General features: G+C 32.2%; 4 protein-coding genes across 11 annotated transcripts; 3 read left to right on the plus strand and 1 right to left on the minus strand.

Annotated features, from left to right (window-relative positions):
• The first annotated feature begins 2174 nt into the window (after positions 1–2174).
• On the plus strand, positions 2175–30121 carry LOC132749801 (leucine zipper putative tumor suppressor 2 homolog). 8 transcript variants are annotated; one of them, XM_060739702.1, is made up of 3 exons: positions 2175–2334; positions 24316–24524; positions 26197–30121. In XM_060739702.1, exons 1-3 carry the CDS (start codon positions 2296–2298, stop codon positions 27311–27313), a joined length of 1365 nt encoding a protein of 454 aa, XP_060595685.1. In that variant the 5' UTR covers positions 2175–2295; the 3' UTR covers positions 27314–30121. The 8 variants fall into 8 exon arrangements, with proteins under 8 accessions (XP_060595685.1, XP_060595687.1, XP_060595679.1 ...); XM_060739704.1 differs by lacking the exon at positions 2175–2334 and adding an exon at positions 3343–3633; XM_060739696.1 differs by lacking the exon at positions 2175–2334 and adding an exon at positions 4787–4942.
• Positions 30122–35272: 5151 nt separating this feature from the next.
• On the minus strand, positions 35273–40674 carry LOC132749803 (transmembrane protein 230-like). Its single transcript, XM_060739706.1, has 4 exons — positions 40588–40674; positions 38772–38912; positions 38074–38196; positions 35273–37770 (listed from the first exon to the last, which is right to left on the minus strand). The coding sequence occupies exons 2-4, from the start codon at positions 38850–38852 to the stop codon at positions 37633–37635; spliced, it is 342 nt and encodes a 113-aa protein (XP_060595689.1). The 5' UTR covers positions 38853–38912; positions 40588–40674; the 3' UTR covers positions 35273–37632.
• LOC132749802 (N-acetyl-D-glucosamine kinase-like) lies at positions 40599–57612 on the plus strand. The gene is made up of 9 exons (XM_060739705.1): positions 40599–40736; positions 42922–43006; positions 44088–44186; positions 48172–48313; positions 50645–50868; positions 52977–53064; positions 53930–54027; positions 55183–55261; positions 56847–57612. Exons 1-9 carry the CDS (start codon positions 40702–40704, stop codon positions 57023–57025), a joined length of 1029 nt encoding a protein of 342 aa, XP_060595688.1. The 5' UTR covers positions 40599–40701; the 3' UTR covers positions 57026–57612.
• Positions 57613–69241: 11629 nt separating this feature from the next.
• LOC132749804 (protein PIF-like) lies at positions 69242–71884 on the plus strand. Its single transcript, XM_060739707.1, has 2 exons — positions 69242–69396; positions 70438–71884. Exon 2 carries the CDS (start codon positions 70458–70460, stop codon positions 71658–71660), a length of 1203 nt encoding a protein of 400 aa, XP_060595690.1. The 5' UTR covers positions 69242–69396; positions 70438–70457; the 3' UTR covers positions 71661–71884.
• The last annotated feature ends 205 nt before the right edge of the window (positions 71885–72089 follow it).

Genomic DNA, 72089 nt, shown 5'->3' on the forward strand with positions numbered 1-72089 from the left:
TTAAACCTAGACTTAAACCTAAACTGACTTAACTTTCCCCCCCAATCTGTATGTCCAAAATTCTATCCAAAACAAAGTATCTGCCCCCTTTTTGAAATTTATCCAATCAAATACTATATTTCTTATCTTTAATCTGTCTATCATAATTAATAAAACATTATCACATGTGCATCTGACCATCTTCTAAGTTTTTACATCAAAGGATTTCACACCTAAGTGATATTGCTTTGAGAAGCTGAAGAAGCAGACCAAAACTAATTTCAGTCTATCCCCCTCAGCTTTCCAAAGAACCACAATATGTTATTAGATCACATATTAGCATAATATTAGGTTGATCATAAACATAACACAAAATATTGCCTGGCTACAATAATCAGGTGTTCATCATGAAGCTAAAGGAATGTATTGTACACATCAGGACACTGTTGTAAATTATGCAATTAACAGTTTAGGAATGGTGTGTGTATGGATGTTTTTTTGTAAAAAAAATAGCAATAACTGCCTTAGTGGTAAGAAGTTATCAGAAATTCTGACGGATCATGTTCCCTAAACTTAGAATTATTATTAAATCTTTAAATTATAAGTTTTTGATTTGCTATGGAGACATTTCTTAATTTTAGGCTTGCGTCATATCATTAAAGTGCATAGATTCAAGGCCAGATTGTTGTTTTCTTTTTTTTGTTACAAAATGCAGCAGTAATGGAATTTTAATGGGTAAATAATCACAGAAAACGCACTGAATTTCATGTTAACAAAGGCTTTTAGATACTCCATTTAAATTGTGCAAAAACATATCATTAAAATTCAATTTAACATCTTTTTGCATGCAAAATGCACATTATTATCCAAGATAATTGCTGGTTGTACATCAGATGGGGGGGGGGGGGGTTAATGTAAATAAAGGGGAGTAACTCTAATGGAAATTTGATTTGCATGGAAACATGTTAGGAAGAGTTGTCTCTCTTATAACACTCTCTCTTTAAAAATAAGCATTATTTAATATCTGTGCATTTAAAAAGTTGGAAAATTGATTTGACTTTTTTTTTGCATTTCATTAAAAAGAAAAGAAAAAACATCTTTTTGAAGACAATTTAAGGTTTTAGTTGCTTTAAAACAGTTCTAATAAATTAATTTGAAAACAATATTAGTGGTTTTATGCCTGACCTGCAAGAGTATTGATAGTGATACAAATATAACTAAAGTAATGGTCAAACATACAAATTTAAATCCTGACATTTTAAAATGTTTGCTTATTGTATTTACTATACAGTTTAAAATGATATATAAAATGTATGAAATCTTAAAACCAGTTATTGCTGCACGATTTAATTTGACTACATAACTTGTAAAAAAAATCTTTAACTTTCCCACAATCTCTTGTATAAATCAGACTAGAACCATTGTTTTACTAATCTTTTATAAAAATGTTGACAAAAAGTTGAAAGTAAGAAATCTGTAAAGACATTAACTTAATATTCTTGAAACTTATTTAAGTTTTGATATCAGATTTTACTAGTTCACTTCAGTTATTTACAATTAGCCCTGTGGCGAGGCAAAACAAAACTTCCAACAATTTTTTATGAAAATATTTTCACCTTCGAGGGATAATGTGTAATGTATTTAAAATAGAAATCATCATTACATTGCCCCTTCACTGTATTAGAAAATTTTGTTTGTTTAAACCATATGTATTTGAAGCACACAATGTCACAAAGTTATGTTTAATTCTTAAGAGATTTTATATTCCTTTTACTTTAAATAGAGTACAAATTTGTTGGGTCTTTCCAAGGCAAAAAATAAAAATGAAAAAGTAAACATTACTTTTTGTCCTTTGAGGAAATAATATCAAGAAATATTTTAAATTTTTTAATTTAATGAGGGGGGGGGGTGGAGAAAAAACTTTGCATAGTGGTATTTGAACAAGCAAACATGTTCAAATAAAAACAAGCATGTGGATTTTTTAAATTATTGACAAGAAATATTACTAATATAGCACCTTTTTTGCCGTTTGTCAACCACAAAAATTACCGTTTTTGAATAATCCTGTAATCGTAAGTGGTGTGAATGGGCCACCAAGCAGAGCGTAACTGTATAAAGCCATGACTGTATAGACCGTAACTGTAGAAAACTATAATAGTATAATATTGTATACCTGAGGACTTTAATTACAATATACTTCATACAATTACTTCATTACACATCGTTGTATGCTTTCATTAGGCAAGAGGTCAGGACTTAAAGTTTCTTTTTCTCCTCTAAAATGTTGTTGATTTAATTGACGGAGGGGCAGAAAAAATGACCATGGAAGATGCTGGGAATTATGTTCTTCTTCAGGTAAAAGACAAAAAAACTTTTTTATATAAACTTAATATAAATTATAAACTGGAAAATAAAAATGGCATTAAGAAAATGTTAAACGTTATTTTAATTAAATATTTGAGTGTATGCCATCTAAATAGCAGTATTGCTAGTATGTTAGGAAATTTGGTTAACAAAAATATGTAAAAATAACTGGTTTGAAATTGTCATTAAACTAATGTAATAATGTATGTATGTGTTTTTTGAAAGACAGGGATTTTTCGGTATGGGGGATGGGGTGCTGTGGAATAAGTTTGAAAATCTAAAAATAAATACAATGTTAACATTTAATAATTGATATTTTTGAAAGGTTTTATTGTGTCACATGTTTGTTGAAGATAAGACGTAATTGTTTGCTCTGTTAATGTGGTGTTTTGTATAGGAAGAGATAACAGGTTTTATTTATGGGATGCTAATGGACCATGGTACATTTAGTGCACTGATATGAATGTTATCAACTACCTTCTGAACAATATAACACTTTTGCTTATTTTAAGATAAGAACATTTCAATAATGTTGTATTTTGTTCATTTTTATATGATTAGTTAAGATGGTTTTGCATCTTGTCAACGATATGTAATTAAGCAGGTTAAATTACAGTATTTTCAGAAAATCCTGCTAATGAGTGCCAAAATCGAGATAAACAGGAGAAAAAACAGTCATGAACTTCTACCCAGAATGCAATTCTGTTTGTTTTAATTGAAGCATATTGTTCCATGTTCCCTGACTTATTTTAGAATTATGCTGCAACTGAGTGAAAGAAATTCAGTTTTAATTGATTTATTGATTGTTTAAGTTGTTTTTAGATATTGACATTTTATTTTAATAAGTTCATTCTTTGTGCATAATACATCTGATTGACTTGATGTTATGCAGAAGGATAATTTTAACTTGTTGAAATTGATGAAAAATAAAATCTTTAAATTCTTTTTTTGGAACCTATAGAATTGAAAATTATGACTTAAAAAAACAAAACTTTTATTATTCCTAATCAACAAAGTTTTAACAGACAGTTTATAAACCTCTGATAATTAAGTTAATGAAAAAATAGTGACTGAATAAAAAAATTTACGAACTTACTGATGTATTATTTTGATGAGTGCGTGGATTACGACAGTTTTGTATTATAACCGGTGCATTTTTGATTTGGGGTATAAAAATCTCGATATTTAGGACTAAAAGGTTATGCTAGATGGGATAGTTTGAAACTAGAAACTCGTTTTAAGTAGCTTATCAACAGTGTTTTCAAGTGATTGGAACTAGTTCAACAATGGGTAAGTGAATTACAGTGATGTATAGCATGTTAAAATGCCATATTTCAAGTGACATAACTCTGTAAGGCTGATTACGTGCTTGGCCAATGTTTGAGTATGGTAAATAATAGGAAAGTATATGTTGATTTATGATGGTTTATAATGATAAATGTTGATAAGAGATGAAAATACTCGTGTAAGATAATCTCCATATATTAGGACATTAAAGTTTTAATATACTGTATACATGTAATAGCTGTTTAAAATTTCAAAGTTATACAGGATTTTGAAATTTATTTTTCTATAACGTGGACGTTTAGAACAAGTACTTGTTGTGTGCAATTAATAGTAAATGTTTCAATCAGTTAATATGTGTGCAGGAATACAAGTTCATTAGATGTTTGGTAGCAAATAAAGTTGATTTTTGCCTTCATTTTGATAAAGAGAAGTGATTTGAATGTTACAATTCTAAGATTCATCACAGTTAATATTGAAGATAAGAACTTGAGAGGGATGTGGAATTTCAAATATTTGGTCATGATTTTATAAAGATTTCTCTTGGTTCTTTTAATCCAAATTCAAGTTGAAGAATGATACAAACAATAAGGTTTAATTAACTGAATCTCTGATAATTGTTTGTCAAGTTTTTTCAGTGACATCTTTCTTGTGGGTCAAGGCTAGTATAGAAGTGATCTGGAAAAAAACATTCCTGCTGATGATAAAAGGGTACTGATACTGGGCATTTAAGGAAGATAATAGACTATGAGTTTATCAAGTTTTAATTTCCTGACTGTTTTGTTTTTCCACTGACATCTCTAAATTTGTCTTTGTTTACTTCAGCATTGTAGGGGCTGAGAAAGAAGGGATTTTAGGTTTTTTGGGGAAAAGCCTCGTGCTTTTTACTCATTGATGTGATATGTGATTTTGTTTGTCCTGAGTGTTAATTGATAGGCTATTATTTCTTTGTGTATCTATTTGTGATTATCTAGTTGTCTGTATGCATGATCAATTAATGGATGGTATTTCATGAATTTTTATTTAGATGCATGTATTTGCATATTGCTGGACTTGACTAAGAGCTAATTTGACAAAGCGTGATGAAAAGCGGGTACAGCAATAAAAATAATTGACATTGGGAATATAAGAATTAGATATTGCTGGCGTTTTGTGTATTTCTGATCTATTTCGAGATGTTGCAGTAACTTAATTTAGCTTGGTTTTAAGTTTAAGATTATTTACTAAGACAATGATTCGTTGCTCAAAAAGTGCATGGAGAATGTTATTTGGAAGAAGGAGGGATACGGTTCCCGGCACCGACGAGATGGAGCAGGTACCGATGTTATTTCATATACATGTATAATACAATTGATTGTATGTTTTCTTTTATTTCTTTTATTATAGTTTAGATGATGTTAAATTGATACAATTATATGAGGTAATTTCTTAAACATAAGTAAGTATTGTGAATTAAAAAAATTGTATATAATTATATGTGATATGTAAAATCACTTGGTTATAATTATTTCAGCTTGTCAAATGATTTTATTGAATTGTGACTTTTTTATTAGGAACGGATTTGATTACTAGGCAATCAGGGAGAACAAATTAATTTTAGATTAATTTTTAATATTGATAAATATCTATTTATTTCATGCTTTATTCACATTAATTTTCTCCATTAATTTTTTATTTCTAATGATATTTTCATATTTTGATATGGCCGTCGTTTTATCGTTCACTGAATTTCGTTAATTTTTCTTAAATAACAAAATATGGTAAACATACGTACCTCAGTAAACAGAATAATATTTATTATGACTCAGATTTGGTATTTTTTATCTCGATAAATATTTATTCAAAATTGATGGGATATGATAATCTTCAATAATGATAAGTAAAATAATGACCGACCACAAATATTCCGCCTAAAGACCCCATTATTAACGTTCGTATTAATTTGGTGCGAAATATCACCATTACGCTGTGATAGATATCGTAAGGCAATTGTTGGCGATTATTCTATGTTCAATAAACACGAATTAAATGCCACAATGCTTTCTTTACGTTATCAAAGATATTTTTGTTATCTTTTTTTTTCACGGGGGTGTTATTTTATTTTTTTTAAAGACTAGGAAACAATATACAGGTATTACGAATCACGCTGACGATGAATCATTGCTACGACCCAGATATTATTTATTCGACATAGATTTGTAGGCGAAAAAATATTTCGATACTTAATGAATAACAATATGACCATAGGCAAAACAATTTGTTTGTCACATTGATATCTGATATATTCCATTTATTGTAAAATTCCAATTCTGATGACCTATTTGATACGATATTTGAATAAAATATACGCAAAAGATATTCTTTTAAATCACAAAATGCCTTAAACAATTTAAATACCAGAAACATATTACAAATATTTTTCCTCATTTTTCAATCAATATTTAAATGATTAATGTCATTCATGTGTTTGTTTTAGGTTAAGATTTTTTTTAATGGCATTAATACAGATATCCTATGTTAAACCCAGCAGTATTAAAACTTGAGTTAAAATGTTTTGGGTTTATTATTTATATGTACTCGGCTATTTATTTCAACTTTTACAATCAATAATCTCTTTAATTATTAATCATGGGCGCCATGATGATTATGTTATTAAATGATCATTGACATAAACACGGACAGCATCCAAGTGTTTTTTAAAGGTTGACTATTCATAGAATAACTTGAAAGCAATTGTAATGATAAGGCGACTTTGGCGTCACACTTTTGTGAAGTTTTTGCGTATAAGTTTGTATTTACAAAACTACTCAAGGGAATGGCTGTAAACTTCACCCGATAATTTGAGAGAATAAGATGACGTCATTATCCAAGGCCCATAACTCTAACATGAATTTTGATAGAGTCATGGCCGTTTTTGTACTTGAAAAATTCTACATTATCCAGGCTCTTGTCAGGCTTTAAAAATAGTTGATCATGCTGTCCTTAGTAATATTATTGACAGCTCTTGTTCAGTATTCAAGACTAGAAGGGCAAGTTGATGGAGCTGTGGATTATGATAACAGGGAGGAAAAATTTAAATTCTAAGAACTCAGATGAAATTATACTTATTTTTCTAATAAGAAAATATTGTTTTGATGTATTCTTTTCTTGAAGCCAAATTTTGGCAAATACTTTATAATACTCATCAGCTATTGTACATAGTGGCTAAAAAAACACTTTTCATATAAAAGGTAACTTCCTTTTATGTTAAATACTCAAGGTGTTGTGATAAATTCTATTTATCCGAGTTAATCAGTGAAGTTAATCAGTCATTCATCTTCCTTTTGTTATCTTTAAGGCAAAATACAGAGTGACAAAGGTTGTTTGAAAAGTGTTTAGTACAAGGTTACAGATACACTGATAGTGATAATGAGAAATTATCTATTAATGATAAAATATAAATTGTTTGATGTTAGGTTACCAGGAGACAGAGACATACCAGTTAGAGTCTGTGTCACCTGCTTTAAGATGATGACTTTCCCTTTGATGGTCATTAATATAGCATGCTTTTATACAGAAAGATGATTAATGTGATAAGATGAAGGGATAAAAAATGACATCTTCATACTTCATACATAACAGCCCAAAAATGTATATGTTTCAATTGCTGTGGTAGTGTTTTTTAAAGACAGCGGTTAAATGTTGCTGCCAGCCTTAAGATGTCAAGAGCTAGAGCTTTAGAGCTAAATATTATAGAGCATTCAGTGATGTTAAATCAAATTGGCTTGGTACTGCTGTGATTGAAGTCCTGACTTTAAAACTGTATGTCACCATGGCAGCCAGAACCATCACAAACCACCCTGCAGGTCCAGGCATCGAGTCTGCTGATAAAACTGCTCAGTTTTAAAGTATTGATATTGAAATTACTAAAACAGTTGATGGATAAGTTTAGAAATCTTTTGCACAGATTCATTATACTTTATTTTACTTTACTTACTTTTTTTCTTAACTCACTTACTTTACTGATACATGTATACATACTTAAACGTACATAGAGCCTTGTCAGAATGGAAAGAATATCAGGCTATCCTAGTGTTATAGACTTTATTTTCGGTTCAAGCAGGTTAAAGGTTGAAATATATTTTTGTATATTCATTAATTCATTAATCACCACTGCTGGGCGACACTATTTCCGTTAATTATTATTTAACCTGTTATTAAACCTGTTTTAATTATTCCTGTTGAAAATTTATTTAGTACATTTTAATTTAAAATTGATTACGGCTAACAACAAAAGTGTCAAAATGTTTGGAAAGTGTTTTATCAATCTTGTGGCTGGGCATTTTGTAACTTTATTTGAACAATGGCCGTAAAGTAAACTTGTAGTGAATTGTTATAGTTGACACACCGTGGTCGAAGTGTCCTTTCGGTTTCATAGTTATAGTATCAGTCTATTTATTTTTGATAAATGACGAAAATTATTGTCATTGAAAAGTAGCATTTTTCTTCTTTATAATTTCTTTCAATAGAAACGTCTGGGTTAGTTTGTAAATTTTTTGGGAAAATTACAATAATTAAAGGTATCGGATGAAGAAAGTAACTTAAACGACTCCATGTTTTCTATGTTTCGAATGAAATATCCGTCAAGTTGGTGTATAGCCTAGAAATGTATGCGTTTTTTTCCTTAGACTATGTATGTATGTAAAATAATTTATCTTTGTAAGGTAGTATTTCATTAAAATTTAAATATTTAAAAAAAAATCTACTTAACTGAAAATGGTGAAAATGTAAATTGATTAATCGTTTATTCATAAAGTAGCTTTTGAAAAATGCCTGTACACTGAAATTAGAAATTACAAACATCATTAGTTTGACAGATTAGTTTATAGAATGACATGAAGCATTACTACAAACCGAAAGGGAAATAAGGACCATTTTGGTTAAGATGATATGCCTTATTACGAAAGTCAAAACCGCAATTTTGTCTATACGTGAGTGATGTATTTCGGTCTACGGTCACTTGATATTTATGGTTATTTTTTTTAAAAGCACAAGTTAAGCCATTATAATCAGCTTATAACAGATTTAGGTTGCTAAAATAATATTGTTGTAACAAAGTTAATCTTTGTAACGGTTCTGTAGAAATTACTTAAAACAAAGTTAATAGAACGTCTACCGGCTATAAATTAAATGATCTGACATGATGCTATAAAATTTTAATGTTGTAAGATTAAAGATCATTGACCTTGATGATAACGTGATTTTGAAAAAATAAGTTTTTAAGCCAATTCAGTTTTACACCTGCTTCATTAATATATTTACCAAACATAGAAAAAAAATTTTATGACAAAATTTTCTTAAACAAACACAAAAAGCCAACTTATTTTTCTCTGATTTCTGCTGTTTGACTCTGAACATGAACATCATTATTGAATTAATTAATACATGATCTTCTGTCCTATGATTGGTCAATTTGACATGTCACCTGTCATGTGACAGGTGTTGAGGGGTCTATAAGGGGACAAGATGATCACCGTGGTAACAGGATAATTGACAGTCTGACAGGCTACAGTGGTTTCCGACATCTGGTCAGTGAACAAGCATATCGGAGGTTTAACATCAGCAAATAAAACATTTGTTGTCTCTGTAAAAACACACACTTATGACTTTTATAGGCACTTAAGTCGTTTTTTGTTTATATTTGGTTGAAAAAATTGTTTTCATTTAATTAGTTTTTGTCAGATTTTATTGAATATACTTTAAATTGTGGATGATATAACGGTGAATATTTCTCATTTAAATGGAGATAGATTTGTCATGAACATAAACTATTGAACTATCAGATAATTGTGGGAGACCCTTTAATGGAATGCTTTAATCGACTTGGTTAGTTTAAGGTCGTGGACACTAGATCGATAAGACAATCACCCGTGTTGGTGCAGTGTGGTCCGATGGTGTTATTAATTGTGATTAGTTTTGTGCCGTTATTTTGATAGTAAGTTATCTGTCGTGGACGCAGGTCAGACATTATAGTATAAAGAGTTGACTTTATTAAGTTTGTACCAGGATCATGTACAGCTATTTAAATGACAGCGCATTTATGGATAGTGAAGATCTAGATGATGTTGTACATATCTTTGTACATCCAAATGAGGTAGGGGTAAATGATACGATATTATTGCTATATGTTTAACTTAGTGTAAGAATTAAAGATAACATGTATATAGTAAATGAGTCTATTATTGTTTAGTATATAGTTATAAAACAATGTATATATTGGCACCAAACAGTGGAAGCTTGTAGTTGCACAAAAGTTTTACATCTTTGATTTGAGTTACAAATTCATATTGCATGAAACAGAGAAATATTAAAGTTTGAAGAAATTATAATTCGTCTGTATATATTTATAATGAATTTAAAATGCATAAAGGAAAGCCTTGTTTGCTTGTTGACTTTAACATCATCACAAAATGCACTTTTTGCAGCTTTAAAGAGTATTTTCACAACAATTATGGCATTGTTTAAGAAACGACAATCATAACGGAACATAAAATTTAGCATTTCATTATGGGTAATGGTAGGTGTATAATTGTCACATATAAGTCATGTGATATGTAGGTTTTTGAGGTTATGACTTTATTCGTATATTTATTAGTCATCTGCATTTGAACCAATTAAACTGCGTTAATAGCAGGTACTAACGAGCCTGTGTCTGAACCGTCACTTTGATGTGACACTTTAGTATATTTGTCATTTTATCGTATATGTGGAGATGGACAAATACTCATGTTGCCTGTTTCATTGTTAATCTTACAATATTTTGGAATTATTAAATCTTTACATAAAAGTTTCCATTATTCATATGATGGTGAATATATGAGATTCAGGAAATAGAAAATTGATTAAAATTCAAGGGAGGTAATAATTTTTGAAAGAGAGTGAGCAATTTTATGAATTGGTCCAGCCAGAGGGGGTAACGTCATTATTATCATCAACATCTATTTTATGACGAAATTTGTCACAAAGGTGTGAACGTTACACTCATTATTGTACAGTGTGATCATTTTATTGACTGACATCATTTTATTAGGTTAACATAACTTATACGAGGTTGGATATAATATCTTATGAGGTGAAAATAATTTTATATAACTTAAATTATGCAAAATTATGCAGTGGATAGAAGAGTTTAAAGTTAGGACTAAATTTAATTGGATCACATAACAATGAAGGTCAAATTCATAGTGAAAAAAAAGGATTAATTTGAGTCTGCATAATTTTGTTTTACAGTACTGGTATATATCATGCACTCGGGAATTTTTTTTTCTTTGTATTGTGATAACTTATAAATAAGCCCAGTTCATTTTCACTTTTGATATTTCTGTTTTCCAGGGATTGAATTTTCTCATGTTGAGACTATTGACTTGTGGTAAAGGTTGCTTTGTGGTTTAGGTCTCAGTCTCTAAATCAAGGAAATGTGTTTTCGAGCCTTACTTGGGCCACCATGAGGCATATTAGTATTGGTTTGTTATAGGCAGTCGACTTGAGAATAGTTCAAATATGTAATAAGCTTTCTTCAAAATTTGAGAATAGTTCAAATATGTAATAAGCTTTCTTCAAAATTTCGCTGAAAATATTGATGTTTAAAATAAAAATTGTTTGACGAAATTTTGTGCTTTGTCTTTGGTTAAAATTCTTTGAAAATGATTTTCTTTGTCTATTTTCATGGAATGGAGATTGATACATCTACTGTAGTCTGTAAACATGTGTGTCAACTTCATTACATTCTATACTTTATAATAGACCTTGTACAAATATTTGTCGACTATACAATCGTGACATCGCATAAGTAAAAAGTTTATTTACATTTTCGCAGGGGTCACCAGCGGGACTTACTAGTAATGTATTACAGTCATCAGATCTCCATTCTTGAATTATAAAATCGTACTGGCTACACTGATGTATTGTATATCAAAGAATCGACTTAAAAACTGTAGGTATCGGGTTAATGTGGGAACTAGAAAATAACAAAAAATGTAGGTCAAAGTGCAAAGTATTTGATTCTTCATCGAAATGAATCGAAAGAATTTGAATCGTCATTGTCATATGCCTTGTAATGACTGGAGACACCTACTGGTGGTCAGTTAATTACAGAATCCAGCTGATTTATGCTGTTGGACCCTGTAAGTTATACACGCCCCTTTGACTTTAGATATGTTATTTACAATGCATTAAGCCGGGAGACTGTACTTTAATCGCTCATTTGCGATGGACTACATTGACATAAATTATTCAACGGAATTTGCAGTTTGAAACAAAAATGTCCGAGACTGATTAACGGTGAAGGAATGCGATATTCCTTAGCTCCGATCAATTTCCTATAATACTTAATTACATACATACCTGTACCACCGAATATAGATTACAGATTTTCTTTTGTTCACCTTAATTAGAATTTGATTTGTTCTGTCCAAATAGTGTTTAAATATTTTATAAATTGTTTGATAAAATCAGTTCACAGTAAATAAGACTTAGTATACAAGAAATTTTTCTCGATTACAAATTTCTTCTGGAGTTGAAAATTTTAATCAGGAATGGACTCGTTTGGTAAGCAGTGTTTTTAAAGATACAAATGTAACACAGCTAATGTACAATTCAACTTGTATTATAAGACCACCTTTCAGATTTAACATAAAGACCACCTCTTGGAAGGATTTTAAGTGGTCTATATATTATATATGACCGTCTCTGAGAATGGTAATTTTTGCAATGAAGTTTCATGCTTTGAAATTTTGTTTTGGTTTTCTTGATATTTCATTTGTCTTTCTGCTTTAGACCTCTGCAATTTTTGACTGTCTGCCTGCACTTAATGTCATCATAGAGTGACCACTCCAACTGTATAATTTGTTGAATTGTGGTGTGACTTGTGAAGATGTGTCAATAATAAAATCCAATTGTTTGATAATCAGCTGTCTAGGGTATTGAAGACTTAATTTATGTTGAACAAGTTTTGGCAGACCAGTCATATTGTAAACATTATGTCATTGTTTACTTTCTATTGTACCTCTAGGGTACAAATTGAAATATGACCATTTGTATTCTGTTCTGTGTAACAATAATACAGTCTTGTTTCTTGTCAGTTGTTGTTAATTGCAATTCTTTTGTTCCTTTAATGAAACTTTTTGTTTATTGACATGTTTGTCCAATTTTTCATTTGTTAAATTGTCAACATTATTACGGTACTGTTATTGCAAATGTCTCTATTGTTATCTAAATTAGACAAAATATATTAAATTGCCCTAAAGTGTCAATAAATTTAAGGGAAGAAAGTACAGTCAGTGTCTTACAGATGAAGGGTATGTGATTTATAAAAGTTTGTTGTAGAGCATTTTCTGTACTCTTTGCTTGGGTTTGCATGAGGAACTAGCTCTAAACACCCAAACATTATGTTTGGTACTTCATGTACAGACTTGTACCCTTGCATGGTTTACTTTGGTGAGTACTTTATGGTATTTAAAACTTGGGGGACACCAGCTGATGACAAGCTTACTTGAATACAAGAATGTAGATAAATTGAGATGTGGAGGACTTTTGCTGTACAAGATACACAATGTTTATCCTGAAGGATGAAAACTTTAACTTTAGCTGTTGACTTGATATAGATATGGTAGGTATGTCCGACTGATAGGATCATGAAAACGTTTAAAGTATTAACAAAAGTTTGACACATTTTGACAGCATTCAAACCGATAGACTTTTCGGCAAAAACTTTAACATTTTGAGAAAGGGGTAAATGCATTACTTGAAATAGTTACGGGATTATGATGTTTATGGGATTATTAAGGGGTTAAGATGGATCAAGCTCGCTGTCAAGGGGATGGATTACGTCTAATTGCGGGAAAGGTAGATTGGATTAAAGGAATTATACAATGTTAGGTGGGTATATCTCAAGTTATACATACAATGTCAGCTGATATTCACAATATTTACACAGTGACTTATGGATTGGTGAACGGTCAATGGGAAATACCAGGTTTTGAAGGGAATTGGACCATTTGTCAAGTGGTTTGTTTGACTAGCTTGTAATAAATTAATCTTTAGTGTAATTATAATCCGAGAAGTAAACTGCATGCAGGGAGATGGGAATTATGCATCTGTTTGGTAAAAAAGAGGTAGATTTTCTCTTATTTATTTAAAAAGTTACATATCAATCAAAAATAATTTTGAAAATAGAATGTTATTGGATGAAATTACTGCCTAGCAGAATTGTTCCTGTTAGATTTTGTAAACATTAATAGCTCATTAGACTGGTTTATATATTATTCTTTTTCTATGTGAAAAAATGTAAATTGAAAACGATCATTATCAAATTAAAAGAATAAAATGAATGTGCTTTAATGCCTACGAACATTCAACATCAAAACTTACATAAGTGTATACGCAGGACAAAAAAAAATAGTTTGAACTAAATAAAAAATATGCCTGTAAATTTATTTTTCTTTGAAGCTTGTGCTTAGGTACATATTATTTTCTTTGTGAAAAAAAAATGTCATTCTAAGTTACGGGGGTTACATTTTGATCAGACAGGGGCATTTTGTTATCAAATTCTATTATGTTTTTTTGATCATCAAAAGACACGAGATCAATACATTGTCACCTAATTCTGTCTTGTAAATGACTCATTTAATATCTATATATCAATCTAATTACAGACCCTGCCATTAAACATTGTCATATTATTTAAGCTAATACAATTTTTTAACGATAGTCAGATAGTTTAAAACCTTTGTACGAAGATCATCAAAGACCGATATTAAGGATATTTATCAATGGGACGGAGAAATAGCTGGATAATGGCCCCGTCACCGCCAATTAAATTCACGCAGGTAAAGAAATTGACTTTTAAGACAAATTTAAGACTGATTTTTATCTTGAAAGTATTAATTAAAAGTTTATTTCGATATTTTCTTTTGTTCAGGGATTATTGATATTATTGAAGGTTTGATTAAATTGATTGAAAAATGAAATTGATTTGTCCATTCCAAAATCTTTGTACAAGAATAATTAATTATGGATTCATAAAACATTTTGACGATGATGATATCGGCAAATTATTTATGATTAAATAGAAATTAACAAAATGTTTAATTTTCAGCTCGTAGCCATTCTGTTATATTTCTTAAAATGTTAAACATTTTATTGAAAGTAATTGATATTTTTTCTCATTATACACTTCATAATACTGTATAATTATTACAAACAAATTTAAGTATTTATGATTAAATACGATATTTCCATGACAGGTCAAAATCTTATCGGTTCTTGGCGCGTCTTTGGTAATCTGTTTCTACTATTGTGTCCGGATCGGACATTGACTGCTATAAATTTATTCAAGATTCGGTCATCCTGTCTAATATAAACAATTAACTATTGTTGAAATGGGAAATTAACATATTTATGTCGAAATTACGCTTATTGTCTAGATATATATATATATATATGATAGCTAAACTCTGTTACTTTGATATGGAAGCTGTTCTTGTGAAATTAGTATAAATGATAGATTTTTATTAAGATGAAAGAATTTCTGTATTGAACAGAATTTAGATCATTCTTGATGCTTATGTGTAGTTCTTTAGCTTTGATTTTTATTGATCTTTATTTATTGAACATAATTGTTCAGATAAAAGATCAAGCTTATTAGGGATCATTATCATGATAATTTAATTTAATTTTTTTATACATGTTAGTTACATTAATTATTTTCATATAGTTTCTTGGTTGGTTTATCTTGTGAATCTATGATGAATGTCTTTAATTAATGTTACAGATAAATGGTTGTTTACATTTTCTTTTTAATGTGAGAATGTGATTAATTTCCTTGTTTTGATATGGGTTTGCGGTAATTACACCTTTTATCAAATGTTGGTGGGTCGCCATATTTGTGTTGTAAGATATGAGAAGGTATATTATGATTTCATGAGGGTTTCTGGTTCTAATAATGCACCAACCCAGTAGAACAGGGACTGACAGTAAAAAAAACAACAAATTTTGGCTTATTTCCTTTGCTTAATATAAAATAAATGGGCAATGAGATGACTCATTTAAAACCTAACTAATAGTTTTCATCTACTGGTACTTTTAGGGCTTCAGCAAAAATTGCTGGTATTCAACCTGCATTTCTGTAAAGATATAATGCAAACTGGACGGACACTTATAAAGGAAATTTCTTCAGCAGTCCTGTTCATACAAACTTAAGATTCTATTCAAAATGTCAAAAGATAGTCACTGTAATACAGAATAATCAATTTTTATTTGTCGTTAAATAATCTCGGTGAGAGATGTCGCAAACTGTCAGGTGATTTGTTTTTGCTACAGATCTCTGATTACAGATCTCTTCACATTCTAATTTTTACATTGTTCTTAAATGATTGTTTGTCTTAATATGATAACATTGATTAAACCATAAATTTTCTCTCCCGCGCGTCAGGATTTTATGACGTGTCATAAATTATCTAGGTTGACAGAGATTTTCATTATCATTGTCTTTTCTGTCGGAAATATTTTCATTATTGATTTTACAGGTATATAGCTTTAATAATGGCTGCTGAGGGAATTAAGCTCTCTTTTGATTGGTCAGTTTTTATGAAATGAGAGATTTGATTCGCTGATTATTGACAGATACCGTACATCAGTTTTAATGGGAGCGATTGTTTGTTTAAAGTTGGCACCTTTACCCTGTTGTGGGTGACAAAAGCAGGGCAAATATTTATTACCTTTAATGGAATAACAATAGTTATTGTATAAGATGATATATAGCACACTTTACTGGAGGTATAACAGTGTTAATGTATGGACAAGGTAGACAGATGTTTGGACTATATTATACCAGTGGGGATTACATGCTCAATGTTCCACGTTTTCTTAAGTAACGTGCATTGTGGATTTATAATTGTCACAGCTTCAAACACTTAACTAAATCTGTTAGAAATATGGTGCAAAATTTAACTGTGTGAAAATGAAATTAGTATAAGACACGGTTTAAAGCGGAAATGGTTATCTGTATTGGTGCAATTCTTCTGTGACAGATATGGTTTATAGTTAATATTGTGAAATAGATGGAAGATTGTTTTCTGTTATGAATTATTGAAGTGTCTGATATTGTTGGATATTTGGAAGGAATAATGGCTGCACACGAGTATGAGAACATTGATAATATCTGGTTGACAGATCGTATAACCTTGGTAAGACTCTTACGTGATAATTATTTCTGTTATTTCATGTCAATAATATTGTATGGTAGTCCTTTCTAAATGGTAGAGTATGGAACGTTGCTGGCTTTACCCTTACATACAAGGCATTTACTTGTCTTAAACAAAAGAATTCCTTGATAAATACAGTTTGATAATTAAAATGATTAATAAATCATTGAAATTGAGATACATAGAAATAGAAAAGAAATAAAGTTAGTTTTTTGATAAACATGGACTTCTCATTTCCTACATATCTTTCAGTTGGTCGACCCTCCCCTTCCCATACCATACAAGATCTCTGTTCTTGCCCTTCCTTATCGTTTAAGAAATATGTCCGACTCTCTAAACAGTACATCAAATATGGTCACTGCAATACAAGAAACAAAATAATTGATTATTTCATTTATTTCTATGGCTCATCAACTATTTACAAAATAATCTGTTTTATTTCAACAGTGATATAAAAAGCAGACGTTTACATTCGGTGCAATATTGTAAGTTATAATTATATTGATTAAAGCGTGTTTTTGCTGGCAATATTTGACTTGTGACACGCATATTGGGTTAGGTGTTAGCAATCGTGCCTGATTAACCCGGAGCTTTGTTGGGCTGTAAGCCGATAATGATATATATCGGATACCCGTCCATAATGTAGATCCCCAATGATGATAACAATATTCCACGGGGATGAATAAATGATTAAATATAGATGACTTCTGTACTGGTGTATATATATCGACTGACTTATATGTCGCCTAAAGTCACAAATTAAAGGTTTCTTTGTGTATGTGATCTACTTTATTTTTTCTGACATTTCATGTCAAAGTTTTTAAAAGAATTAATTTTATACAATTTCAGTACAGCCAATGTGGTGTTGTTGTTTTTTACCTTAATAGGATAAGGTTTTTGAATGGAGAAATTTTATTTTTTTAAATATTATGAAAATTGATACAATAGAAGGGTGGTCCATATTTTTTCCCTTCATGAGGACAGATATTAGTCTGTACCTTCTGACTTTAAAAAAAAAGAGTAAAAAATTGATATTTTTTGTATTCATGACTTATTTAAGTGCCACTTTCCTTAAATCTAAACTACTTTTCTGATATCTTCTAAAGGTGTCTGATAGTTCAAAAATATTCCTGATATATTTACAAGGTGTTGGGTAGTTTATCTATTAAACAGTTACCTCTTCAGATAGGGGCTTCCTGTGAGTGTCCCTATCTTTAAAACATAACTGAAATGGTCATCAAAATTTTGAGGTAACTTGTTCTATAGCGTTTATTAAGTTATGACTTTATTGCGTTCAATCATTAATATAGCTGTTTAAGATAAAGGACATCCTGTGTGTCACATATTCACTTCCTGTTTCAAAGTGCCTCTTTTTTCAAGTGATGCTCGGGGACTTTTTAAAGACGTGGTTTTAATTTTTTACTTTTTGTTGAAAAATATCAGAAAAATGTTTCCTGTTGTTACATACATAATTCTTGTATAGCTAAAATGTTCTTCAGAAGATGACATGCCATGTGATAAAGTTCTCGCCAAGTTTTTTGCAGCGTTAACTCTTACTTAACCAAAAGTGGCGGAAATACATATTGTAAAGAAGCCCTATACAAACTGTCAATCCAAATTTACATTTATGTCAATTTAAGCTGTTCTGACCACTTGAAAATCAATAATTTTTCAAAACTGAAGAGTACTTGACTCTAGCCTGGAGACTGCAGTGATTGCTTGCAAATATAGTCCCGTTATTTGTTATTATATTGACCCCTGGCCCTATATGTGACACGCAGATAGTCTGTACAAACATATAGATATGTATGATAAATGGTTTTAAAGGGATCAGGTTTAGTGTCAAATGGTTTAAGGATGACCATTTACTCTCCCATTACTGATCCCTTTATCTGATTATCTGTGTATTTTAATCTTTAATAGCCAGTTTAATAATAGCTTCTCCCTACTTAACGTGTCCCTTAAATCTTCAACTATTAGTGTCACTCGGAAGCTCTCTCCATCTAAGTAATTAAGTCATTTTGCTTCACTTTAGTACGAAAATACTATTATTTCTGCAATTAGTTTTAGTTATTTATTTCCCCTTTAAGCATTTTCCATTTAAAAAAAAAAAGAACATAAATCTAAATGCATCACCATTTGGCAAAGTTGATACAACTTGAGAATATTTAACTGTTAGTGTCAAAGCAGGTTGTTTTAGCACCATAGAAGTGTGGATATTGGAGCCATCTGATGGGGCACTGGCCTTTACAGCTGGTACATATTTTACCAGAGCATCCTTGGTCCCTGGGGATTTGGTCCCCCTGATCATACAAGGGTAAAAGCATTGGAGTTTGGGAGTTAATTTTTGTTGTTTTTATTTTCAATTTAGAAAAAACAACATAAAGCACTAATCTGATATGATATTGAAGGAAATTAACCTTCTTTGTGATTTCTATTTATGTTACATCATGTTATTAAACTGGTGTTTGTAAAACCTATGATGGAATTATCTGTACACACATTTCTTTTGTAAGTTGAGGAGCAAATGTTTGTTTAATGGATGATGTGGGGTTTCAGGTCTGGGGTTGTATGATGTTAGGCTGTCTGTCTCTAGGATTAAATCTTTAATCCAGTAAACAACCTTTGACCTTTGGTTTTGTAAAGAAAAGCAGCAGTTATATTTTGTAACAGTTGGTAAAATTTTAACATGTTAAAATTATAACAGTATTGCACCGAAGATTGCGGTTGACAATATTATGTCTTTAATGAGAGGAGTAGAAAAATAGAAAGGATGTGATAATGAAAGTGAAAGGCTTTAACATATATTGTAAATTTTAAAATAACGATCAAATTTTGCAAAAATTTTAGAACGAGCAGCATGGTTCGCCTCCAGTTTTTTGTGTTAGAGTGCCTCTAGTTTTAAAACAGAGTGGATTATTAATGTTGTCTCTCAAACTGCTTTGGAAAGATTTCTCTTTGTCTCGTTGGAAAAAAATATGTGTTAAAAGTCATTTGTGAGTGAAATTTGCTATCATATCATCTGATAGCACTCAGAATCGCAAGCACTTCTCTTTCACAGTTACACTGCATGCCCTACAAAACATTATTTGCCAATTTTCATTTTTCCTCGGAGAGACATTCTCGAGACCTGGTATTAGCGTTGTTGTAGAGACCTCTGATATTAGCATTTTTCGTTTTTTCTTCTTCGCTTGCAAACATTGCATGGTAGTGTCAAAAACTTGACAAACTAATTGGATGGATTCAAAAAAATGAAATTAATGAATATTTCAGCGATTTTTTTTCTCCGGTGTACGGTGCAGGGAAATGTAATGTTACACCGCTTAGCTCAGCTCTTGACTCTCTGGAAAATAGCAGTCTGAACTGTTCTTTGTCTTGATATAGAAGGGGATCAGGGAAATTATAAACTGTGAAAATTTAAAGTGAAAGTATCACAAATTGTACTTTATGTTTTGAAAATGGATGATGTTGAGGATAATTATCACACATATGTTAATACAGCATTGGAGGTGTTCTGGGACGAAACCATGCCACTGGTATATATATATATATGTTTTATTTGTTATCCTATAATAAACATGATTTACTGAATTTGTATAGTAATGTTAAAATTAAGCAGCCTGGTCAGACTGCATTGACTTACAGACTTGTTTTATTATTTATTCATGTATTGTACTGCATGGTATGTGAAAGTCAAACTAGTGCCAGCAAGTCATTATATTGTAGCATAATGATGTGCCAGTCCTTAGTATTAAAGTTTGTTGATAATTATTCGTCTTTAATATATTTTATAATAATAATGTTTTAAGTCATAACTGTACTAAGTTATAGTTATTTTGTTGTGGTTTAAGACAATCATTAGCAATTTGAAAAATTATTGAAGTGATACTGTGACTAAATAAATCCCCATTTCCTGACACTTGGGTAGAATCATAGTCTCAATATTACGACTGCAAGACCGACCGATTTTATAATCTGATTTTTCATAGATGTAAAGGGCGACCATCATCTATATAATAAAAAGCCCTAAAGCACACAATTTGTTGGGCTAGTACAGTCAAAGACCTTTCATAAGCTTGTAAACATGGAATTAAGGGAATGGTTTTAGATGTTCTTTCAAAACTTTTTATTTTTATCAAGTTTGTATAATACTTACGAAAAAATAGAAAAGACGAATCTCTACTTACTTACCAAAGCCATTTAAAAGACAGAATAGTTATTATAAGAAGACATATTTTGACGTTAAGTAGCATAAGGTTTTAATTTTGCCTCTTCTTTTTTCTTTGATCATAAGCCTGAACATTAATTAATTAAATAGTAGTTCATTATTTCGTTAATATTTTTCCTCCAGATTACCAATTTCTTGTCATGCGTTCAAATCTTCATTGATTTTTTTTCTTCATGATGCGGACAATAAATAAGGAGTAGCCATCTGCAGGGAGAATCAAAGATTAAGAGTTTTCTGTCTCATTTATCCTCAATAAGGCATGCCTTAATTGAATTCTATCACATAGAGGTACTGGCTAATGATTCATAATTGGAATCTATTGTTTGCACACTGTGGATCTGAGAGAACGGGTGATGTGCACCAAATAAAACAAAAAATTCCTCTTAAGAAGAATTTAATGTCAAGGTCATCATCTTTTGTGCACCTTTGATTGTTTATATTTATTTCTACCATTATTCTGGGAAAATTTTATGGTTTCATAAAAAATTCTTTGTTTGTAATTCCAATTTTTTTCTTGTGAATTTTGAATAAGATTGGAACCAGAATTCTGTATAAATCTCAACTTTATTAAGGCGCCTTTTCAAACCAGTGATATGAATCAGCTATGTAAATTAAGCTTAGATTGTGTAATTTGTTTGGGATAATGTATATACATAACATATGCAGCGCTGTGCATGTTACTGTGTGTTTACATCAAGTACGTGACATGAGCAACCAGTGCATCAGTCTCGATTACAACATGATCTCCGAATAATTACTCATTCTTAGTACATAGCAAATTACATATTGCATAATTATTTATGAATAAGTACTTTTTAACATGATCGACACAAACAAAAGAATTACTTTGCAAACAGATAATTAGCAAAAAAACAACAACATAAAAACAGAAAGCAAACAATTTGAAAAAATGTCACAGATGGTCCTAAAAAATAGAAGACAATGGTCTTGGAAACTTTAAGACTCAATTAAGCTACAAAGGAATTGGAAAACTGATCTGGAAAACTGATGTATCAATTTTAATTTCGTCAAAGACAAAACAAATTCTTTGGGGAAACATTGTTTTTTCTGATCTGAATAAAGAATTTCATTTGCATAATAATTAACAATGAAGGCTTGGCCGGGTACCATACTATTGTTCATATATTTACTCATTTCCTACAGGGACAAAAACAACTATTTTGCTCACTATGTAATAAACATAGGAGAAATTTTCTATCAAATTTACACCAGATGTTTTATCATATGATTCAAGTTATCCAGGCTTCATATTATGACATATCTCTGGGGCCTGACAGTAGACATGTAGTTTGTGAAACCGAGGCAACATGCAGTAAAACATTGTTGTTTTCAACATCCATTAATGATATTTGTATGTCTTTACATCAAGTGCATTGGTAATGTAATGGAAGGTTTTTGTATCTTTTTTTGCTGAACATCAAAATAGTACATCGAAACAATGTAATATGAATGTTATCAAAGCACGATTTGTATAAAAAAAATGGAGGGGAAAAAAATGTTGCTGAAAAAGTCTCTTTACTTGTTAATTTGAGCCGTGTCATGACAAAACCAACATAATATGTGTGCGACCAGCATGGATCCAGACCAGCCTGCGCATCCGCGCAGTCTGATCAGGATCCATGCTGTTCGCTTACAAACCCTATAACAAGTAGAGAAACTGATAGCCGCGGAACAGAATGGATCCTAATCAGACTGCGCGAATGCGCCTGGTCTGGATCCATGCTGGTCGCAAACTCATTATGTTGGTTTTGTTGTGACGCGGCTTATATTTTTTCCCACTCATACATGTGTGATAAAATTTAAACAAGTTTGATACATTAAAGAGAAAGCTTAAATGGCTGCCAAAAGATGTAAACGACCTAATGGTGCATCTAATATGCCCGTCTGCTGAAACAATTACAATATCATTTGTGATAGAATTACTAAATTTTCAGTAAAAAAGTCTGATATGCCAAGAAAATTTTTTTTTCTGTCTGCAGAAAATCTTTCATCTCTTTACAATAATGTTAGATAATAAAGGGAAATGAAGTTAAGCTTAGAAACATCTCCGTAACTACCGGTAATATTGCAGTTATCTTTATAAATAATAATAAATAATTTTCAGTTTCAAAGGATAACATAATTTCAGAGGAAAGGAGGAAGGTTGGCAAGTGTCCCTTTTAAAATTAAATTGGGGCCTTTTAGGTTAAGTTGTAAAGGTCACCCACTATGAATCTCTCACTGCTTTGGGTTTGAATCCCTCTCAGGACTTCAGAACCTTTCATGTTGGGAATGGTGCATAACCCGCTAGCTTAATGAAGGTCTTTTCAAAGTTCTTTTCAAGTGCCAGTGAAACAGTGCATGGAGGAGCACCCTTGGTCTTGACCTTCACCAGTCAAAACATGTATATGACCTTTACAGTTCCTGAACAACTGAAAACCCAAGATGAACAAAATGAATAATAATGTTATACATTGTTGAGTACAATACTAAATTCTGATGGATGAGATTGTCAGAACCATTGTACTATGTTCTTTATTTCAATGTTATATATTTTGAACTTAACAAAAGCGATTCATAGCCAAAAAAAAGATGGAATTATATTTTATTACATTAATTATCAAGTAACTCAGTAAATAATGTATGATACAACAAACAGCTGACATTTGTACAACCATAAAGGCTTATCAGCTATTTACTTTTATCATATGGTTCAGACCTATCTGTATAATTTCTGAGCAATAACTCATTTCTTACTTGTACAAAGAGTGTTTTCAGTTCAGATAGATGTATTTTGTGTGGTGTTTACAGTTTACAGTTTAGAGTAATACTCAGGGTGTTTATTTTCATAGGAGTCTGAGAATTTTCTCTTGGCATGTTTACAGAAACAGGCTTTCACTTGACGAATTTTCCTCCCTGTTTCTGTAGGAATGCCTAGATGTATATATATGTATTTATAGATATATGAAATAAACTTACATGTATTTTAATCTGTCATTATCAAGACAAATCTTTGAAATGGAAAATAAAACATTTGTACCGCCATAATTATGGAAAATGGTTTTCAACCCTTACAAATCCTCCTGAATTTGTGAAATGAATTTGCCCAGATCTGAATTTGGAAATAGTTCAAAGTTTAAGGGATTTTAGTGATGAACAACTGTTACATATAAATGAGATTATATTTATATTTACCAAATGCTTTTTGTCTATTTTCAGTCACCTGGTAGAGGGATAGTGAAGCCTATAGCATTTAAGCCAGTGGCATCAAATCCAAAATTTGTAAACTCCCCTAAACAGTATAGCGAACATCCACGCAAATATTCTAGTCACGATGATGGATATGGCTCACAAGACTATGGAGTGACCAGTCAGAGTGTAGCAAATACGTCACATGGCTCCGCCTACTCACAGATGGATTTTGACAGGTATAAAAACAAGAAATTATGATACAAATTTTGTTACGAATATGATATAACTGGCTATAAGTGAATATTTGTACAAATCTTGAAAGTTGATGTACCAGTCATTATCTTCAGTATCTGATTGGTTGTTTTATTATGGTCCAAAGTTTGAATTTGACCAATTTTCAGTAGACTGGTCCACAAATGGTAAAATAAAAGAATTGCAAGACCAGGAAATTTAAAAAAAAAGATTTCTAAAAGGTCTTTGCCTCATTTATCTCATGATCTGCTTTTGGGTAATCAACTCTATTTTTTGATAGTTACACATCTGTTATGACTATCTCCTTTGTTCTGCCATCAGCTGCTTCCAGTATGATATCCCTAGTAATGTTACCAAGATCATTGATTATTGAATGGTTTTAAAACGTTTACAATACAAATCATTCTATTGCATTTTTATAGGCATCGATTTTCCTCCCATAGATTTTCTTAACTTTTCCCACACTGTCTGCGAACTTTATGAGTCTTATATCAAGCGTATTTCTATACTTAATATACCATTTAAAGCTATGCATTTAAACAAGATGTAACATAACTTAAATAGCTCAATTTCACAATGAAAAGCTTTGATTTTATTTCTTGATATCAAAGGCGTAAAATTTATACAGCATATCTCCATGATAGCTGGTTTTATTAATTTTGCCATCATTTGATGTTTGAAGAAGAAATTATTTATTGGTTCAGAGGATAGTTAAATAGGGGATATAAATTGACCATTTTACCTGACAAAACTATTATCCTATGTTAATAGACTGTGTTACAGTTTGACATCAAGGTTGAGAACATGAGCTGATCATATTACAAAACCAGTCGAACACAATGAGTCGGCAGATTTTACTCTCTTTTCTTTTCTTTTTTTTATTCATGTTATGTCAGAAAACTTGATGTTTATCTTAGAATTAAATATTTTAAGTAGGTCTGTTAATTAATAAGACCAAAAAATGTATAGTTTGGGTTAATTCATTGGAATAAAAAGATAACATTTTGTTTACAATTGGCAGGGCAGTAGGTTTTTTTAGCACAAGTCAGTTGCAATCCCAGCCTTCACTTTCCCACAAGTGAGGGGGGTAGTTGGAGACGAGTTTTTATCTGTCTCTGCATTGCTGTCCTTTCTGCAGGAGTTGTAATCTTCTACTATTTCAAATAAATTCTGCTTTTTTGCGTTTCTCACATTATCTGAAGAGGTTACATCAAATATTGTAAAACATCTGTCAATAATTTATGTTATCTGACAACCATCCTTTAATTATCATGTTCTGTAACTACTGCATTCGACTCTAAATAATAATACACTATCATAGTCACAGAATACTTAAAAGATGAAATATAACTAGTTTCAGGTTATGATCTGTTTACTATGTACTTGTGTTTGTGACTGAATTATGTTCCTGTAAAGTGTAAAAATGAAACAAGAGATTTAAGTTTTGGGCTATAAATTGTATTCTGAATTACAATTTCATAGCATAAGTATGTAGTCTGTGAAATTGTATAATAAATTGACATTAAACTCAACCAATTGTTATCAGTGTTGAGCAGGAAATTTTATTGTAAAGTTACTCAGTAACTTGAGGAATTTTATTAGATTTTATAAAAATTAAAGATAAACAATTTATTCAATTTCTTTATCTAAATTCAGGTCTGCCAGTTTCTCAAGTGATTGTAACAGGACCTCTGATAGGGCAGATTCTGTAGCCGCATCCCACATGAGTAGGCTCTCATCCAATCAGATGGATGGTTATGTTCAAACACCTTCACCAAGTGATAGTGGTGTTGGTGAGCTGGAAGCCATCTTGAAAGAGAAAGATGCTGAAATAAATATATTAAGGGATGTAATGGACAAAAATGAAAGAGCAATATTTCAAGTGTACGAAGACAAGAAACATGGCTGGGTGAGAGATATTCAGGAAATGAAAGAAGACTTTGATAGACAAATTAAAGAGTGCAAAAGAAAATCATACAAATCTGAGCAAATTCTTAACCTGCAAGTATTTAAATTACAGCAAGACAAAAAAGGATTAAAAGATGAAATTGATAAACTAGTTGCAGAAAAGGAAGATTTGCTTCAGAAATGTGAGGCTTTCGCTGAAGAAACAAATAGACTGCAAACTCAGATGGATGACGCAACTTGGCAGGGTCAAGGGCGAAGATCATCGGGGGATGTGTCAAACTTACAAAATCAAATAGATCATTTACATAGTGAACTTACAGACAAATCTGAAGAAGTGCTAAGACTTCAATCAAGACTTGAAGAAGCGAAATCCAAACTGGATGAAACTAATGCAAATATCGAAAACAGAAACCGTCAGTTTTCGGAGCGGTTAAACTGCAACACCTCTTCAGATAGTCTTATGAGATTAAATAATTCCGGTTCTGATATGGAACCGGATATCCCATTGTGTCATTGTGAAAAGGAAATACAAACTGATTTCTCTAAAGCTAAAACTCCAGAGAGAGAAACACTAAAGCCATCATTAATATGTGAGAAAGACAAAGAAGTAAACACTTTGCGGGAAGAACTTAATAAACTCCGTCTTGAAATGCTAGTCAATAAAGAAGAACATGAGAAAGAGAAAGAACAATGGCTCGAAGAGAAGAACAAAGTGATTATGTACCAGAAACAGTTACAGTTAAATTATGTTCAAATGTTCCGCAAAAACAAGGTTCTGGAGGCCGAAGTTGAGCAATTGACTCTTGAACTTGAAAGCCGAGACATGAAATTGATGGCACTGAATGGGGAGGAGTCTGTGTGCTAAATATATAGTAACAGAAGCTATTGCCAGTACATTATACAGTATGGGTGGCTGTATGTGTGTATTATAAGTGTTCAAACAAGTGTTGTATGTCAGATTCATGAAATATTTTCTTTCCATTAACTTTGATTGCTGATACAAGTGTAACTGTGTCAGTACAATAAATACAAAACTATAGTGCTAACTACCTACCTGAAGAAATTGTTCGGAAAAAAAATCCTGGAAATGATTTATTGTATTGTTTACATAGTGGGGAAGTTATTGTATTGGTACTTACATACAACATATATAGTTATTTACTAAGCTGAGATATTAAGAATGTTATGGTACAAATTAAAATTACCATAAAAAATGTTAACTTAGGAAATAAGCTTATAAGAAAGTTTATATTTTTTATTTTACTTAACAAAACCAGAAAATATTTATTTTTTATCAATAGCTAAGATACAGATATTGTTAAAAAAGCTTTTTTTTATGAATTTTTTCACTTCACTTAGGAGAATTGTATATTTTTGTACTTTCCGGGATTGTCCTGTTTTGTTCAGAATTTTGTTTTTGTATGGAAAGAAGATGAGTCAGCCTCAGATTTATATACAGACACAAGTCAGTTCAAATCAATGTATTCAAATATATACAGTCTGAGACAAATTACAGTATAACATGACTAGAATATGCAAATTAGTTTCATCTAACCCTTAACCGGCTAAATTTCTGAAATTGACTCAGAAAACCTTTCACATTTGGAAGTGTCCATTATCAATTTTGGAGATATCAAGATGAAAATATTAAGGTAGTAAGCCAAAGGTATAGAGTTTGATCAGACTGCAATGATATGTAGGCTTTTTCAGAAATATATTGCATTATAAAAGTGATTATTTCAAGGTACTTTCTCATGAAATCCATCTTATCATACACTAAGCTCAGCTTTACTCACTTCACTGCAGTGCCTTGTGGTCAGAGCAAAAAACTCAAGAAACTTTTATTTATGTTCAAAACATTGTATGCATATTAGATAATTTTTATATTCTTTCTTGCGCTTCCAATTCATAAATTTGTCTGCATTTGTGTTACATGTTCTAGAAAATATCTTAATACCGATATAAAAGAAAAGTAAGCATCACTGGTATTTTTGAAGTCCTAGGAATATTGTTTATGGGACTGTATTATTGATCATAGAAACATAAATTGATAATTTATGTCACTAACGATTTGCCAGTGAATTGAATCTGTTTATATTGTCACAGTATAATAATCCAAATGTGTGCTGTGAAGCTATGTTAATTAAGAAATATGTATGGTATATTAAACTTGTACCAACATATTTATGTTCAGGTACAATCCAAATTTCTTTGAGCTTGAGAGAAACATTTATTAACTGGATTTTAAGCAGGCAGACATAATTTTGTTAACACTTGAGAAGACTATATGTATAGAATGTTTGTAAGTATCTCCCTTGAATTATATTTCTTGAAGACAGAAGCATTGTGGCCTAGTCATAATACACACTGTGTTTTCTGTTATTTAATGTACATATTTTTTTTTTCAAAGTGCCAAAGATCATGAAATTGTGTTTTGTAAATTTGATATTAAGGAGGAGTTATCTTCTGTAGGGAGGAGTTATGTAATGGAAGGAGGAGTTATTTAATTGAAGGTGGAGTTGTGGAAACTTTAAGAATGAGAGATTCTAGATGAATTTTGGGTATTTGTTGAATTGTAAAAGTAGTTTTGGGTATTATAATCATAAAGTTTATAAAAAAGAAAACAAATATGAAAACACAAAATGGAAATTAATATTGCTGTCTTTTAAAGGAACTCCACTGAGGGTCAAAAGCCTAAAAAATGAATTTCTTACATGGATTATCCAGGGCACGTAAAAACAGAAGGATATGCTGAAGATAATAAGAAGTTTACCCAGAAATATATTGAAAATCATTAATTTTATCCCAATTTCAGTAAAAAGCGTTGCAAAGCTTTTCAATTTTAGTCACTTTTCTCAATTAAAATTTTTATTCAGGAAAAACAGAGTAAGCGAATTATCTGAAATTCTGCACACAAGTTCTTGGACTGACAACAAATGGAACATTAATCTTGAAAAATTATTTTCAGTGCAGTCATGTCAAAAAACCTCAGTGAAGTCCCTTTAAATTTTAGATATGTCTTCGTGATGTAGATTGAAATCTTCACTGGTTAGACTCAAAGAATTAAACACAAAAAATTGTTGTTGTTTTTTATGAAGACACAGTTAGTGCTAAAGATTGACATAAATTATATTAATAAAAATATTTTCTTTATAAAAGCATATTTCCGCGTGTAAATAATGTAGGAGTGAAGTAATTCATACATGATGACACCTTTTGTATTCAGTCATCTAATTGAAGAAGGAAAAATTCAGTTATTTTCAGAATGTGACACAGTTAAAAGGTGAAATTGGGTTTTAATTGGAATATCAAATTTAAATGGTTCTCAAGTGTAAGACCTCCAGCATTGATACATGTACTTTTTTTTAACAATTTCATCTTATAAGTTGAGTTTTTATTGTGATATTTTTTTGTGTAAAGAAGTGCAGAGTTGAACAATTCATTTTTTTTGTTACTTAATTGATAATGTTATTATTGAAATACCTGTTTTCTTATAATGGACAAGTCCTGTCAGTCGGTATGGAAGCTGCCATTTCATGATTAAAGGGAGGAAAGTGTTCTAGTTTGTTTGGTAATTTGAATGATATAAAACTTGTGTTAGTAGAACAGCACGGTTATTATTATTAATTCTGTTTTTGCATAACTTAAAATAAAACACTATAACAAACAATTACATGGTTTTTGTTTTGATTTCTTTTGTATTTTAATGATAGGTGGATAAATCTCACAGTGGTTCTACATCATCTTTCTCCTTCTGCCAGTGACTGTGAAGCTAGAAATCTGACAAATAACCTTGACAGTGTTGGTGTGACTTAAAAAAACACACAACTAGATATAATACACATACATGTATATAAATATATATTATATCTTTTATATAAAGCCATAACAGTGGCAGCATGGCCCAGTGGCAGCATGGCCCAGTGGTTAACAGGGTGCACTAGTAATCTAAGGATTGTTGGCTGCATTAGTTCAAACCCTGCTTGATGTTCCGTACACAAAGAAACTACATTTATTGCACAGTACTGGTTGGGTCCAGAAACAGATTCAAGAGCGTGAAGCTAATAATTTCTTACATAATTTAGCTCACATGATATGATTTAAACATGCTTTATATTGCAAAAAGAAAAAACAAGAAAAAACACCAAACATATATAATTTCTACATACAATGTACATGCAGATAGAAGTGTTGACTCACAAGTTCTCTCAGCAATAGTAAAGGGTCTTCCCCTTGAACCTTCTCAATTTCTGTATAAACTTAAAATGTGATCAAATTTTGAAGCTTAATGATGCCTCTTGAATGGCTTTTGCGTTCAAGATTATCCATACTTTGTATGGATTCAACTAACAAATTTAGGAAAGATACCTTTTTCCACTTGAAATCTAAGAAAAAAATGTGTTAGGTGATTTTCTATCTACTTAATTTCATAATACCGTACAAGCACTAGTCTACTGTACTTTACATCCAGTAAATGCTTTAAAACAAGGTTTAGAGGTGTCCATTGAAGTATTTTTCAGCTAAACTAAGTAACATGAAAAATTTCTTATCCAAGGGAGACAAATCTTACAACTTTTAACAAATCTTTGTTAGAGTTACTTACCATTGATCCTGCCAATGCCTTAATACAGATTAGTTGTTACAAATTTTAGTTAGTTATTTTTATACAGATGTCGGAATATTATGGACATATTATCACTCCTGTAGGTACATGTATATAACATTATTGGCCAACATACCTACATCAAACTTCCTGGTCGACTCTGACATGCAATGGTTGCAAATCCAATTCCTGGCAAGGTTTTACGTATGTTTAAATGGAACAAGCAGCCTCCTTTATGCTGAACATCAACAAAATAATTACAATAGTCAGTTGACAAAGCCTAACAATAACTCAGAGAAATTCTTTTAAGCAAACAGACATATTATATATGCCATATTCACATATCATTTGTGCCACGAAAAAGCTTTTGCTTCAACTAATACATACTGTATTTTATCATATGCAAACATTTTTTATCTCCTTTTTTTATAAATATAAAAACATTTAATTAGAGTGGTGGCGTAACAGAGCAGTTAACAAGTCGGTCCAGTAATCTAAGGATTGCTGACCATGTGGGTGCAAACCCAGTCAAGGGCAATCCGTTGTTTCTTTAAGCAAGAAACTGTACTCATTGCTTAGTACTGGTTGGTTCCTGGAACAGATTTGAAAGTGTTTCAATAAGCTTATAGATTCCAACACAATCAAACTAAAATATATTTGTATAAACTAAAACATTTAATTATTTGCCCTTTCTGAAAGCTGAATCATAGCAAGACTGCTCCTTCCTCACCACCAGATTGTAGAAGTAGGACCTTTAAACTAGTGACCCAAAAACAATAGGTGACATATAATAGTTATGACCAATCAATATTAGAAATATGAAAAGCTTTCAAGATAATAATTGGAAACCATACTAACATTCAAGAACCCTGTGAGATTGACCTTTGACCTATTGACCCCGAAATCAATAGGGGTCACTTACTAGTCATAACCAATCAGTATGTGAAATATGAAAACTTTGTGATAAATAGTTTTCAAGATAATAAGTGGAAAACCATTCTGAAATTTAAGGCCCCTGTGACCTTGACCTTTGATCTAGTGACCTCAAAAGCAATATGGATCATCTGTTGGTTATGACCAATCACTATGTGAAATATGAAGATTTTGTGATAATTATCTTTCAAGATAATGAGCTGAAATCATACTACCATTCAAAGACCCTGTAGCCTTGACTTTTGACCTGGTGACCCCAAAATCAATAGGAGTCATCTACTAGTTATTACCAATCAATATGTGAAATATGAAGACTTTGTGATAAAAAGTAACAAAGATAATAAGGGGAATCATATTACCATTCAAGGCCCCTATGACCTTGACCTTTGACCTAGTGACCCAAAAATCATTAGGGCTCATCAACTAGTTATGACCAATTATCAATATGTGAAATATGAAGACTGTGATGAATCGTAACCAAGATAACGAATGGAAACCATTCTGACATTTAAGGCCCCTGTGACCTTGACCTTTAACCTAGTGCCCCAAAATCAATAGGGATCATCTACTAGTTATGACCAATCAATACATGAAATATGTAGACTTTGTGATGAATACTTTTCAAGATAATCAGCGGAAACCAGACATTTAAGGCCCCTGTGACCTTGACCATTGACCTAGTGACCCATAAATCAATGGGGGACATCTACCAGTTATGACCAATCAATATGTGAAATATGAAGACTTTGTGATGAATTGTAAGCAAGATAATAAATAGAAACCATTCTGACATTTAAGGCCCCTGTGACCTTGACCTTTAACCTATTGCCCACAAAATCAATAGGGATCATCTACTAGTTATGACCAATCAATACGTGAAATATGTAGACTTTGTGATGAATACTTTTCAAGATAATCAGCAGAAACCAGACATTTAAGGCCCCTGTGACCTTTCATAGACCTAGTGACCCTAAAATCAATAGGGGTCATCTACTAGTTATAACCAATCAATATGTGAAATATGAAGACTTTGTGATTGATAGTAACCAAGATAATAAGCGGAAATCATACTACCATTCAAGGCCCTTGACCTTTGACCTAGTGACCCCAAAATCAATAGGGGTCATCTACTAGTTATGACGTATCACTTTGTGATATATGAAGACTTTGCAATGAATTGTAACCAAGATAATGAGCGGAAACCATTCTGACATTTGAGGCCCCTGTGTCCTTGACCTTTGACCTTATGACCCCAAAATCAATAGGGGTCATTTATTAGTTATGACCAATGAAAATGTGAAATCTGAAGATTTGTGATGAATACTTTTCAAGATAATCAGCGGAAACCATTCTGACATATAAGGCCCCTGTGACCTTGACCTTGTGACCCCAAAATCAATAGGGGTCATCTACTAGTTATGACCAATCGCTATGTGAAATATGATGACTTTGTGATAAATAGTTTTCAAGATAATCAGCGGAAACCATGTGGTCTACCGACGGACAGACAGACATTAGCAAAACAATATACCCCCTCTTATTCGAAGGTGGGCATAAAAATCTTTGAAATATATCTGTGCATGTGCCGGTTTTAACAATGTGATTGCAATGTTGTTATGAAAAACAGCTTGTCTGGTTATGAAAAATTTAAAGGATTAACAAGTTTTCATGGCAAAATTTGTTTTTAAAGAATAAGTGGGGCAAATGGAAGCCTTTTTATTGGCTTTACTTTTATAATTTGTGGCACATCTGATACAGTCAAAACTGCCCAATCGGCCACCTTTATAAAAGGCCACCTGCCTAAGTGCGCCATCTCTGGACATCCCCAATGTAAATTACTATATATTTGTCTTTTATAAGACAGCCACCTGCTCAACGCCGCCAACGGCCACCCATTTTCATCCCCAAATAGCCAAAATTACTAGATCAAACGGCCAGTACAAAAACGTTTGTCGCCATTTTGGATCCAATATTTTTTCTGTACCATACCGTTTTCGTACCGTTTTACATTAATTTTTACCAGTAGTCGGTAAATTTGTTTGTAAGTTTGAAAAATAACTTGTTTAAAATGTGTTTCATTTGAGTAAAATGTTTTTGATATACACGTATTTTCGAAAGTAAATGAAAGTAAAGTGAAATTCTAATTGTGCGTAGAAATTTCTTTTAAATTAACCACTTTAACGAAATCTAACTGCAAAGCAAAATTTAAGTTGTCCAATTTATTAAGTTGAATCTATACCTTTCAATGTCTTATAATCGCTAATCCGATTGTTTTGAAGACGTGTAATATGTACAGGGTATCAATCTAATACACGCCGCCGGGCATGACCTTTCTTTGTTTCCATATTAAGCAACGTCACAAAAATCATATAGTGGCAGCTATTAATTGTCACAAATCAACGCATTACTCGGCAAATTTCTTCGTTTGTATTGAGAACAACTTGTTTTTAATTTCCCTTTGTATGAATAAAACGTAAATGATATCTTTTCCTAAAGTTTACGGAGTTGAAAGAAATTAAATTGAATCAATAACCGAGCATAAATCATGTTCATGAACTGGAAGAACTTAGTATCAATATACATATGGAAGCGATGAGTAAACAAACTTCAATTCTAGACTTTTTTAAACAAAAATAATGTGCCAAATTACTTTTACTATACAATGTATATCTGACTACCTGACTTTAATTTTAAAATGCACATTTTAACACTTTTTATCAATCACATGTATATGTTCTTCTTAACATTAGATTTTTAACATTACATATTAAATTCTATGTTTTAAATGTTTTATCTAAAGATAAAAAGTGAAATCATTGCAATTCATGGTGTTTTACGTCATATCTAAAAAATAGTTAAAAATAGTCACTTTTCCTAGCCAGAGTTCAGCCCTGGATAAGAGAGCCACCTGTATAAGAGAGACACTTTTACAAATTCCCAATACTGTCTCTCTTATACAGGTTTGACTGTATTTATATTTTTTTGGCATTTTCGAAAGTCTTGAATGTCCAATTTGAGGAATAGCAATTTGACCACATAATGATACATACAGTTTCTAATAGACTTACTCCGGAATTAAAAATATTTTGGGTTTTTCCAAGTACAAAAAAAACTTTTACAGTTACAGCTTTGAAAGTAAGATCAACAGGTTGATTAATCTATTGTGATGGATGTGCATTGTGAAGCTATATTGGAAAAAGTTTGTTTGTAGGTATGGATTAGCTGGGAAAAACCAATATTTGAAGAGTTCCGGACATCTATTCAATGAAATAAATTGATGAAAAAATATCAAAGTATCATACATTTATTTCCCTTTATTCACATATCATACAAGCAATCAATAAATAGCAAATATATTTTGAAAAAATCTGAGACTCTAAATACAATATACATTCATACAACTCTTAACATTAAAGTTACACTTCCTTGAAAAATAATAAAGTCCATGGACATTATCACAAAGTATATGTACTCGTTTTGTAGATACAATGAATGTTAGGATAAAAGCTAGATTAATTCATTTCAAATTAGACACAGGTATCTCACAATGTCGATGATCAAAACATTTTCATTTTTTTCAAAGAGAACAAATTTGAATCAGGAAATTATCATATTATGTATAAACTGAATTGATGTTATTCATGCCTATAAAACAAAATTTAACTTAAAGAACATTAAAATACCACCGACAGGAATAGAACAGCAAAAATCAAAGAGATATACTTAACTTATAGAAAAAAATCTAAAATCTGACTTACAAAACAAGAGGGTCAAACAACTTAAACACAAAAATTTGACCTAAATAACAGAATCAGGTAACTCAAGCTGTCAGAACAAGAAAACCCTAGTATTTACTGGTTTTGAACAACAGAATCCAAATTATTGAACAACAAATTCAACTGAGAGAACAACAAACCCTAGTTTACCGGTACAGAACAACAAAATCTAATTCATAAAACAACAAAACCTAGTTTACACAAAATTCAACTTACAGAACAAGAAAACCTAGTGTACTGAAAAAGAACAACAAAATCCAATTCATAGAACAGCAAACCCCAGTTGACACAAAATCCATCTTTCAGAACAACAAAACCTAGTTTACAAATATAGAACAGCAAAACAACAAAACCCTACTTACAGAACAGAAATAAAAATACTTGATATAAAGGTATTTATTATTTATTATCTACAAATAAAAATTTGTCTTGTCTAGCAAACCGGTTGTTCACTTATTCAAACAGCAATATTCCTTATATTTAAAAGTACAGAAGCAATTCAATCATCAAATTAAAATCCCTGAACATATACAGAAAATACATGAAACAACAATATATCAATATACTTTCTATTGATGACATCTCTAGGAACAAGATATACATGTATAATTATACAGAAAAGAACTGTTTTAAAGCTAACAACAAATATATTGCACAACTATAATGAATAAAAAAAACCTCACATATAAAATATTATAAATTTGAAAAAATAACAACTAATGAATGATAAGACTTGTTCAATAGATAAAATCAGAGGTTAAAGTGAAATTATGCCCATTTTTATGTGGTCAAACTGAGCTTTATTAGTTACATTGTATACACTTCAAAAAGATTGACTATAATAATGATCTTTGACCATAAATTCATAATAAGAAATGTGTAGGACTGCCTAAAATATAAAAAGACTGCCCCACCCTTTTTATCAATTGAATGTTACACTTACAGGTACAATACAAAATTAAAAACAATTCTGACAAAATTTTAAGCTTTTTTTCTTTTATCTGCATACTGACCAATTACACATAGATGGGCATTATGTCACTTAAAGTGTTTGCAAATACAATGAAAATGAATGTGCGATAGCATTATATAAGATGGCACATTTTAATATCATTGTATGAATTTTTCAAAGACTTATATACAATCAAGAATTTTCTATTTAGGCCTAGATTTTCGAAAAGATTTAGGCCTAGATTTTCTAAAAGACTTAAATGCTTATAACCCTGTTAATTTTAGAAATAGAATGAAGTAAATGACAAAAATAAGGCAACAGTAAGATAGTAAAATAATGATGTACAGTGATCATTTCTCCCGTTTTTCCAGATTATTCAAAATGTAATTTGGTAACCAGTCTTCTCTAAAGCCTTTTCATTGGTCAGAGCAAAGTACACAGTATATTCCAACAACCAACTAATGAAACTGCAAGTAAGACAGACTGGTCACCAAATTCAAGTTTAAATAATGTAAAAATAATGAAAATAACTTGAATTTTGCAAAATATACAAATAAACTATATAACAAATATAGAAAAAAACACCTCTAAATGCTGTAAGTCAAAATAACAGTAGGCCTATACCACCACCAAAGAAATGAGTCCGTAAATAGCCATACATGCCATAACATCCCGGACGTCCGGGATTGTCCCTGAAATAAGGTGTCTGTCCCGGAGATGATTTATGTCCCGGTAAAAGTGATTTACCTTAATGATGTCTAATCAGACATTTTCTGGTAAATTAAAATTTATCAACTTGATAGTGCATTTCTTTCTAATGCTACACAATAGGTTATTAAAATTGAACCCAAAACATGTCCATTATACAGAAATTCAGCAGGTGTAAGGATTTTAAGAAAAGTAGTTCCATATTCAGCACATCATTCAAATTCTGGAATGTCATCATACGAGTAGCCTGCATATCCCTGATAAGCGTAGTATGCAATCCTGACATGGTAGAATCCAGGAATGAACATTATAGAGCCTAGAATCAACACAGGCCATGTTCTATCACCATACTGTAATGTAAGAAAATAAAATATTTCAATCAATTACATACTTAGTTGTTATCTTAGAAACCTAAATTCTCATTCAACATAACAGTGTCTGATAAACTATATGACACAAAACTTGAAATTTATTTAAACAAACTTAAATTTAACTTATGATTATACAATTCAACATTTTTTTAAGTTTGAAGACATTGATAGATCATCCAACAAAACAATTCTGCCCCACTTTCCAGTTGCTTGTCGTATTATACTATGTCCCAGTTCAAATCCACTCTTGACCAATCAGTAGATAATGATAAATAGTTTTACCTTGGCATCAATATATCCAGTCATGAGCAGGGAGCCAATAACTAGGAGGATACTTCCAAGTACAAACAATACAACAGACAATAATATAGCTTTTGTTGGAAACTTTGGTGGTGGTTTCTCAAACTGTAATAACAAACAAATTACACAGATAATTAAGATAATGACTTCATCTGTAATGATAAAAAAAACATGTATTGTACAACTTTATTATAAACTTTTCAAAAGAAATGACATTTTTTTCCCCCAACAGTATGTATATAGTATGTATAAATTTCTATTTTTTTTAACTGATCACTGCTGTTACATAGTATGAATGTATGAATACAATGTAATAATTTGCTAAAGTTCTTTACTCAAATGGTTCTTTCTGGAAAATAACTGAAAATGTGAACTTCTTTTGGTTCTAAATACATTGTAACACTTTTACAGAATTTCTAACTTTTGAATTTGGACAGTTTATTATCAGTTTTAAATGTTTCAAACATAAAATATTAAAATAAAGTAGCAAATAGTAGCATAAAAAGTATATTACTGTTGATGTACCACTCTACAGCTTATTCTTATTTCACTTTTTAAACTAGTCTGAAGACAAACATCTTTTAAGACAAGCATAAAAACAAAAGGCCCCTATACCTGTATATCTAAAAAACAAAAGGCCCCTATACCTGTATATCTAAAAAAACAAAAGGCCACTATACCTGTATATCTAAAAAGTCATCTTTACTCCTACTCATCCTCTTGTACTTTACTTTTGTTTCACCAGGCATGTTTCTCTTCATTTTTGATTCTATTGCTTTGATTGAATACTGATCATGAACTGTCCACTCATCAACAGGAATCTATAATAAAAGTTACACAATTTGATTAGTTAAAAATCATTTAATGATATAAACTTTACCTATAGTTATTATTGACTGAAAGGCTATTGATCCTGAATTAAATTCTCTAAACTTTTTGTTTTTCTTTATGTAATAAGAGAGCCATTGATAAGAAATATGGTAAATGTTCCAGATCCTGTCATTAAAGGCAACACTGACAAACTTAACACATAAAATATTGCTGTAATTAATTGTGTTGCTCCAGTAATACCCTAACTATCAAAGGCTGAAAGCAATTAAGATTATTATAATATGTAAAATCAAAATGATGGATTTTAAAATCTATTATTCTCTCAGGCACTTGAAAGTTAAAAAAATGTAAACTATTGCTAACTCAGGAACAAGTTTATATGGGCAGTGCCTTCCAGCATGAAATCAAAATTATTATAACATTTATAATAATATTTATGAAATAATGTCCATGCTCATGACACAACAGTTTCTAAACTGAGTGCCCTATATTCCCAGTGCCCCATCTCCACTCCCAGTCTGATTATATATTTTGTACTTTTCAGTCTGTGCTATGATTTGAAAAAGTGATTTGCATTGTTAATGGTCACATTTCATCTACATATACATAATATTGCTTCAAAATCATCTAGGATTACACTAAGCAGGTATACATTGAAATGAGAGATGGCTATGAGATATAAGGGAATCCAGGAACCAGTCCCTAGCTCTTATTGTATAGATCCCTTAATTGGTTCTTTTACATGCCCAGTGAATAGCACTGATACATGTGAGGATTACCTGGATTTCTTACCAGTACACCTCTAGGTAGGTGGGAAACACTGAAAGTGTCTCTGAAAAATCCAAAAGGATGTTACCCAGGATCAAACCAGGGACCTCAGGAGTGGCAGCCAGTGGTTTAACCAACTAAGCTATCACGCCATCTTATTTTGCACCACATTTATACAAGTACCATGTTATAATTAACTTCCATTTATAACTCATTAACTGTGCTTTATAAAAAGTTTATAATATTTGAAATAACTTGTTTTGAAAAGAAACCTGCCTCATTTGAAATTTCATTGTTTTATTACCAATCAAGCATGCTACTCGCATATAATAGCTGATCAAGGAACATCAAAAACAAATCTTCAAAAAATATCTTCGCATCACATGGTAAAGATAAATATTAATACTAAAAATATTGATAAATTGTAAATATTTGTCATCTGACATTGATATCATTGATCTATATGCTTAATCCTTCAGACAGAATCAATGAAAGCTCTAACTTTACCTCTATATTATAGATCAATGCATATACATAATGATTGATACATGTACATCACTACATGTACATATTAAACAAACATAATTTTAAGAAACTAATTAAGGGCTATCACCTGATTGAATTTTAATATATACATTTTGGTCTATTCCAGGAAATGTCAGAGATACTAAATGAATCATTTTAGTGTGATTTAAACACACATCAATTCCCAAGTCAAAGTCTATTAAAATAAATGAAAGTCAATATAAATTGTGGATAATTTGCTTTATCCGATTACTGGGCCACATTTAATCTAGTAATAAAAACACAAATACACTTCAAATGAACTCCTAATGATGATTTTCAGTATCGTATAACTAATTTTGTTTTAAATACAACCAAACACGGCCAATTTACCTGTGAGTCATTAACAAAGCCAGATAAATTTTAACAAATTCTACCCAACGTGAGAATCCGGAAGTAAACAAATGCGGATTGGTTCTGTTCTTATCGTGTGACGTTGCAAACAAAATGTCAAATTTTCAATATTTTGGAGGATTGGAAGGGTAAATCAGTTATATATTTTATCATGCAATGTGGAAACTTATTCAAAGAACCACTAAGTACAGTTTAAAACGCATGACAATGCAAAGTTTAAAATATATTATAGTACATATTGAAATGTAATATAATTTCGCGACCACAAGTTCAGATTTATGCAGTGGCAAGACCTCTGTAATGCTTGAACGGCTGGAAAAATATATGTACGGCTCATTTTCTTGCTATCCCAGCACTGTTATGAGAATTGAGCTACAAATTACATATGACTAGTACATTCATGTTATGGGAAAAGTTAATGTTAAGGAAGTGGCTAGCCGTACGGGTCCGTACGGCTAGCCAAAAGTTCTAGCCGTACGTGAGTCACGTACGACTAGCCAGGACACACTGTATTGGCTAGCCGTACGGCACTTCTCAAAATTATATGGTAGTCGAAAATGCATATGTTTTTTATGACTTTAAGCCAGGATTTGTACAAGACACAGCAATTGTCTTCGTATGTTTACTTTTAAAAAGATTAATCGCCTTGTCGGCTAGAGTAAAGAAAGTATACGAATACAGTATATATTTTTGTCATCTCAATACGTCGAGAAAAATAGCGTTTGGTTGCAGTTAAATAACATCAATTGAAATAGTTAATAAAACGTTGATATTTTTTTTGTTTCATTTAGTTTAATATTTTCAAATAATAATAAAAAAAACGCCGAAGATAATTGCGTCAATTACCGACGGTATAGAAATTTGTCCATTATTAAAGAAAGTTTGCCTTAATTAAGGCTTTTAATTGATTGTGCTTTGATGTTCGATATTTAAAATTATCTATACTGTATTTGAAAATTATTAAATTATTTTTGCTTTTCACCGTTTTTTTTCAGTATTCTTTTTATTTACTTATTTATTTATTTATTTAATTATTAATTCCCCTCCGATCATTATTTATTCGATCCATGTGCTTAATTATCAAAAATGATTTAACAATTCATCTTTCATACAAATAAAACAACAAATCATAAGCATGAAAATCAAGGACGTTATAACTTAAAACATACAACTTAGACACTTTTATCAAAATACATTATTACAACGCTTGTTCGTATTCATTTTTTTTACAAAATGGCGGAGCATCTTTATTAAAGTGAACACACTAGGACAAATGCGGAGACTTGATTAAAATCCTCGTTTAAAGACACAAAATAACATATACATTTTCGACTTCCATATAATTTTGAAAAGTGCCGTACGGCTAGCCAATACAGTGTGTCCTGGCTAGTCGTACGTGACTCACGTACGGCTAGAACTTTTGGCTAGCCGTACGGGCCCGTACGGCTAGCCACTTCCTAATGTTAAGGGGCGTAACTGAGTGATTTTTGAATGTACTCCCTAGCTAGGGTGGTTCTAGGGATTTTTTGAGAGAGGAAGTGATATCCTGGCATTTCGTAAATATTGACTGGTGATGATTTAACCCCCTTTAACATGGCAAAGCACATGCACCTTTAAATGTTAGTAAAATTATATTGTTCTTTTATTAAAAAATTTTGTTTTAATATGTGAAACCGTCAAACTGTAGTTATAGCAACAAAGCTCAAGTGTTCAGTAAACTTTAAACTTTCAAAACAAACGTTAGATTTTTTTTGTTAAATCTTTCTATGATGTCAGTCCACCTCATAAGCTACATCTCGCATTTAGACAACAGTGGGTTTGTCAACATCTAAGCTTGTGTTAAAAGTTACATGTAGGTAAAATGCCTCAATTCTCTCTGTAGAAAGACTATCATCCTGTACCTGCATAAATTAGCTACTCTTTAAATCATGTATTAAGAATAATTGTTTAGTAAAAATGGTGACAAAGTTTTGTTTTGACCTTCCCTCATGATGGTTTAAATATCTATCTACATTACAGCACAGCAAAGTAATTCTCTGCAGCAATCAATATAACATTGGAACTTTGTATGTCTTTCAATGATCTGGAAAAAAATTACATCATTCTGTTACATACAAATGTATTCAAAATAATATAGATATACTTTGAGCAAATTTATGTAATCTGACTGCACTGAATCATAAATATGTAGCTCTATTTTAGTTATTCTATACTGTTTCTTTTTTCCGACATAAGAGCTGAATATAATTACATATTTAATAATACTTGATTAACTCTATTCATTCATACCTGTTTTGTATATTGATATTTTAGTGGTGCTACTCATTCAAAGTTTGTGTTGTTACGGTCAGATGGACAGGTTATAGCAAAAAGTGAAGGCGAGGGGACCAACCAATGGGTAAACCTTTTATACACTGTTGTAAATGCTTGAATTAATTGTATTTTATTTATAGTTATCATTGAATGAATTCAATAGTAAATTCAAATTCTAATGAGCTGTGTATATTTACTGCAAAATAATTATTTTTCATTTGGCACTATTTTTCTTGGGTTTCACAGATAAAAGGCCCATCCATGAATTTAAGATGCAACAAAATTTCATTTCGTCTGCATTCAGATTATTTTGCATCATATTATATAAATTTTACAAAAGGTAGGATGTCCACCAATTTAAGAACACATTGGTGAAAAACGCGAAATTCCATGCCCACGAATTTAAGTGAATTCACAGAATTTTTTAAGTTGGAGAAAATTTGATAATAATTTCATAATTTAGATTATGAAAATAATCCTTACTGGAGTTGTTTAGCTTTCAGTATGGACAAATCTATTTATAATTTAAAGGGAGAATTTCAAACTATGTATAGACTGAATAGCAAATAGTGCAGATTATGATAAGTCAGCACTGGCTGCATGGGTAGAATCAGTTGCTGCTAGTAGGCTAAGAGTTATGCAACTGTCATTTTAACTAATTTTATCACATAAACCGTGGCACAGGAGTGTTATAATGCCATTTGATAAAAACGATATTACACTAGTGTAATAACACTTTGACATGACGTCATTTGCGATTTATATAAACATAGCGTTAAAGCGCACTAATGTTAGCGTTACACTATAGGCACGTTTTTATTTTGGATATGTGATAAATAGAATTTTATATTTGTGTAGATTCAATACTAAATTTATTCAACTTGTTGAATATTCAACAATATTATTTTATTCAACTCGTTCAATAAATGTAGTATTAAACCTACACTCATTCAATATACTCTATTTCCACAGAAGATTTTTAACATTGTACCCTTTTGATATTAACAATGTTCCACTCTACGTTCTATATTAATGATGCAATTATGCAAAATTAATATATCTCAAGTATGAAGTACCTGTTATTATTAATGTTAGCCCTGAAATTGTTTTCTTGTACTTTTTGGATGTTCTCTGTTCATGTGTTCAAACATGTCCGTCTATTACAGCTTATAGGGCTGGATGAATGCTGTAAACGTATACATGGTATGTTAGTGACAGCTAAACAAACAGCTAAACTGGATGCTGGGACCAAGCTGAAGGGAGTGGTATGATATACATCTTTTAATAGTTTAAAGCTGCATGCCTCCAAATAAGCCAAAATATTGCAGGAAAATCTACCTAGAGAAAAATGTACAAAGACTTTAAAAAAGTAAAAATATTCAGAGTTCAAGAAATAATATACATGTTATATGTCATATATGTGTAAATTACTTTGTTTGTTCATATGATAACATTTTACTTTTTTTAAACATTTTACATTTTTGTGAAAATTAGCATGAATCTGGAGACATGCTGCTTTAAAACAGTGCTTAACAAGAACATGGTATATTTATAAATGTGATGCCAGAAGTTTTCACTGTATTTTGATCTGTTTTAAGATTTTTAGAGATTTTCTTACTTCTAATTTGACAAAGACATGAAAAAAGGCTGAACTCGTGCATTAAAGGGCCATAGCTATAGAATGAAGATAAAAAGCCTTGCAACTAATAAAGGTACATGTGGCACATCTCATGTATGTATTTGTTCCATTTATTGGTTACTTGATTTGATTTGAATTAATATGATTGATGCATTTTGATTTCCTTCCAACAGTCTTTTTAAAGTAACCCATGTTTGAAATCTCACTTAATACATTTCCATTAATGGTGGTGTAGTTAAGTTATGAAAACATATCTCAGGAATTTGTCAATGTGTAAGAAAGTAAGTATTGGTAAAGTTTTTTCTGACTCAATTCCTATTACGTGTGGGGTCCCTCAGGGCAGTATTTTGGGTCCTCTTCTATTTCTCTGCTACGTTAATGACATGGTAACAAGTATCGGTTCTGATTGCAAGTTAATTTTATATGCAGATGATAGCACAATATTATTTTTCGCATAAGGATCCAAAATTATAGCCAAAAACTTGGAAAGGTATTGGAACGATGCTCAGATTGGTTAGTTGACAATAAAATTATCTCTACACCTGGGCAAGACTGAATGTATGCTATTTGGTTCTAAATCGAAATTAATAAATTACAAAATTTTTCCATTTCATGTAATGATCAAACAATAAAGTCTTCGTCTGAAGTTAAATATCTTGGTTTGAATATCGATTGTTATCTATCAGGAGATAAAATTGTCAAGAGCATTCTTTCAAAGGTGAATGGAAGATTACATTTTTCTATACCGTTACAAAAATTGTTTATCGGAAGAAATAAAGAAACAGTTATGTCCTGCCTTTTGCTGTGTCACTTTTGATTATTCTTCATCTTCTTGGTACGAAGGACTGAGTAAGTCACTGAAGCACAAACTTCAAGTAGCTCAAAAATAAGGTTGTGCGCTTTATAAAAGACTACACTCCTAGGACTTCAGTGACAAATAAGGTTCTGTCCGATCTTAAATTATTAAATGTCAATGATAGAGTTAGACAGTTAAGACTCAACCACATTCATAAAGTTTATTACAACAAAAGCCCTTCCTATTTAAAGGAATTGTTTAAGGTTTGTAGAATATCCAATTTAAGATCCAGTAATTTTAATTTTGTTTTACCTCAAAATGATTCTTATGTAAAAAATACATTTTTCTACAATGCCATTAAAGACTGGAATTCTTTACCAGACAACATTAGATCAATTGACAATATCCAAACATTTAAAACGAAAGTAAAACTTTTTTTAAGTAATGAAAATGATAAACAAGTGAATAATATGTTTATTTATTATTAAATTGATGTGTAACTTATGATAAGGTTTTGAAACATGTTTATGTGTACTTGATATGTTTTAGTTTAAAAGAAACTTTTTTCATTTTGTTTGTGTACAATGTACTTGTCTTATTATATTGAAAAATGTGTTTTGATTATTGAAAATTGTCATTAAGTTTAACTTCTTTATAATTCATTTATCATTATGTAAGTTAGTGTAATAATTTTACAGAAAATGGACCCCATTGGAAATAAGCTTTTAGCTTAATGGGCAATCCTAGGGTTACATAGAACATACTTATTGATTAATCGTATAATTATTTTTGTGCATTTATGTGTGTGTTTTTATTTATATTCAAGTTGATATCTGTGATAAAATTGTATGTGTATATATGTATGTCTATTCCCTGAATAAATCGATACGATGTGTGGTGCTGCCAAGCTATGTGAAAATATCTCAGGGTTCATCAATGTTAGAAAGTTACATGAACATATTTCAGTGATTATCAATGAGTAAAATTTTTGTTTTATCAACATATTTCAGGGGTTATCAATGATAGCATTTATGTTGTAAGAACATGTTTCAAGGTTTACCAATAAATGGCATTTATATTGTATGTGGTATTGGTATGAACATATTTTAGGTATTAGCAATGAGTGGCTTTTATGTTGTATGAACATATTTTAGGGATTATCAATGAGTAGTTTTTGTGTTGTATGAACATATCTAAGGATTTATCAATGAGTGGTATTTATGTTGAATGACCTTATTAGCTCACCAGAGCCAAAGGCTCAGGGTGAGCTATTAGTATCAAAGGGGGATGCTCTGGCGTCCGTCGTCATGCGTCAACAATCGTCTTCTTCTCTGAAACTACTGGGCAGATTTACTTCAAATTTGGTCTGTAGCATCCTTGTGACAGTCACACTTGAATTTGCTCATGTCATTCCAATTGGTCCCTTTTAGGGGTCAGCAGAGCTAAAAATAGAAAAACCTTTAAACATCTTCTTCTACAGAACTAATTGATGGATGATCACCAAACTTTGTCTGTAGCACTCTTGGGTAGTCTTTTATCAAGTTTGCTCATATGAATGTGATTGGCCCCTTTTAGGGGCCGCTAAAGCTAAAAATAGAAAAACCTTTAATCGTCTATTTCTACAGAACTAATTGATGGATGATCACCAAACTTTGTCTGTAGCATTCTTAGGTACTCTTTTATCAAGTTTGCTCATATTAATTTGATTGGCCCCTTTTAGGGGTGTCTAGGGCTAAAAATAAAAATACCGTTAAATGTCAATTTCTAGAGAACTAATTGATGGATGATCACCAAACTTTGTCTGTAGCATTGTTGGGTAGTCTTTTATCAAGTTTGCTCATATTAATTTGATTGGCCCCTTTTAGGGATCTCTAGGGCTAAAAATAGAAAAACCTTTAAACATCTTCTCCTACAGCACTAATGGATGGATGATCACCAAATTTTGTTGACAGCATTCTCGGGAAGTCTTTTATCAAGTTTGCTCATATTAATTTGATTGGCCCCTTTTAGGGGCTACTAAAGCTAAAAATAGAAATACCGTAAAATGTCTATTTCTAGAGAACTAATTGATGGATGACCACCAAACTTTGTCTGTAGCATTCTTGGGTAGTCTTTTATCAAGTTTGCTAATATTATTTTGATTGGCCCCTTTTAGGGGCCGCAAAAGCTAAAAATAGAAATGCCTTTAAATGTCTATTTCTACAGAACTAATTGATGGATGATCACCAAACTTTGTCTGTAGCATTCTTGGGTAGTCTTTTATCAAGTTTGCTCACATTAATTTGATTGGCCCCTTTTAGGGGCAGCTAAAGCTAAAAATAGAAAAAACCTTTAAACATCTCATACTTCAGAACCAATTGATGGATGATCACCAATCTTTGTCTGTAGCATTCTTAGGTACTCTTTTATCAAGTTTGCTTATATTAATTTGATTAGCCCCTTTTAGGGGCCACTAAAGCTAAAAATAGAAAATACCTTTGAACATCATTTCCTACTGAAATAATTGATAGATGTTCCCAAACTTTGTAGCATTTTTGGGTAGTCTTTTATCAAGTTTGCTCATATTAATTTGATTAGCCCTGTTTAAGCTAAAGCTTAAATGCCCCAGGTCATGGCATTTCTTCAAAATATTGTTCCAGGAATTATCAATGAGTGGTATTTGTGGTGTATGAACATATTTCAGGGTTTATCAATGAGTGCTTTTTATGTTGTATGAACATATTTCAGGGTTTATCAATGAGTGCTTTTTATGTTGTATGTACATATTTCAGGGTTTATCAATGAGTGGTATTTATGTTGTATGTACATATTTCAGGGTTTATCAATGAGTGGTGCTGATGAGAAGGAATCCCAGGAACAACTTATCAAGCATATCAAAGAGCAGTATAAGGATGATTATGAAGAAGTATTTGTAGCCAGTGATACATGGGGGGCACTCTTTACAGCAACACCAGATGGTAATATTGTCACTAGCATTTTAATGCTGATAATTCTTATTATTCTATACTGAAATATGAGTTATTTTGTAAACATTGCTTATCACGTAGGGTGGGACCCTTATGTATTGTGGTAATTATAACTTTCATTAATTTATAGCAATGAAAGTTCCTTACTGTCACTGGCATTTTACTTGTATACACTGTTGCATCTTTAATTACAAGTAAATGTATCCAACAAAGTTTATATCAGTGATCAAACATAATTATAGCATTTACAACAATCTGCCATATTGGTCATGGTGACACTATGTATGAAAATTATAAGCATATGTTCAGATTACAGTCAAGACTGTCATATGTGACTTTCCAAGGGATCTTCAGAAAAAAGGTCACATATGACAGGGAGTCTCTAAATACAGTCTCAAAGAAAATTAAATTTAAATACCATCTATCTGTCTATATACCATTGTGACTTAACACACATATATCTGTGTGAAGGAATAATATCTAACCAATTGCAAATAAACCTAAGTCTTCTTAAAATGTTTGATGTAAATAAAATAAGAATCCATGTAAAACAAATATATTTGCATGTATATCATATAAAATTTAATTTTATTTTTGTATTAAGATTTAAATTGAATCTTTATGGTATAAAATAAACAGGAATTTGATGCATTTAAATCATTGAAATAAATATCGTACTTGTAAAAGTTAAACATATCCATATCCAAAGCTTTTTCTGGTTTGGTATCAATATTTTTTCCGTATTAATTATGCAGCCGTTATGAAAAAGGTAAATTTAAAAAATGCTGCCTTAAAAAAAAAAATCTTCCGTTGGCACTCTATAATTTAAAAAAAAAAATCTGAAACAAGTCTTAATCCAGTTTACTCAGGTCATTATGTACATTACACACACATCGATTCCATCATGCTTACCATATTTGGCAGTAGGGAACAGACGCTCAACCACTCTAAACCTGTATACATGTTAACTGTGTAATTGAGGCATAGGTGTGTAGAGTTTGTTTGCTACTGGATTATAATTGGACTTAATTATTTTGGCCCTCTGGGTGTTAAAATAGGTATTATTTATCTGATTAACGGACAATTAAAAGGTGTGAAAGTGGTTTAAATCAGACAAAACATTGCATTGGGACCAGACAATTAGGGTCGCTTGTCACATATGACAAGGAGTCGTTTAATTCAGACCATATATATAGGAAAAGAATCCCGGACAATCCCCCTCCTGGACGATTCCCCTTCCATATTATTTTCACAACCCGGACATTTCCCCTCTCGTTATTTTAATAGGGTGGACTTTTCCCCTCTCGTTAATTTATAGGACGGACAATTCCCCTCCGGTTATTTTAGCAGAGCGGACAATTCCCCTCCCGTTTTTTCACAGAGCGGAACGTGACATTATACGGCCCTTAATCATAGCCGCCACTGCGTATAAAAAATCTATAACCATTCTTATTAAAGATGACAGTTTTACTCTTAACAACAAAGTGTTAAAGATCAGACCTTTTAAGAATCATTATTTCACAAAGGTGACATTATACCGCCTTTAATCATTGCCGCCGCTGCTTAAGATAAACAAACTGTCAATAAAAAATCTTTAATCAATGCTGCCCTTAATTAAATGTGTCCTTGATTGCAAAACCAATTATTTACAATTATTTTACCGCTGCAGAAATGTATTGACGAAATAAAGATTATTTTAACAAAAAAAAAATGCGTTTTGTTTATATTCATGTCAATATAGACAAGCAAAATGTATTTAAAGTCGATTAAAAATACCTTTCAAATAAACAATATTATATAATATATATGTTAAACAGCCACGGGAGGGAAATTATGTCCGCTCTGACAACAGCGGAAGGGGAATTGTCTGGTCTGCTAAAATAACGGGAGGGGAATTGTCCGCCGTAAAAAAATAATGGGAGGGGAAATGTCCGCCGTAAAAAAATAACGGGAGGGGAAATGTCTGGGTTGTGAAAAAACATTCAAATTTACTGGGAGGGGAATCGTCCGGGAGGGGAATTGTCCGGATACCATAGGAAAATATGTTGGGAGTACTGAAACAAGGTCGGATAAAACAGGGAGTCATTGAAATCAGGGGGTCGCTATGGCAGTCTCGACTGTACTGCCATACTATAATAGTAGAATAAGAAGGGTTTGTTAAAATTTTATGGAGCTTTTTTATGTATGTCTCATTTTTAAAGATTGAATCTGAAATATATGAAATGATGGATTTATAGGGCAAATTAATGTTAATAAGTGTAATTTATTGAAATTTATTATGTTATCTTAGTTATACCTATTCTTTTGTACTTTTTACGCTAGGGGGTATTGTGTTGATTGCTGGGACAGGGTCCAACTGTCAGCTGATCAATCCAGATAACACAACTCGACGTTGTGGTGGTTGGGGTCACCTGATCGGGGATGAGGGATCAGCATACTGGATCGCTCAGCTTGCACTCAAACGCCTGTTTGACCATGATGATAATTTGATAGTTTCCAAGTCTAGTGTGGAATGTGTTAGGAAAATTATGCATCAGTATTTCAAGGTATTACAGTATAGTTTTAGTTTTGGTTTTTGTGTAACATAGGGGCCAACTAAAGCATGCTTTAGTATATATAAATAGGGTTTCTCAATTAAGGAACATGCTATCATTTGGCTACATTCAAATGTGTTTATATACAAAGAAGTTTGCTATTCTATCAATGAATGTTAAATATGGCAATATGTAAGTCCCCAATGTTATTTAAAAAAATGCCTCTGGTTATATAATTTACTATTTCTTTTAGCTCACCTGAGCACAAATTGCTCAGAGGTGAGCTTTTGTGATGGTATGTTGCCAGTCATTATCCACAATTTCTTTAAACAACATCTCCAATGAACCCACATGGTGGATTTTGACCAAACTTCACAGAAATGATCTTTCATCAATTATTTATAGAATTTCAAACTCCTGTGGTTCTCGGCTTGAAGTTTTATTCAAGCAGCTCTATAAAGTTTTTGGACTGAAAAGTTGTATTGGAAGCTATTAAATATGTAACTCATCCAATTTAGCGGAACCCCAGAAGATAAGCAATACATGTATTAGCTAACTCACTTTACACCCCCACTTTTTAGCTCACCTGTCACAAAGTGACAAGGTGAGCTTTTGTGATCGCTTTTCCTCCGGCGTTCGTCCGTCCATCCGTCCTCCGTCCGTCGTCCGTAAACTTTTACCATAAACCACTGAGCCAATTTCATCCAAACTTCATAGGAATGTTTCTTTGGTGGTCACCTTTGAAAATTGTTCAAAGAATTTAATTCCATGCAGAACTCTGGTTGCCATGGCAACCAAAAGAGAAAACTTTAAATATCTTCTTCTAAAAAACCCAAAGAGCTAGAGCTTAGATATTTGACATGAAACATCTTCTAGTGAGTGTCTACCAAGTTTGTTCAAATAAAAGCCCTGGGGTCAAAACTGGCCCCGCCCCAGGGGGTAATTGATTTTCCCTATATGCATAAAGTAAAAACTTAAAAAACTTCTTTTAAAGAACCCAAAGAGCTAGAGCTAGAGCTAAGATATTTAGCATGAAACATCCTCTAATGGGTATCTACCAAGTTTGTTCAAATAAAAGCCCTGGGGTCAAAACTGGCCCCGCCCCAGGGGGTCATTGATTTTCCCTATATGCATATATAAAAACTTAAAAAATCTTCTTTTAAAGAACCCAAAGAGCTAGATTTAAGATATTTAGCATGAAACATCCTCTAATGGATGTCTACCAAGTTTGTTCAAATAAGAGCCCTGGGGTCAAAATTGGCCCCGCCCCGGGGGTCATTGATTTTATTTATATGTGTATAACAAAAACTTAAGAAATCTTCTTTGAAAAAAACCAAATAGCTAGAGTTTAGATACTAAGCAGGAAACATCTTCTAGTGGGTGTCTACAAAGTTTGTTCAAATAAAAGCCCTGGGGTCAAAATTGGCCCCGCCCAGGGGGTCATTCATTTTCCTTATATGTGTATAGCAAAAACTTAAAAAATCTTCTTTGAAAAAACTCAAATAGCTAGAGTTGAGATATTGAGCATGAAACATCTTCTAGTGAGTGTCTACAAAGTTTTTTCAAATAAAAGCCCTGGGGTCAAAATTGGCCCCGCCCCGGGGGACATTGATTTTCTTTATATGTGTATAGCAAAAACTTAAAAATCTTCTTTGAAAAAACCTAAATAGCTAGAGTTTAGATATTATGCATGAAACATCTTCTAGTGAGTGTCTACAAAGATTGTTCAAATAAAAGCCCTGGGGTCAAAACTGGCCCCTGTTTTTGACTATATGTGTATAGTAAAAACTTAAAAAATCTTCTTTTAAAAAACCCAATGAGCTAGACCTTAGATGTTTAGCATGAAACATCTTCTAATGGGTGTCTACCAAGTTTGTTCAAATAAAAGCCCTTGGGTTTAAACTGGCCCCGCTCAATGGGCCTATATACAGGTGAGCGACTTCAGGGCCATCATGGCCCTCTTGTTACATATTCATTTTAAATACTACAACAAAATTCAGAAAAATGCTTAGAAACAGAATGAAATGTATAGATACAAAAACGCATGCACATTCATTTAGTTCTGGGGTCTGCTAAACTAGATTCTTTCCCAAAATTTATATATAAAATATATGTTACAGATCACACAGAATAGTGGTATGCTTCAACATTTGTACTCCAGCTTTGAGAAGTCCTACATTGCTGGTATGTGTAAGGAACTTGCTAAAGGTATGTCAGTGTTCTTCACATTGGTTTACAGAAAATGTGCATTTAAATTATAAACACTGACTGTCACTCCTCAGGTTTCAGGTTCGATCCTGGGTAACATCCTTGGGATTTTTCAGAGACACTTTCAGTGTTCCCACCTAATTAGAGGTGTACTGGTAAGAAATCCAGGAAACCCTCAGTATCAGTGCTATACACTGGGCATGTAAAAGAACCAAGGGGTTTATTCAATAAGAGCTAGGGACTGGTTCCCAGATTCCTTTGTATCTTATAGCTTGTCTCTGGAGTCTGCTGAGGTAAGGACCCTACTGGAAATAAGTGTTGCACTTTCGTAGGTAATCCTTGACTGCCCAGTCTAAAGAAATTCAATGTTAGTTATTCTTGATTTATCAAAGATCTGATAGTTTCAAGCTGATAGTTTCAAGTTAGGACCCTATCTAGGCTAATCCAGCTAGCTAACAGCTCAGAAGATCTAAACATATGCTCTTTTTTGTCTGGATCATTATTTTAATTTAAAGATCACCTAAGGTTAAAGGGTTGAGGCATCAGAATTGCAGCCACCATTTAGCCCTGCTGATCATAAAAGGCAACTAAATGGGTTTGAATTATTGGAGTCTATGTATCTCTTCTCTCCAACAGGTGAGGTGGTTTTGACCTCTGGTGTTGCTTTAAGTTTATAACACCTAAGGTTAGCCAAAATCATCTTTCCTCCTCCTGCGTCATATAACGTAAATTGTGTTGGTGCACCATAAAAAAAAAAAAAAAAAAAAAAAGATACTGAACTTGGAAGTTTTTGTTTTCAAGTTTAAAGTAGAACAGAACTGTGTCAGTATGTTAAAGATTAAAGTTTGTGTCTATGTCATTTAAGGGGCCGAGGAAGGGGATGCCATGTGTAAAGAGGTATTTGCTGAAGCAGGGAAAGTACTTGCTAAACATATCATAGCTGTAGAACCTAGTATAAATGAGGTAAGATAAGATAAGATTCATTAACATGTTTCCTCATATGACACCTGGGTTTAAAATTATAAAGAACTTTGATTGGTTAGAAATTAATAAAGAATATATACACTGACATATGAAAATCCTGAGATTCGAAACCAATACGGGGTAGGAAGCAGACTAGAAGGTGATTTATGACTTTATGTTTTATGAACTTTCCCTCTGTACTTCCATTAAATTAATGACTATATTTGTCTACTCTTCATGATAATAATTATGGATTCTATAACTATTATTGTTGAAGACTAAATGCTGTTTATCCTAGTATGTGTATATAATTATTCAACATTATTGTTTTAACTTAGACACGTTTATGATAGGTCTTAAATCACACAAGACATAAATTTATGACATAATCAATAGGTAATTCCTGGATTACCTATTAACTGTCTGGTGGGAAAATTTTTATGTATGTTTGTTATGTCCATTAGTTGAGATTTTGTATCCTTATTTAGAAGAAACCACAGCTGCTTGAAATTATACGAAAACAATAAATGAAATTAAAAATAGATTAATACAAAAGAAAAGAACTTCATTAATTACTCAACAGGGGCTTTCTGATCATGGAAACAATTATATATTGTAAAGTCAACTTTCGCAGATGAAAAGATAAATATAGAATATTTTCTTGATGAATCTAGTCAAGGAAACATTTTATTTTTGTTTCATTGTGTTTTTATTTTGACATATTTAAAAAGAAAAAAAAAACGAATTTAGAATCTTCAAATAGGTATATAAATATTTCCTGATAGTTATATCTTTTCTAATATTTTTCTTTCTTTATTCTTTTGGAAAATACACACAAAATCAAAAATTGTAACACTCGCTACAGTTTATTAAGGGGGATAATCTAATCCGTAAGATATCTAAATCACTACAATTGTTGCACATGATGGAATCATCAATCTAAATGCTCAGGACTGGAGTGATAAAATCAATATTTTCTTTCTGATTCACTATTTAAGTTCTATCAATAAAAGGTTATGGTATACATGTAAGTATTAATTGTTTAACAAGTACTTCTAGCTTTATGACAATGGCTCAAAATTTTTATGGTATAATCTATCAAGATCATTTCTTGGCAGTTTATGAATTTTACAATATACAATGTTATAATTGTAGAGTCTGTTGAAAGGTAAAGGTGGACTTCATGTGGTTACAGTGGGATCTGTCTGGAAAAGTTGGACATTCTTGAAACCAGGTCAGTATTATTTTGGTTTGGTTTTAAAGCTGCATGCCTCAAGATTAGCCAAACTATTTCAAGAGAATCCAACTTGAGAAAAATATACTAAGATTTTTAGGTTTTGTCATGGTGCAGCTCAAATGTATCTTCAGGCCTTTTTTTCTCAGATATTTAACCCATTACTTCATATACACGCCTTTTAACGCCTTTTTCACCCCCCCCCCTTTTTGTTGTCTCAAATGGTGGAAAAATGCATTATTTTGGCCCTTAACACTTGTTTTTGTTTGAGAAATGTTGTTAAAAAAAGTGACCACTTTTTCGGCGCGGCCCCCCAACCAAAAGATACATCAGGGGGTTGCCAGAAGGGGGATGTGCCCCCTTTGGGGGGTTTGAAGGGGGGCGGAGTCCCCCTCATCGCCAAGAAAATTTTGGACTTGTGAGAGGCTATAAATGACCCCAGATGGATCATAAGGTAACGTCTAACCAACGCTGAAATGCATTTGACTCTATCTCAATCCATTGAGAAGTTGCAGCACTTTGAAATCAATTATGATGGAAAAAATCAACGCAAAATAGTGATTTTTGGCAATTTTGAGATGTCCCTCGTTGCCATGGTAACAGGAAATTTAAGCCTGAGCATGTTGTTGCAAGGGCAATGGTCCAGTCAACATTTGTGCCAAGTTTTGATTTGTGTTTGAAGCAGTTTTTTTTATAGTATTATAGCAATTTGAACTTGTAACGGGAGACTTTTCAATGAAAACAGCCATTTTTCACAAAATGCTCATGAAGTAATGGGTTAATGAAAAAAAATAAAAAAATCTACAAAACAACAATTTTTCTTCAAATTTATATGACAGGCCATGTTTAAACATGGAAAAACGCAATATAGAGTAATTTCAAGTATTTTCATCATTTTCTGTTAACCCATTACTTCATATACACGCCTTTTAACGCCTTTTTCACCCCCCCCCCCTTTTTGTTGTCTCAAATGGTGAAAAAATGCATTATTTTGGCCCTTAACACTTGTTTTTGTTTGAGAAATGTTGTTAAAAAAAGTGACCACTTTTTCGGCGCGGCCCCCCAACCAAAAGATACATCAGGGGGTTGCCAGAAGGGGGATGTGCCCCCTTCTGTTTGGGGGGTTTGAAGGGGGGCGGAGTCCCCCTCATCGCCAAGAAAATTTTGGACTTGTGAGAGGCTATAAATGACCCCAGATTGATCATACGGTAACGTCTAACCAACGCTGAAATGCATTTGACTCTATCTCAATCCATTGAGAAGTTGCAGCACTTTGAAATCAATTATGATGGAAAAAATCAACGCAAAATAGTGATTTTTGGCAATTTTGAGATGTCCCCTCGTTGCCATGGTAACAGGAAATTTAAGCCTGAGCATGTTGTTGCAAGGGCAATGGTCCAGTCAACATTTGTGCCAAGTTTGATTTGTGTTGAAGCAGTTTTTATAGTATTATAGCAATTTGAACTTGTAACGGGAGACTTTTCAATGAAAACAGCCATTTTTCACAAAATGCTCATGAAGTAATGGGTTAAGTATTGTTTTCTTTATATGCATAGATTTAAGTCACAGTTCATTCCTTTTTCAGGTTTCACTGAAGTAATGAAAGCAGATCGCCAAAATAAAAGAATCAGTGAGTTGACACTGGTATCATTGAATCAGCCGGCAAGTGTCGGGGCCGCCAGTCTCGGGGCTCGAGCTGCGAAGACAACTCTTCCAATGAACTACGATGCCAATGCTGAAGTTTTTTTCCATGAGAAGTTTTGATAAATATACTACTTAGCCTATTGATATAATTATACCATCATGACATCATACTTTTGGCAACTGAGATGACATCATGCTTTGTTGAACAAAGAGAGTGCTTTATGCAAAGTATTGAACTCTTATTTAGAATAAAAATCCAAAACATTAAAAGATATTATTGTGCCATATTACTAGATGCTAACTTTTTAAGGGACTCCCCTGAGGATTTTAAACATGACAGGAGTGGATTTTTTCTTTCTCTCAAATATGTACAATTTGAATTAGGTCTTCACCAATAACTTATGTGCAAAATCTTAGATCAGTAACTTACTTCTTTTTTCCAAAATAATTATTATATTGTGAAAAATGACCCAAAAGTGAATAGTGTTTTGAACACTTTTAATTTAAATTGTGTTATAGGTCCCTCTAAAATATGACTTTCGATTGATTATCGATATCTTTCTTATTATATTTTACATTTATTTGTGTTTCAATTACCCCAGTTGATCAAGAAATGCAAGAAATTCAATATTTATGTTTTTAGACTTTTTGGACATCAAAATATAATTTAAGAAAAAAAAAAAAAAAAACAAAAAAAAAAACATAAATAGCATTAGTTATAAGGTTTGGGTTTTATGTAAACAGAGCTAACAGGATGTAGACTGTATTAGAAAGTAAATAAAAATATTTGGAACTAGTCTAGTTATAGGACATATTCATTGGTTAATTTCAAAACTGTGTAGAAAATCAACAATTCAGAAGCTGATATTCTAAACTGTTTTTTAAACTGGTTCCCGCTTTTTGCTTTAGATGAATGGGATAACTCCGCAGTTTCGTTTAAGGGATGTAAATCATAATTGATTTATTTCCACTCTTGAAGGAATTATAATTGTATAAAACTTTCTGATTTTTAGCTCGACTATTCTATAAGAATAAGTAGAGCAATTGCAGTCACCCGAGCGTCGGCGTCGACGTCAGCGTCTGCGTCGGCATAACCACTTATGTTAAAGTTTTTGTAATAGTTCAAATATTTTCAAAGTCCATTGACATATGGCTTTGAAACTTTGCACACTTGTTCACCATCATGACCCCAACCTGTAGACAGGAGGAGGTAACTCTATCAAGCATTTTGACAGAAATATGCCCCTTTTTCGACTTAGAATTTATGTTAAAGTTTTTGTAATAGTTCAAATATTTTCAAAGTCCATTGACATATGGCTTTGAAACTTTGCACACTTGTTCACCATCATGACCCCAACCTGTAGACAGGAGGAAGTAACTCTATCAAACATTTTGACAGAAATTATGCCCCTTTTCGACTTAGAATTTATGTTAAAGTTTTTGTAATAGTTCAAATATTTTCAAAGTCCATTGACATATGGCTTTGAAACTTTGCACACTTGTTCACCATCATGACCCCAACCTGTAGACAGGAGGAGGTAACTCTATCAAGCATTTTGACAGAATTATGCCCCTTTTTCGACTTAGAATTTATGTTAAAGTTTTTGTAATAGTTCAAATATTTTCAAAGTCCATTGACATATGGCTTTGAAACTTTGCACACTTGTTCACCATCATGACCCCAACCTGTAGACAGGAGGAGGTAACTCTATCAAGCATTTTGACAGAAATATGCCCCTTTTTCGACTTAGAATTTATGTTAAAGTTTTTGTTAATAGTTCAAATATTTTCAAAGTCCATTGACATATGGCTTTGAAACTTTGCACACTTGTTCACCATCTTGACCCCAACCTGTAAACAGGAGGAGGTAACTCTATCAAGCATTTTGACAGAATTATGCCCCTTTTTCGACTTAGAATTTACGTTAAAGTTTTTGTAATAGTTCAAATATTTTCAAAGTCCATTGACATATGGCTTTGAAACTTTGCACACTTGTTCACCATCATGACCCCAACCTGTAAACAGGAGGAGGTAACTCTATCAAGCATTTTGACAGAATTATGTCCCTTTTTTGACTTAGAATTTACGTTAAAGTTTTTGTAATAGTTCAAATATTTTCAAAGTCCATTGACATATGGCTTTGAAACTTTGCACACTTGTTCACCATCATGACCCCAACCTGTAGACAGGAGGAGGTAACTCTATCAAGCATTTTGACAGAATTATGTCCCTTTTTCGACTTAGAATTTACGTTAAAGTTTTTGTAATAGTTCAAATATTTTCAAAGTCCATTGACATATGGCTTTGAAACTTTGCACACTTGTTCACCATCATGACCCCAACCTGTAGACAGGAGGAGGTAACTCTATCAAGCATTTTGACAGAATTATGCCCCTTTTTCGACTTAGAATTTATGTTAAAGTTTTTGTAATAGTTCAAATATTTTCAAAGTCCATTGACATATGGCTTTGAAACTTTGCACACTTGTTCACCATCATGACCCCAACCTGTAAACAGGAGGAGGTAACTCTATCAAGCATTTTGACAGAATTATGCCCCTTTTTGACTTAGAATTTACGTTAAAGTTTTTGTAATAGTTCAAATATTTTCAAAGTCCATTGACATATGGCTTTGAAACTTTGCACACTTGTTCACCATCATGACCCCAACCTGTAAACAGGAGGAGGTAACTCTATCAAGCATATTTTTTTTACTATCAAGCACTAAGAATAGTCGAGCGTTGCTGTCCTACCAACAGCTCTTGTTTGAATTTAAGGACCAAGTTTAACAAAATGAATGTTGTATGAGAACATATGAAGAGAATATTTTATTTAAATTATTTTATAATGTGCCACCATTTCACCAGCATTAATCTTTTCTGTTACAGTATAGAAAAATGTATTATGTTATAAATGTTTTTTTCAAACATATTTCTTGATTGAAAAGATTTTAAGAATTAGTCCAAATGTAAAGAAAAAATTAGTAAAATTAGTTAATGTAGTCGTATTCAATGTATAATATATCTGCTGTAACTTGAATGCAACTTGCCTCCACTTTTATGTAACTTTACTTGTTATGAAAATTTAGAAAGGTTTAAAATATTGTTCTGTTGATAATATGACAGGCACTCTCATTTAAAGGGACTCCACTGAGGTTGTATGACATAAAGGGACTGAATTTTATGTTTTATACTTTTGGGCCGTAGTTGTGTCCCTTTAAAATGCCACATAATATGCAAAAAAGGTTACACGGTACAAATACGTTAATGATGATAGTATTTTCAGTCATGTTTTCATGATCATAAACTTTCAAAATGTCACAGGAATAGGAAAGATTTATTCATTTCATAAACTTATCTATATTTTATTTTATATTTGATTGTTTTGCAAATTTGTTTTCTCCAAGATGAGTAACTTTAATAAATGTGAAATGTTTATTAAAGATGTATTGTTACAAAAAGTAAATATTAAAAGGTAATTATTCACTTGATAAATATCAACAATTTATTATTTAGGTGGTAAATATCAACATATTATTATTTAGTTGATAAATATCAAGCTGTAAGAAAGAAATTGTAATGGATGAGTGTAACGACTTTCATCAAAAAACACTGTATACATGTATCATTTATTATTGGACAAGCCTTTACCGACTATATGAGCCGCGCCACAACAAAACCAACATAGTGTGTTTGCGACCAGCATGGATCCAGACCAGCCTGCGCATCCGAGCAGTCTGATCAGGATCCATGCTGTTCGCTTACAAACCCTATAACAAGTAGAGAAACTGATAGCAAACAGCATGGATCCTGATCAGACTGGGTGGATGCGCAGGCTGGTCTGGATCCATGCTGGTAGCAAATACACTATGTTGGTTTTGTCGTAGCGCGGCTCATATAAGCCATCTAATATTGGTACCTAATGGTAAGCCTATTGTTAAACTTAGTGTATCTGAATTATAAAAAAAATTACATTGATAAATTTTCATAACATTGTGTGAAGACCATTTAGATACAAATGGACTGTTAAAATCTTAAACCAATTGACTTACATTTCTTTTATTTACATCATTTTCTGTGGAGAACCTCAGGAATATTATTCATTTATTATACTGGGTTATATTTCATGATTATCACCTTCTGGCCAGACTCTCCTTACTTTTTACCTTAAATTGTAACAAATATTCCTGTGATTAGTATCACTGATAATGTGTTTTGAGTCTGGGGCTGGAGTTGTAATTGTGCTTTAATTGGGCTGGCTGAACCTGGGCTGAAGCCAATTGCACCTTCCATCTTCCAGCCTGATTGTCATACATTAAACTCTAATAGTTACTCATTAATCATTCCACATTTTTTAACCAGGTTTTCCGAAGGAAAAAAAACTGGTTTTTAGATTGAGGTATGTCGGCGGGCGGGTGGGCGGGCGTAAACAATTTCTTCTGTGCGCAACTCCTCCTACATTTCTCAACAGATTTTGACCAAACTTTCACAGAAGCTTTGTCATCAAGTGCCCTGGCGCATATTGTCGGGGTTTTGCGATTAGATAATATTTGACCTAATTATGGCCCTTTGTTTTTTTTCATTATATAGAATATATAATGAACAATTTCTTCTGTGCGCAACTCCTCCTACATTTGTCAACGGATTTTGACCAAACTTTCTCAGAAGCTTTGTCATCAAGTGCCCTGACACATATGGTCAGGGTTTTGCAATTGGTATATATTTGACCTAATTATGGCCCTTTGTTTTTTTTCATTATATAGAATATATAGTGAACAATTTCTTCTGTGCGCAACTCCTCCTACATTTGTCAACGGATTTTGACCAAACTTTCTCAGAAGCTTTGTCATCAAGTGCCCTGACACATATTGTCAGGGTTTTGCAATTGGTATATATTTGACCTAATTATGGCCCTTTGTTTTTTTTCATTATATAGAATATATAGTGAACAATTTCTTCTGTGCGCAACTCCTCCTACATTTCTCAACGGATTTTGACCAAACTTTCACAGAAGCTTTGTCATCAAGTGCCCTGGCGCATATTGTCGGGGTTTTGCGATTAGATAATATTTGACCTAATTATGGCCCTTTGTTTTTTTTCCTTATATAGAATATATAGTGAACAATTTCTACAGTGCGCAACTTCTCCTACATTTCTCAACGGATTTTGACCAAACTTTCACAGAAGCTTTGTCATCAAGTGCCCTGGCGCATATTGTCAGGGTTTTGTGATTGGATAATATTTGACCTTATTATGGCCCTTTGTTTTTTTTCCTTATACAGAATTGAACAAATTCTTCTGTGCTGAACTCTTCCTACATTTCTCAATGGATTTTGTTCAAACTTTCACAGAAGCTTTGTCATCAAGTGCCCTAGCACATATTGTCGGGGTTTTGTGATTGGATAATTTTTTACCTAATTATGGCCTTTTGTTTTTTTTCCTTATACAGAATATATATAGTGAACACTTCTTCTGTGCGCAATTCCTCCTACATTATTCATGTTTTACATTGCACATAGTGACATTGTTTGTTGCTTGTATTTGTATTTCAAATACAACATATTTATCTACAATGGTGATAATTGAAAACCTGGTTTCATGGCATTGCCATGTTTCTTGTTTTCAACTTATATATTAATGTGCAATATGAACATGTTTATATGTATTTTTTTAATGCAACAATCTTTGCTGTTGTGAATATAATAGATTTTGAACATTTAGTGAATTACATGTAATTGTTAAAATGTATGTGATTTATGCAGTAATGTTGCCAGATATCTATATTTTATATATACATGTAATTTTCATGATATAATGTATACTTTTAATTGTACATTTTGTATGTTTTTCACGTACAATGTAAATTGTAATTCATTTTTCATACAATGTATTTAACTTTGATCAAGTAAGTCAGCAGTTTGAAATAAGATGTGTTTTTACCTGTGAGAGAATACAAATGTGTTTCATTATAAAATAAGCTGTGAATTATTTTTACAGGTATTTTGAAATCACAGATTGATATCACATAAGAGTTGTCAGATGAATTTATAATATACTTTTCTACTGTGTTATGTTGCCAGATTGGTATTTTTGCGGATTTTAATTTTTATCCATTAAAATTTTTTAGGAAGATATCAATAGTTAGGAATAATTCTCTTCATTTGGTTTTGGGTTTAAATCATACAAGGGATTTTGTATTTTGAAACTTTGCACACTTGTTTACCATCATGCCCTTTAACCTGTACACAGGAGGAGGTAACTCTATCAAACATTTTGACAGAAGTATGCCCCTTTTTTGACTTAAAATTTAGTTGAAGTTTGCGTACTACCTAAAATATTTTCAAAGTCCATCAACATATGTCTTCGAGACTTTGTACACTTTGTTCACCATCATGATCTTAACCTGTGTACAGGGGGAGGTTACTGTATTAAGCTTTATCAAGCACTGTGAATAGTCGAGCATGCTGTTCTACTGACAGCTCTTGTTTGTGTAAGGAAGCTATCTAGCTAGAATACACTATTTTAATTATTTCATTCAGGTGCCAGGCATGCTAGAAATAATGCACAGTGAGGCACCTGAGGGGTTTTTCATTTTTTTTCTATTTGATTTTTAGCTCACCTGTCACAAAAAGACAGGGTGAGCTTTTGTGATCGCTTTTCGTCCGGCGTCCGTCCGGTGTCCGTCCGGCGTGCGACCGTCGTCCGTCTGTAAACTTTTACTTTAAATGACATCTCCTCATAAACCACTAAGCCAATTTCATCCAAACTTCACAGGAATGTTCCTTTGGTGGTCACCTTTGAAAATTGTTCAAAGAATTTAATTCCATGCAGAACTCTGGTTGCCATGGCAACCAAATGAAAAAACTTTAAATATCTTTAGAAACCCAAAGAGCTAGAGCTTAGATATTTGGCATGAAACATCTTCTAATAAGTGTCTACCAAGTTTGTTCAAATAAAAGCCCTGGGGTCAAAATTGGCCCCGCCCCAGGGGGTCATTGATTTTCCCTATATGCATATAGTAAAAACTTAAAAAATCTTCTTTTAAAGAACCCAAAAAGCTAGAGCTAAGAAATTTAGCATGAAACATCTTCTAATGGGTGTCTACCAAGTTTGTTCAAATAAAAGCCCTGGGGTCAAAATTGGCCCCGCCCCAGGGGGTCATTGATTTTCCCTATATGCATATAGTAAAAACTTAAAAAATCTTCTTTTAAAGAACCCAAAAAGCTAGAGCTAAGAAATTTAGCATGAAACATCTTCTAATGGGTGTCTACCAAGTTTGTTCAAATAAAAGCCCTGGGGTCAAAATTGGCCCCGCCCCAGGGGGTCATTGATTTTCCCTATATGCATATAGTAAAAACTTAAAAAATCTTCTTTTAAAGAACCCAAAAGAGCTAGAGCTAAGATATTTAGCATGAAACATGTTCTAATGGATGTCTACCAAGTTTTTTCAAATAAGAGCCCTGGGGTCAAAACTGGCCCCGCCCCGGGGGTCATTGATTTTCCTTATATGCATATAGCAAAAACTTAAAAAATCTTCTTTGAAAAAAACCAAATAGCTAGAGTTTAGATACTAAGCATGAAACATCTTCTAGTGAGTGTCTACCAAGTTTGTCTAAATAAAAGCCCTGGGGTCAAAATTGGCCCCGCCCCGGGGGTCATTGATTTCCCTTATATGTGTATAACAAAAACTTAAAAAATCTTCTTTGAAAAAACTCAAATAGCTAGAGTTTAGATATTTAGCACAAAGCATCTTCTAGTGAGTGTCTACAAAGTTTGTTCAAATAAAAGCCCTGGGGTCAAAATTGGCCCGCCCCAGGGGACATTGATTTTCCTTATATGTGTATAGCAAAGACTTAAAAATCTTCTTTGAAAAAACCCAAATAGCTAGAGTTTAGATATTAAGCATGAAACATCTTCTAGTAAGTGTCTACAAAGTTTGTCCAAATAAAAGCCCTGGGGTCAAAATTGGCCCCACCCCATTTTTATACAATTATTGAAGAGAAAATTTCATGAAATTCACGAAAAATATTTTTTGTTGGGCTGTAAACTAATGAAATATTGTACAATGTAGTTGATTTCTAAATCTGTTTGCACACCCTTCATTTATATTCTACGTGGTGTTAAAATTGTCAATTAATTTGAGAATTTAAATTAACTAAAAACCTTTGGCTTGAATGATGGCAGGCATGTTTTCACATTTAAAATAGATTATTGGCTATTGATGTAGTAAGTAGTGTGCCAAGATTGATTGGGATATTTATGTAATTAGGATAAGAAAACAATAATAATAGATAGTAAAAATATATAAAAAAACACTATATACGCAGTAATATTTAGTCAGATTTTATTGGTAATATTTCAGTAATTACAATAAATATGGTTTTTTTTCATATGAAGGAGTGATGGGTGGGGTATAGAAAATATAGGCTTTTTTAACATTAAATGATATTAGAGATAAATAATATGGCATATCATATATGATTAATGGCACACAAATTGTATCAAATTGTGAATTAGTCCTGTGAAAATTGTGCAGCAATATATCAAGTTGAATATTGATATTTGAAATTCAATAGCTTGTACATTTAAATATGTGGTTTGACTTAAATCATGGTGTTTGCAAGCATGTTTGTACATATCAAACAAAGAAAACATAAAAAGAGTAATTTTTCAGGAAATATAATTATGATAATAAAAAATAAATGTCAAAATTGTCCAACGAAAATTAGGGATGCAAACTTATTGTATGAAAGAATCATATATTGTCCAAGTATATGATTAGAAAATACAATTCCAAATCTCTTGTGGACCAAACACTGTATGTAGTATAGAGTTTTAGTTCATTGATAAGTTATCATCATGTAAAATATTGCAAGTCCAAATGTTTTTTTGACATAACGTTTATTTATGATTACAATAATAATTAGCAAATAAATATTTTTGTAAATGCTAGTGTTATATATAAATAAATTCAAACTTTATTTATACTGCTGTTGGTTTTCGTTTCCATTAATTGTATAATATATATTATAAAAACATTATATTCTATAATTTTTTTGTCCTATTGCAGTTTTACATGTCAATTCAGACTAGTACTTTGGTTTATACACAATTTTTTTTAGCTCGATTGTGTAGGAAGTCTAAAGTTTACAGACACTGCACACTCGAACCATTTCCTGAAACAACCCAGTACTGAGCAATGAGTGAAACAAAGACTCGCCCCTGACAGGGTTTGAACCCACGAAATCAGCAATCCGTAAAATAACTGGTCCGACGCGATAACCACACGGCTACGCCGACTACTGGCAAAGCTGTCTTCTAAAGCAGGGTTATTTTGCATTGCGATGTTTTTGAAGCTTTGTTAGTTTTATAAAATGTTTATTTTATTTATACGTTTGGTATTAATTGCCAACAGTGCATTGTCACATATGTTCCACTGTAATAGGTATTTGATAATACCAGTTTCTTCGTAAATAGCTGAAATGATCAAGTTGTCTCTACTCACGATTAGCTCGCCATCGTATTTGACCACGTGTTGCTAGCTTCATCCTCGGGCGGATCGAATTTTATCGGTAATAATTGATCTCGGATATTGAGTATAATGGTCAATTGTCTCTCATAGCTGGATCAAAAATCATGCGGGTTTAGTAGTCCGTCACTTGCTGAGCAATTTGAAATAACTGGATAGTTATTCAGGAAAGGCGGTTTACTCTAGATGAACCGGCCGCCGCCGAGATACAATGTATGACATTGACCACACTTATATATCCTGTATTATGTATTAAGTGATTGGAAAATTTAATGAGATAATAAAATGGGTTTTATAGCGTAACCACGGCTATTACATGTAAAATATTTTATATCTTCTAATAATTATTTCACAGTTCAGTTACCTCTTTTCCGTTTAAATATCTGGCTTCTTCAAACATAACTTTTTCAAAGACTCTACTTTAACAGAAAAAAGTTTTACACCAACCTGCATTTTTGTATATTACCAGAAATCGTTTCCATTGAGATAGTATTTCTGGAGAGAAAAATAATCTTGATATGTGACATAATGAAGGTGAATGACAGTGTTTTGTTTACGAAGATAGACAAAAAAAGAGGTATAGGTGTGCTTGTTGCAATGTTTATATGACAAGTAAATTATCACACAAAATAATAATAAATAAAATAAATACTGTTTATTCTAGCTTACAATGACCTCGCATATTTAATGATAGATAAATGTGAAATTGTTGCCCATGTAAAATGACAAAACCGCACAACAGCGAAGACAATGAAATTAACGTGTTTTTTTTTTGGGCAGTTTTATCAACTATTATCCTTCGATTGATTTGCGGTTAAATGCGGCAAATTCATCCCTAAATATTTCCAGAATAAGCAGAAAATAGTGTGTAGGTTGGCATTTCATTTGTTTATCAAGTATACTTTACATTTATAAAATAACATGAATTAAAAAAAAACAGCAAACCCCGCCCCCCCCAAAAAAAAAAAAAAAAAAAAAAACACGGCAAAAACGTAAAATGACGGATACGTCACCATACAAAAAAAAACTTGTCTCGGTAATGGTAAAGTACAGAAAGGACAAAAAGAGACAGTCCAATTGTTCTATTAAAATTCATAAAACTCATAGTCAAAAGAAACTGGCAATATCAATATTTGAATAAGTCAGCGCAATGTATCTGCATATAGTCAATTTTCAGTCTATGAACAAGAGCAAAATTATTTCTTTTTTCTTTTCTTTTCTTTTTTGCCTCAAATAGACCGATGTCACGACGTGCACGCACTGACGGGATTAGAGAAGTCGCAGGTGCCATGAGTTGCATTCCTTTACCAGTCGGTGTATTCAGTGTAATGGTCAAGTACGCAGACAGAGAGCGTCCAAAACGAAAAAAAAAATATCTTGGTAGCATCAAAGTCTTATTGATTTTGTAAATATTTAGCATTTATAATATATGTATAACTCAATTTTTGGTTATATTTTTATCAATTTTGTGCAGCCTTTGTCGGGAAAGCCAATAAAATTGATTGATATACTGTAATCAGAATACATGTACACGTATCTCCTTATGGTTGGTTAATAGTGATTCGTGTCCTAGATTAGGTGGTGTGGTAATTAATCTGTATTTGTAAATTTATTAAAAAAACATCTGGACATGCCAAAAGAGCAGTAAAATATATATCTGGCAAATACATGTACTTTGAATCTTAAATCTTTAAGATTTAATTGCAAGTGAATATGTTTTCAGTGGAAGGTCTGTAATACAATAAATAAATGCGTTGATAAGATACATAATCCAATATTACATATATTATAATAGCTCTAGAACAAAATATTATTTTTCATCATAATATATGAGCATACTAAAATCACTTAGAACTTTATAAACATTTTTCCCCCAAGTAATTCATGTAATTGATAAGAATATCCAAATAATACATTTTTTTCTCAAGATTTGAAACACATATTGAAAATGTGCCTTTAGTAGACCAACCCACTTTAAGATTGTTAGCATGGTAGGGGCTTACAGATTATTTCACAGCATTTACCAACTTAAAAATCAATCACGGTAGTATTAATTGTTAAAGTACCTATGTGGCTCTCTATCTTTAAATGAGCCGCGTCACGACAAACCAACATAATGGGTTTGCGACCAGCATGAATCCAGACCAGCCTGCGCATCCGCGCAGTCTGATCAGGATCCATGTTGTTCGCTTACCAACCCTATTACAAGTATAGAAACTGATAGCGAACAGCATGGATCCTGATCAGACTGAGCGGATGCGCAGGCTGGTCTGGATCCATGCTGATCGCAAACGCACTATGTTTGTCGTGACGCGGCTCATTAATGTTTCCTTCTTAAATTAAGTTCGTTAGAATATTGTTGTTAACAGTACGTGCCGAGATTTTAGAATGCCCATTCTATAGCTTAGGAAACAGACACAACTATTTAATTATTTTCATAATTATATCAGACATTGAACATATAGATATTAATGGCGGTATCAGTGCACTCATAGCGTCTCTAAGGATATATTTAAACTCAAATTTTATATCTGCGGTAAATTTTTAAGTTGTTTGATATGTTATTTACATGCATTTAATTGCATTAAAACTTATGTTCGTGGTGTAATTGGTCTTCAATAACATGCGTGCTAAGCCGGTCCTTAAAAAACTGTTTTGTTCATCTTTCAACGCACGATGAATATAAATCAAGGACAGTTTAAACTTTACAATGCGAGTGATAATAGCGTGCAGACTTCACGCATCAAAAGGTCTAAATTAACGTAAAACGCGTATAAACATCGAGGATTCGACGGTTAACCATAGCGTTAACGTAAGGGGGCGTTGTACGTTTGGTCTTTACGTAACCAAAATACTTTTTTTCTTGACAAAATAGATATAAAAGCCATGGAATTTGTTTAGCTAAACAGACTCAAATTTGTAGATCACTCACTGTAATCAAGGCGTAAAAATATAAACGAAAAGGTAAGTCGATTTTATTACTTACTGTCCAAGGTATATTTTATATACTAGACAATTGTTAATTTAATCAATGAGTAAGGAATATACACGTCTATTTCACTAGGAATTGGGAATTTTAAATTATTTTCAGAAGAGCAGAGCGAGACAAAGAAATGTAAATTTTTTTTAGATAAATTCAATATCAACTCAAATATACAAACAATTTATTTTTTCTGGTCCTTCGGGATCATTGATATCAACACTTTCAAGTGTTGAAAATTGAAAACCCGCCCAAGCCAGTGCTAGGGGGGGGGGGGATGTGTGAGGGATGTTGCACTTTTTCATTATCCCTCATGTACAGACTTAATCAAACCGAGTTTGCAATTATCATGTTAAGTTACTTTTGTTGTAATTAATGCTTCCGAGGGATCGCATTTCCCGTATTCTGTAGTTTTTTTTGTTTCTTTTTTTCGCTAACTAGTTAGACAGTACCAAATATTGTATGTATTACAGACCTAATTAGGGTATATACTGAGAATACATCCTTGGACATGTCATCATTCAAAATAACGCTAATCTATATGATGTTATCATGACGTCTTGTCAAATTTATTCGTTCTGCCTCTTTTATGGGCTATTTCTTTGTTTTAGTATGTCTTTTTATTATAAAAAAAGATAAAGTTGATTTACGTCTCACTCTTATTTGTGTTTTGGATAGTACTGGGACAAAAATATACTGCAGCTTATCAATTTGATTTCCGACAATATACAGTGTATACATTTTGGTACTTTAAAAAATTAAGCAAGTTTTTTAGCATTAGTTTAACACAAGCGCCTTTAGTTCAATTTAGATACATGTACATATAGCGTGAAAAAAAAATCTCCTTACAAATTAATCTGGAGAGTAGCACCTTACGTCTTCACCAAAACCTGCAATGATAACGACATAAAGGGAAGAAAAAGAATACAAATAAAAACAATAAGAAATAAAATAAAAAAAGATCGCTTATGTTTTTATGAACAAAATATTATTATTATTATCATTATTATTATTATTATTTTCAGTTTCTCGAGTAACAGCAATCATGTTACGGATTTTTGCCACTATTCTCCTAATTGGTTCCTTGTATCACGTGACGGCACAGCGTCGACAAGATCTATGCGAAGGTTGTGTAATGGTAAATGGGGCCGGGTACAACGACCACCCTGATTGTGACAAGTATATCCAGTGCCATTACAACGACCAAAATGTACTTGAAGGCGAAATCATGAACTGCGCATTCGGAACACACTGGGATATGGGAAATCTAACATGTCTACCCATTGGACAGACGGAATGTAACAACGACCAATGTAAAAACGAGGCTGATGGCGTTTTGAAGCTTGCTCACACAAACTGTAGAGGTTACATAAAGTGTATGAACAAGAAATCAGAAGTAATGTGCTGCTCATACAATCAAATTTATATTCACGGAGTTGGATGTGTTGAAGATGTCGACGACAGGTGTAACGATACATGTCTTGGTGTTAGCGAGAGCAAACTGTATCCTAAACAATGTGACTTTGTCGAGGTTCCTAACAATCCTACGATGTTTAAACTGTACGTCGCCGGCCATGGACTGATTGATCAACAGTGTGCACCGGGCTCATATTTTATTAAGGAAGCATGCGCGTGTATCGGTTTTACAAAGCCCATTGTAACGAAACCTGTTTGCAAGCCCGAGATCCATTTACCATTCACTAAAAATCACGAGGACGAGTCAGGGAATAGAAATTACGTCTTCAATGATAATGTTGAAATTAATAATGGTGTCGCACGTTTCAACGGTGTCAATAGCCGACTGGTTATTCCTAGATTTACCAACCTAGAACACAACACAGAAGTTGTCATTAAGATCAAGTACAGCTCAAAGCACGGAAACATTACCGGGTTAGCACGTGCTCTAATTTCTAACAGCGACTGTGGTAATCTGCCTTCAGTTATGGTTTCCGAGGATAAAAGCAATGTTTACTTCGGAGTTGGAACAGACAGAGTCTCATTTGCGTATACATATGTACCACAGACCCCAGCCGATCCTTCTCAAAAAGTCGAGAAGATTGCCACATACAGGTTTGTCGGTGGTGAATTAATTGGTAGTAATGGCGCTAATACCGACAGCGTACCGGCTCCAGGATATTTGCACAATGTGAGATGCGCTATCCATATTGGACACGCCGAAAAGCTTTTGCCATTTGATGGAGATATCGACGAAATATCCATCTATCTGTGTGACCCTGACAAACCATAACTTTCTTAGAACTATATCGTCATGTTATCTATGTCATACATGTTTTGAATCATGTTCTTTTTCTGCTTAGAAACATTGAAATCCTCCAATCCTTATTTATTTCCATGTCAATATAACGACTTTCTTTCGATTAGACTATTTTTTTCAATTTCACCATTTTTCTTCGGGTTGTCATAATATTTTAACTTGAATATTGAGAAATAAACTGAAGGAAACGTTGCATACTTTCTGACTTTGTAATTTTATAACTTTCTGTGATATGAAATCTTCATAGCCTCTGATATCCTCTCATATTCACTGTTCATCATTGAGTCCAGCATTTACGTGTTGAGAATTGAGTATCGCTCAAGCCGGTGCTAGGGGACGTGAGAGTTGTTGCACGTTTTCATTATCCCTCATGTACAAACTCAATCAAACCGAGTCTGCAAT

Source organism: Ruditapes philippinarum, unplaced genomic scaffold, assembly GCF_026571515.1.
Source record: "Ruditapes philippinarum isolate M1 unplaced genomic scaffold, ASM2657151v2 ctg1420_1_1_1_1, whole genome shotgun sequence".
Lineage (NCBI taxonomy): Eukaryota > Metazoa > Mollusca > Bivalvia > Venerida > Veneridae > Ruditapes > Ruditapes philippinarum.

Coding starts and splice junctions, on each gene's coding strand:
- LOC132749802 (XM_060739705.1), top strand. CDS start 40,702: ATGTCAAATTTTCAATATTTTGGAGGATTGGAAGG. Junction 40,737..42,921: donor TATTTTGGAGGATTGGAAGG/GTAAATCAGTTA, acceptor TTGATATTTTAG/TGGTGCTACTCATTCAAAGT. Junction 50,869..52,976: donor TTATGCATCAGTATTTCAAG/GTATTACAGTAT, acceptor TATATGTTACAG/ATCACACAGAATAGTGGTAT.
- LOC132749801 (XM_060739696.1), top strand. CDS start 4,859: ATGATTCGTTGCTCAAAAAGTGCATGGAGAATGTTATTTGGAAGAAGG. Junction 4,943..24,315: donor GCACCGACGAGATGGAGCAG/GTACCGATGTTA, acceptor GTCTATTTTCAG/TCACCTGGTAGAGGGATAGT. Junction 24,525..26,196: donor TCACAGATGGATTTTGACAG/GTATAAAAACAA, acceptor ATCTAAATTCAG/GTCTGCCAGTTTCTCAAGTG.
- LOC132749803 (XM_060739706.1), bottom strand. CDS start 38,852: ATGAAGAGAAACATGCCTGGTGAAACAAAAGTAAAGTACAAGAGGATG. Junction 38,197..38,771: donor ATGACTTTTTAGATATACAG/GTATAGTGGCCT, acceptor TTGTTATTACAG/TTTGAGAAACCACCACCAAA. Junction 37,771..38,073: donor CTGGATATATTGATGCCAAG/GTAAAACTATTT, acceptor CTTACATTACAG/TATGGTGATAGAACATGGCC.
- LOC132749804 (XM_060739707.1), top strand. CDS start 70,458: ATGTTACGGATTTTTGCCACTATTCTCCTAATTGGTTCCTTGTATCAC.